This window comes from Apis mellifera, linkage group LG1, assembly GCF_003254395.2.
Source record: "Apis mellifera strain DH4 linkage group LG1, Amel_HAv3.1, whole genome shotgun sequence".
Lineage (NCBI taxonomy): Eukaryota > Metazoa > Arthropoda > Insecta > Hymenoptera > Apidae > Apis > Apis mellifera.
In genome coordinates this window covers 17,633,879-17,696,324 of record NC_037638.1, presented here as the reverse complement: position 1 = coordinate 17,696,324, position 62,446 = coordinate 17,633,879, and the positions used below count along the sequence as shown (strand labels likewise).

Sequence of the window (62,446 nt, the reverse complement as noted above, 5' to 3'; positions counted from 1 at the left end):
TATTGCATAGCGATGCTTTAATATTATACTATATAGTGCATTATTCGCGAACATTCAGAAACTTCGGTTTATTCAGTTTTTATTATTAATATTATTCAGTCTCGAAGCTACAGCTGGACTAACTATCTTTATTTGATGTAGACCCATTATTCGTGAGACGGTGATTTAAAATTTAAAAGAATTGTACAATTATTATGTTGATTTTCAGATAGGATATAATCAGTTATTTATTCAGCTGTAAATCGAGACCTTGATCATTTGTGCGTTCCTGAATATGGCGAGTAATGCAATTAGACATACTTAAAGTACTGAATCTCATCAATGGCATTAAGAAACGCCTGTATATCTAATTATACGATTTCATTAACACACGCATGATCGAGAAAAAGCGTTTTTAACCTTATTTATTAATATTTCAATCAAATTTTCTTTTCCCATATATTCGATATAAAACGTGACAAATTCTTGCCTTCTAAATTCATCTTTGATCATTATTATCGACTGACGATAATTCAATTGTACGATAAATGAAATTATAAAGGAAAAAAAAAAAACTAACATTTAGAGAATAAAAATTCAATCATTGACGACCAACAAAATTTCGTTCGCATCGACGGCCAATTAATTGTGTAAAAAGAAAAAAAAGGAAAAGAATAGAGATACCTAATTATATTTATCACAATATATCTCAATTTTCCTAATTTAATTTCGTACATTTAAACGCAGACGAGCGATAAAATAAATGTGATATGTATAAAGATTTATCATAGAAATTTATAATAGTCACCTAACCACTTTACCATTTTCGTATCACATGCGATATTATCGATTCAGTACACGAAAACATTGTAGAGATGGGAATTAAAACTTTACATCAACATTCATTGATATTAATTCACACTAATTAAAAATAATTGATATTAATTACAAGGCAAGTAGTATACATCAATCATACGAATGCGTAGGGTAAATAGTATATAAAAGAAAATAAATATTTATGATATAAAAAAATAACTATACTCTCAAATTCTCTAAAATTAAAAAAATGGTCAAAAAATGCTTGAATATTAAATGTTGCAGAAAATAATTTTCAATAAATGGAAAGTATTCTTAGAATTCAAGAAAATTGATGAAAAATGAATTAAAATTGTAAAAAATAATTACTGCAAAGGATAAATATACAAGAGATAGGTAATTTATAGCTAATTATGCAAAATATTGTAAAAATATTTGATATAAAAATTCTCGATCGATCTTTTATCATATTATGTTCTCCTAATACAAGATCGAATTTTTGACCAAATTTTTCTCTCTTGTTCCACGATTTAATTAGTTTCTAGTTATTTTTTTATATAATAAGAAATATAATTACATTATATATTCTTATTAACATTTAATTTCTATTTGATTTTTTAATATTTTTCGAAAACCAAATATTTTAAATAATAAAATTATGCCAGATACTCATTTTTTACGCATTATATCATATGATGTACGTAATATTTCAGATATATTTTTGATAATATTGAAAAACGTTTTAGATAAAAATTGAATGTTTAAAATGGGATATAGTTTGCTATTAATTCTTTTGTATATTGAATACGTAAAGAACGTACAAAGATCAATTTATTTTTTTAAATGAATATATATATATTTTTTAATTCAATACATATCAACATTCTCTATAAAAGAATACATATGCAGACCATAAAAATCAAAAAATGATTAGTTTAGGAGATAATTTAATATAATTAAATATCTCCTAAACTAATGAATTTTTACTATAAATGATTCAATATTTTTTTTATAGCAAATAACGAATCACATCTTCTATTGAATCAAAATATATATATATATATTTTATTTAAAGAAAATAACTTAATCTTTGCAATAACGTAATTAATATCGGAATATATTTCTCTTAAAAACATTCAACTTTTATTTGAAATATTTTTCATCGCAAAGAAAAATAGAGCAACGTGAACGGTCAAAATGGTAATATCGCGTGTGATACCTATTTCTTTCGAGGTCGGTATTTGAAGACATGGAAAAATCCCAAAATATCACATCTATGCCTCGTCTGTGGTAAATATCCTTAACTTCAGATACACAATTTTTAAATACATTATGATTTGTGAACTTGGTTTTTAACAACCGTCGATCGAAAGTATTGAGCTTATTCCCATTTTTACCGATTGCGGTAATCTTCCTCGCATTATTACCAACAGGGGATATTCCTGCTGCAACTTCCTCAAACATTTATACCGACCGAAACGCAACGAAGAAGAAGAGAAAAAGGGAAAAATATGCAAAGTGATCTCGTTCAGTTAATTCTACCTTTGTGGGTCATATAACTTATGCTGTCGGATAGAAGTTTTTCCCTAGCTTGTCGCCGAATTCGCGAGCACATAGCTAATATCGTCCCTGCCATTAGACATAGGAAGCCGCAACCGATTCCTATAATCGTGCTAAGAACCGTCGATCTAAGGCACACTCTATCGTTCGTGGGTTCATTGGTTCCTATAAATACAAAAATTAATCGATATAAAAATAATATAAAAACTAATAAAAAAGATAGATAATCTATTATATAAGATTCAACATCTTAAAAATAGAAATTAATTAATTCAATTACCACTTCGAAAAGCCGTGGTAGAATTCTGGAAGAATTCCGTATCTGCCTCGCCCTCTTGAAGTACACGTAACGATTGGAAGAGATTCACATTCTCGGACAGACTCGTCGCTGGTGTCGATGGACCACCAATTTCTGGCAAAGAACGTTTCGCTACGTTTTTGGCATTTCTCCAATGACACGGTTGGCTCTGCGCGATTATAAATAATTTTCATAGCAACAGATTGTTCGAAGAGTAGAGTTTTGATAAAATCGATCCTCGACAGCTTATCCTCCTTTACTTACCGGGCATCTTCCGTGGCACATTCTTACGTCACATTCGATATACAATGCTGGCGAACCGGTGAACCTGAACGTTTTCATATAGGCGAATACCTGAGTTTCGAAGAGGCCGCTCTCGGACCAGGATCCACGGAATCTGCTGATTAATTTATCGTCGACGGGGCATCCGTATTGATCGATCAACTGGATCCTTTTATTTCCACCGTTGTGAGCGTAGCAATCGTTCACGACAATGTCGAAACCATCTGCGGACACAGAGGCAGAAACTGTACAACAGAAGTCCGTTTATCTCAGGTTCGTTCAGCGGAAGAAAATTTTATATAGTGCCCGTTTAATTGAATTTACCGTCGATTCAAAATACTCGTCCGACCATGAACCTTTATCACTCGAACGAGAAATTATTTACGACTGGTATCACGCGAATTATTATCGTAATAATTCATTCGCTCGATTGTATAGACAAATCTGTACAAACGTATATATATCTTCCTTCTATTCCAATCAACTGACATTTCATCGTCGCCATCCATTGTCAAAATAAGAGAAGAAAATCTTTCTGGAATCGCAGTCTTCGTCAATTGGCAATTAACCCTTTACGGACGAGCATTCTCTCAACTCCGATTCTCCTCTGAATAGGTCAAGGATATCTTGCAACGAACGAGACGCCAAATTAAACGTACCTTAAATATCAGGTATAAAGGAGAATATTATATTTTATTAACGATCCTGTTATAAAACATAACGTTATATACGCTTAATTTTATTTCGCTTAATCGCAAGTCGGATCGTGGCGCTCGCCCACCAAAGGGTTAAGTATCGATCTCCGGAGAAAAAGTTGTGCGCGACTAATTTTAGATCCTCGAAGGGAAAACGCATCCGTGCGGCATAACCAGAACTGTTGGCGTCCCGTTATCCCGGAGGAGGTAACACCCGACAGATGTTACGTAGCGCCACGCGATTAAGCAAGCCTCCGACCTTACGTGGAATGGTGGAGCGGTGCGAAGCGAAAATGCGTGCCGCTATATATATATATATATACCGTATTTGCTGCGCATGTAGATAATGAGAGTCAGTGGATCCCCGACGCGGACTGGTCCAGCCACTCTAGTTCCAGTGGTCCCGTAACCGTATCTGATTTCCATGTAGCACTCCGGTGGCTGCAGGGTGAACACTACGGGATTCCCCGTCGCGACTCTGGAAGAAGATATCCGCGTTAGAGATTTCTCTCTTTTCCTCCCGGCTTCCCGTTAACCGACACTGGGACAACAGCGAAAGAAATATACGACACATCGGCTAATAAGCGATAATTTTCTCCAAGATGAGAGATTCGATCGTAAAAATTTTCAACCGCTTACTCGACGTCGAGGAAGGGGAAGGTGACGGTCTTCCAGAAGTCGTATCCGTATTCGCAAGTCACTTTGAAATGCTCGTCGAATTCTTCTTCGATGAGCGGGTTGTACTGCACCGTGACCGTGTTCCACATCAGGTTTTTCTGCCATCAGAACAGATCAGAAATGGAACATTTAGATCGATGGATATAATATGCAGAAAGGATGTATACTTGGACGTGTATACTCGTGAAAAAAAGTGAAATATCTTTTGTGGATACAAAAATGAAATTTTCGATAAAAAGCGAAGAATGTATTTTTTTTATCGGAATAAAGAAATGGAATAGAATTTTTATGAAAATATATATGTTCGAAATTATTAATTAAATTGATTAATATCATATACGTATCGATAATATTTGTATTAATTAATTTTTTTTTTTTGGATAATAAAATTATCCATCTTCAAAAATAATCTTGTATTTATAATTAATTCAAATTTACGATAAACGAGTATTCACGTTTATAACGAATATAGTTAGTTATTATTTCCATTACGCAGGCAAACGCTTCCAAAACGAAATTTCATCGTTAAAAGCTCAATTTACTATTTCTTTCCAAGTCTAATCGCAGCCGGGGAAGCAAATAGATACAGTTTAGTGCACCCGATATAAATCACGGCGCGCGTGTTTAATAAATCACAGGAGAGCGTAACAGAATTATTAACGTCGGCGCGGATTTGCGATTCATAATTGCTAAACCTCTCTAACATGGCACGAGTTGGGCGTATATTAATACGTCGAGTTGCTTGACTGTGGAGATAAAACAAAAATCGTGTCGATTCTTTTTTCCTTCTTTCTTTCTTTTTTTTCCTTTTTCGCGTGTGTTAATCATTATTATTCCTTGTCAAGTGGTCACGCTGCGATGCTAACGAACCACGTTGCGCGCCATGTTGCACGCCTGGTTTACTTACCGTAGGATTTTTTCGACTGTCCTGATGATGGGTGTTCTCGCCAAGGGTGCCGCAACGATTCAACTGAATGTAGAACTCGTAGTAGTCTCGACCTGTTCCGTTCACGTACATGCAGTCCGGGTCGTAAGAATAACCTTTAATTGAAATTATATCATTGATAAATTATCATGCGACCAGTGATTTTCGTGCTTTTCTATTCTTTGAACGAATTTGTTCAAAGAAACACATCTCGTGATCTTTGAAAATAATTGACGCTATCAATTATATTTACAAACGAATAAGCAAATCTTTCCTAATCGACAAAACTCTAACAACAATCGAATTTGTAAAACAATGATAACATATATCTCTTCCAAATTCATTCAAGAGCGAGTAGGAATAATTTATAAACGAGACAATGATCAAGAAGGACGTGGTACTTGCAGATGCATCGCGTGTGCATCGTGCAAAGAGCGGGCAATGCGTTATGCCCCTTTCAAAATAACGGAAGTGGACGATTCGAGCATGTGTTGGTCTCGCCTTGGAAAAAGGAAAATTCTCCATCTTCCTCTCCCCTCTCTACGTGGCCGTCTCTCGTTGCGGCGAGCCTCCCGCAGGAGATCGTTTCACGATAACGCTGTGCCATTAGCTCGTCAGCATCGCGGCAGTTTCGAGCGTTGTGGAGATGATGATTGCGAACATCGTGTGAGCTCGTACGTCGGGGAGGACGTGATAGCACGTCCTTCGATGCGGATGCTCGCCAACACGTTCGCGATTCCCGCTTCTCACGTTCAGTTTTCAAGTTTAACTTACCAGCCGAGTAGAGGAGACCGGTGAAGGAACCGTTGAAACCGATCCTGATCTTCATGTAGTCGTCCTGGCATTCCGCCTCGATATCTGCAAAATTTTTTTGATTACGTTATCTGATTTTTTAAACACGAACGTGATTAAATAATCTCGTGCAAAATTTATTTCTGCATTACAAAATTTCAAAAGCTTTTCACAATTTATGGTTTAATATCTTTGTAATAATAATAATAGGGATACGTGATCCCTATTATTTTCCCACTATTGATAATAATTTGAATAATTCTGATGAAAATCTACTTGTTTGCTACTTGAAAAATCTCGAACGTACCAAAATATCCCCTTTTCCTAAATTTTCCAAAAACCACTTTTCATCCAACTTTCCCCGTGGACACGATCGATTATCACGAGGCAAACGACTCGTCATCGCCGTCCACTTTTCGTTTCGCGATCGAAAGCAACAGATAAATCGGGCCTAACGAGGCAGCGAGCCAAGAAAGCGGCCGCCACAATGCCGAAACATGGCGCGGCCTCGTGTCGAAACGGTCGGAAAAATCGGGGGATCCATCCGGTGGGCGGAAAGCAGCGGAAAACCGGTCGCCGATGACGAGTGAAAGTAAACCGGCCAGCCCCCTCCTCTCCCCTCCTTTTATACCCGCTCTTCGTAAGGAGCCGTTTCCATCGTAAAACGACGTAATCCACCACGTGAGCGGTGCAAGATGGACGGCGTTAGATGGAGGCTGCAGATAGTCACACTCGAGGTGATTCTCGATGATACAACGTTTCGCGAGGGAGAACGCGCTCCCCTCTTTTTTCTTCCTCTCTTCCCCTCTCGGATGGAAAAAGCCGTGTAGCTGAGTGGGCACACGCGTTTTCGACTTTCGGTATGCACGCACGCTTATTACAATTGCGGATACGTACTTTGTGCTCGTCGGCCGGCAAAACGTACGAGAGCAAACAATGGAGTTGTTTGCGATTGCGCAACTTTTGATAGTCGCCCGAGTACACGCGGTCGAGCAGGCGGGTGGGGAGAAGATTCTTCACTCGCGATTTCCGTCCGTGAATCCGCGCGTTTAACCACCTCACATTTGATGACGGGGAAGAAGAAATTTGAAAAAGTTTTTAAACTTCGATTGCAAGATCGAATGGATAATCGGTTAATGCAATTTTGAAAAGAATCGAGGATGCTTAAAGATAAATCCTGCATTCGATTCTGTTCGTTCTATTGATTTTACGCAATACAGAAGGAAATAAGGAAAGTGGTTTTGTATTATGGTTACATAAATATAAGATAAAATAAATTTATATTATATTTATATAATCATCTTTCCGTGAATAAATTTTTATGAAGCAATATTGACCGTGAAAGACAATATAATGGATATATTAATGAATCGTGTATTGAAATCTAGATATCCATTGTTATCAGACATTTGTAAGGATTATGTAACACATTTTTTCTACAAATCTCGAGTAGAATAGGATAGGAAGGGGTCGAGTCATTTGTGTTTGATGGGACGAGGGACGAGGTGAGTGACAGGTAATCTGGAAAGTTTGAAAGGGATAGCCAACATCTCGTCCGCATTGATGTTGGATCTTTGATGCCGTTCGTAGGATTTAATTACGACCCCTCGCTCCAAGAATCTCGTTTTAAACAGCCCTGTTTCACTTTGATTACAACCTAGCTAGAGAACGAAATAACCAGAGTATCTACCTCCTTCAGGAAGTGGAACGTACGAAACGTAGATTCTAAACCTCGGCCTTTCATTTAAATCTCGTTACCTTGAATTCTTGAATCTCTCAGTGTAAAAAGACCAACATCCTGACGGCTCTTAAACTCTCTCTAATTATGAAAATACCAGGTGTATATCTAACTTGATCATCATTCTTCCTCTAACAATAATTTAGTCAGCTCTCCCTAAAAAGATCGTTTGCTCGCACATGCCCTTGTTTTAATGCGATTACGAATATATAGATTAATTTCCATTACCAGATTTGTTGTAAACGATTCCGTAAAGATGTATAAAGATCGTATCATCGTCGAGAACGGTCGAGATGCAGATTAAGTTTTTCTCGTTGCTAAATGCCGACCTGTTAGAGCAATTTCTATATGACGAATGTTTACCTCAACGTGCAACAAAGTTTAACTTCATCCATTTGCATACCATGATACTTCAACTTCCATTTTAAAGCAATAAAACGCATTCCAATATTTGCCTCCTGCAAAAATTTGCAATCGATATGAAATATAGACAATAAGAATCGCAATTTTAAGACTTTGACATTTAAAATACATAATCGAAGTGCGTAGATAAATCTGTTCCGAAGAAAGAATTCCTCTTCGCCTCGCGTTACACCACCACTCGTTTTCGATAAATCATTCGTACAAAAGATGCCAATAATAAAATAAAAGGTAACGGATCAACGGCCGTAAAGGATAGCTGAAACGGACGATGATGAAGAGGCGAGACAAACTCTCGACCCGGCTACGTAGAAATGTGCACGGGAGGATGGATTAAAGCTAATGGGCTTTCTTTCGCGTCTAATCGACGATGCCGCGGGTGGCCGCCACGTTTCCCGCAGAGAGGCCCTTTACGGCTTCATCGGGGCCGAGAAGAAACGCTCTCCAACTCGATCTCTCTTCGACGAGCGTCTATTTCAGGAACGTCTATTTCCACCACGATTCCTATCAATTTACCTCTCGATCCAGCCGCCCTCCGCCCTTAACCCCCGACCAATTACCTCGTGACCTCTTCTCCAAGATTACGATCTACGAGGAGGCAACGCCCTCGCGGATTTATTTATTGGGGGAAAACTCGCAATTTCGCCAATTACGGCCTCCACGGGTCACCACGTCCTCGGGATAAAGTCGAGGAGAGAGGAAGGCGCGCGCGCGAGAGGATAATAGAGAAGTGAAGGGAAAGACGCGCGTTGATTTCTCAGGCGTCGGGTGTGCCGTACGACTCGCCGACACCGTTTTAATTGCGTCCACTCTAACGGTAGCCGCTCGTGTTCCGAATGCCAGGCCAGCGTCGAGGACGGCCACGATGAATCGATCGATCAAATCGCTTCCCGGCCGTCGAGTACTTGGATCCGTGGAGAAATGGCGGCAATAACGGAGACGTGGTAACGGTTCTCGAGGGTGAAAGCGTTTAGCTTCTTATTGGAGAATCTTGGGCTCGAGGATTTAGAAGGAGACGATAGGATGAAAGTGACCAAGGTCGATGATGTTGGGAATATTTTGAAAGTTGTGCGTTTCCTGTTCGTTGAACGATACGATTAAATTATTGTGTACGAGGATCTTGGTATTTGTTACAAACTTCGTCCTAGCTAACTACTTTTTTATTTATTTTAGATTGAAATAGGAATGGTAGATTGTTGGTAAAAGATTTCACAGTATTTCTGAATCACTTACGTTGAACTCGAGTGGTATTAGGCCTGTATCTCCTGTGTTCCCGATCCCAAGATTCCGGATGCCTCTTCCAGTCCTCGTCCCCGACTACCCCTGTGCCTCCGCCTCCGGGTATGCCTTGCAAACCCTGAAGAGTCTGAAGAGCTTGAAGATTCGAGCTCAACGGTCTTCCTTTCAACGACGGTACTGGTACATACGCTGCTCCATCTCCAACGTATACCACCTGTGTAGATTAATGAAATTATATAAATTCAGTTATTTTCGATGAATAAGTATAAAATGAAATTAAAGTTCCATTCAACAATTATTTAACAACTTATAGTTTCTTCTATAAAATATACTTTAATATGAATACTTTTTCTTTTTCTTTGTCTTAAATCAACAAATTATTGGTAGTTATTCTGATAGAAATCTAGAAAAAGATAAGGAAACCTCAACTTCTGACAGAAAAACCAAAAATCCTTGCATTTTATCATGTGGCTCTTCTCCATTCAATTTGTTCCTTGTTACTTGATATATAGATCCTCGATATTATACTTTTTGTTTCCCAGAAACGTATACTCACGTATATTCTTCTTTCATTTATGTGGAACAAATAATTTCCAAAGTGAAAAAGTCAATATATTATACCATGAGCATAGATTCGCAAATATATCCTCGACAGAGAGAGGTCTATCTTCCCAACGATGCAACCGCAATTTCCGGCGCGGAAACGAGCGATCCCGGAGGAAAAGCGAAAACGACGAGGCGAAAAGAAAGAGAAGAGCGCGTGACCAACGGTTCACGAGTTCGTTCCTCTCGAAACTCGGTTTCGATCTCTTTGTCGCGCAATTTCCACTTGTTCCACATCATCGCGAGGTTCCTTCTTTGCTCGATTTTCTCGTATTTTATGGGTGCACCAATAAAGGTTTTGAGGGAATAGCGTTGCCCATGGCTCGGGAAAAATAGTTGCGGCTCGTAGTTACGGCGTTAATACCAGCCACCTCGAAGGTTTTAAAGAATCGTGAAAGCCAAGTCTATCTGTGACTTTGTGTCGGTTCTGTTTCTGGTCTTAGAGTCCTCATTTTACGAGGTTGTTTCGTCTTACAGGCATAGCATGCAGAGTTTACTGGAAGGAATGGAGAATAAGAAGAGGAGAACGACATGCAACGTGGACGAAAAAGAGCAGAATTCTTGTGGAATGAATCGACTTACGGGATTTCTAGTATAAGTTACAGTTATAGATTTTATTATTTGGAAGGATTATATTACGCGATTTCTTAAAAACAATTAATTTTTAACATCTATTCGTTCGAAAAAAAAAAAAGAAACTTAAAATTCAACTCAACGAAATTGAGGATTAATCCTTTCTTAAGCTGCTCACTTACAACAGATATCTTTCTAAATTTAATAATTTTCTCCACACTTGAATTTAATGATATCTTATTTTTCGACATTATTCATTCGATCCTATCGACATCGAAAAAAAGAAATTCACAATCAAAATGAAATTCAAACTTCCATCTCAACATTTTCTCACAGTGGTCCAACAATGGACCAAGGTATCATCTCTGTAATCTGTATCGAGTAAGATACAGCCACGTGGTTAGTGGTAAACGTGGGCCAGCAACAGCAAAAAGCCGGTGAAGATCCTCCATATGCTGGTACCAGTGGAAACAATCGTGTCGTTACTCGCGCTCCTCTTCTCCGATCTCTCGCCTCTTTTTTTGCCTCATTCCTCCGCCCGTTTCTCCGCCTTTTACCAGCTCTTACCACCTCTGGATTCTTTCTCGGATTCCTCCTCGTGTATCCTCCACCCGAATCAACTTATCCGCGTGAACAACTGACACGCAACATTCTCGTTCCGCTTCCATCTTCCCTCCTATTTGTTCTCGACTCGGGCGAGGAAAATTATTGCTTTTCACGGATTCTACTTTTCTACCATTTCTGGAACTCGAGTGGCGTTTATGGACCGCTACAGTGGTTACCAGAGTCGTTCCTCTCGCGCTATCTTCGTGTCTCTTCGTTTTATGGGAGGAGAGGTATCTTCAGAAGTATCGTCTTCAGGAATGCTTATGCGAGATTGAACGTCGGATACGTACGAAAAGAGGGTTGAGACGGTTGGTTTCCGCGAAAGTGGATAATTCCTTTTAGAAATATTAATGGAAAGTCTCTTTTCAGATTTGAAATTTAACCATCTCTCTCGCGTTGTGATAACAAAGAGTTTCTTCTTTCTTTTAAAAGAGAGATATTCCTCCTTTAAAATCTTCCAGAGATTTCTAATTTTCCAAGTTGAAAACGGACGCGTGTATGGATTAAAGTGAAACGTTTGGAAATAAAAAAACGTTCTAAAAATGAGAATTTCACGCGAATTTATTCTCAGCAGATGGATTTTCTTTACGGCCTTTACGCGATTCTGAATCCGCTTGTGTGTCACGGCAAACACGATGTGACATTCGTGGATAGTATACTTCTTTTAACACGAGATCTTCGTTGCGGCCGGTTGTCGATGGTTGTCTATCGAGTCTCATCACGCGCTCATGCGATGATTAACGGTCGCGCGGTTAGGGCGTCGAAAGTCATTAGTCGAGTTATGATCGGTCAGATGAGAGCTAGGTGAATGCACCTATCGTATCTCCCTAGCCTGTCCCTGACCTACACCTGTTCATCAACCTGAGAGCCTCATTATCCCTATCATTTGGCATTTCTTATGAATTCCGCGTGATCCACGTAATTCCAGGTTGTTAGCGATTGGAATTCCCTTGTGGTGCGTACGAGATTGCGCAAACTATGTTTTATACTCCCTTCTTTTACGATTTGTTTCATTGTTGCGTCGATATTCAGATCACCGAGTATCTCAGATTGGAAAAGTCTTTGATTGATCATCAAGGTTGGAAAAAACTGTTCGAGTTTGTTGATTCGTAGGATAATGATACGTTGCACGAAAAATAAGAAGTGATTTATAAGATTCGAGAGGCTGAAAATTATCACGTGGAATTTATCTCGTGAAATTCGTGTTTGGAAAAAGAATAGCTTATATTCTTTTATATTCTCCAATATATTTCGATATATTGAATTGGCTTTTTATTTGTACATACGTACATTCAGATAACTTATACCGGTTAATTTAAAATAACGTAGTTTCATTATTTATCAATATTTTTCCTCAGCTATCCTTTTTTTTTTTCAGTGTACACATATCAATCTTTGAATAATCTAATGAAATTTCGATATTTTTATAACTTGATATTCGAGATTCAATAATAATTGTATAACTGTTACTACTACTTTTTCTGTTACTTACTTTTTGCTATTACCGTTCTACGAAAAAAAGCAGCAGAAATAATGGGACATTGGTTAATAGTCATCTCAAAAAAAAAAAAAAAAAGGATCGATCTACAAAGTAGATTTTGCTACATCGTCGTGCACAAAGAAATTGACGTTTCGTCGAATCTGGTTCGACTTCACGAAAATACTTACAGCTTCGTGGTCGCTGGCCTCGTGCGTTAACGCTTCCCTGGTTTCGTTGTGAAGCATGTCGTCCTCCTCGGGATTTGATCCACTTCCGGCCCAATAATCCTCGGTTGTCTCGTCCAATACAGAGTCCTCCGCGTTTCCATCCCCGTTGTTGTCTCCGTTGTCATGGCTCGCCGCCTTTAAAATTCACGTTTACTCTTACCTTCTACGAAAAAGTTTCAATTTTGATTGCCTCTTTGAGATTCTACCTGACATGGAAGCGTTGCTGCTGTCAGAAGCCAGACGATCGCGTATCTGAAACGAGAAGAATATCATCTTTGTTATTTTAATTATTCCCAAATTTGTTAATAGAATAATTATTTTGAGATCTAATATGTTACACTATTTTTCTAATATTATTCCAACAAATATAGAAAATAATTAAAAAAATGGAATTTCATTAATGAAGATAAAGATATAACATATTAGATTAAATAATTCACTTTTAAAATATAAAATTATAATAAGATATACAAAGAATTCGAATCAATCAAGTTATCCAACTTACAAGACACTCGTCCAAAAAAGAAAAATCCAAAATCGATTCGAATATTAAAAAGTAGTAAATTCATCCATTTCTATTCAGCACACGTATCTACATTCCAGACCCGTTCCCCGTGCACGTATGCACGTTGTCCAAAGAAAGTGCAGGTTCTCTGTGATTAGCCAAGGGAAGCCGAGAAGCCTGAGAACACGGAGGCGGGATCTGAACGCGCACGTCCGTTCACGCGGTAACAGGCCGCGGACCGACGCGAATTTGCGATAATAACGAAGGACAACGGACGGATAGAATCGCGGGAAACCATAATCGGATCATTGCCAGCCGTGACTCGTCGCAATCGCTCTCCCCCATCCAGGGAATCCTCGTCGATGCGTCACACGATGCATACGAAACGCGTTTCCCTATATTTCGGTCCGAGAGATGGACTATTCCTCAGCTCGAGAAATTCCCATGGAACGCGCCACGGGGGAAGCGAGAGGGATGAGTCATCCTTTTTCTTGTTCGCAAGATGAGAAAAAGATGCCGACGAGACGAGATGGACCAGATCTCTCCAAGACGTTAACGCATTGCGATCCGTGTCACCTTGATTCACACAGATGAATTCGTTCCTCTTTTGTTCTACCACTTCCTTCTTCTATAGATCCCATTTTAACCACTTCCTTTCCTCTACTATGCTCGTGTAACGGGCCTTCTTCGACATCGATCTCGTTCGTTTCGATCCTGCCGTTGTGCTTCTTCTCTTTAAAACATTTGTGATTCGACGAATGGGAGAGGATATTGGATTAGGGGAGTAGAAGGTTCTGAGGTCGTTGAGAAATCGTTTCTTGAAGTAAGATGATAAGTATTATGGGATTGCACTTTTAAAATAGTTATAAAACGCTTTTAAGACGCTGGAACGATCTCGAGGATTGTCTGATCTTGATGTACACTTTTTGTATACAAAGTATCACATAACGTGATTCGTAATATTTGAAGGATAAAGCAAATTTCCATTTAAACTTTATTTCTTTACGAGATGAAATAGAGTAAAGAGTAAGTTTCGGTATAAATTTACGGTACCGCGAATTAACTTAATCAACATTCATCGAGGCTACGTATTAACGATTCTTATTAGATCAGTTTACTAGGTTAGTGAGAAGAATATAAGGTTGAATCTCGATCCGAAGAAAAATTGGTGGAATTCAACGTGTATCTCTAATGAAAGTTCCAGTTCATTTAAGATCGATAGGAAAAAGTGACTCCGGAAAGTCGGTTTTTCCCTCGATTTGCTCTGGACTGGTTATCTTCCTATAAACACACGTTCGAGGGATCACTATGATAGAGGTGGTAATGAGGCAGTCGGAACCGGTGTAATTTCTGTTATCGAGATAAACGCGCGTGCACGTTAACTCCTCCTAATGGCAGGGATGGGGCTCCTTTCAGGACTGTTAATTGCGAAGCTGCGGCTTCTCGCGGAAATCGACAGCTTCCCACGAACCAGAGGCCTCGATTAAAAATGTGACGCGTCAAGTTAATCCCTCTTGAACAAATTGTTTCGATAACATTCAAATTTATTTCTTAGAGATACAACCCGAGCTATTTTAAAAGTTTACGATAGAAATATATAAAAAAAAAAATCGTATAAAGAATTCTTTTCACTGTGTCTTAAAATTATTTTTGTATCAATTTCAATCAGATTATTCGTCGTATTTAATTGAGAAATTTCACGATTTTCTGGGATAAGTGGAACGTGTCTAAAGAAAATTATCGATCCCTTAAGGCATGATGAATACCGAAAAAAATATTTGCCAATTAACAATACGATTGGCTGAGAAACAGGGACGGAGGATGGCCGGAGGGGAAGGTGTTCGAAACAAACGGGGTCTCGTTGAACTATTTCGTTAAAAGGTTTTGTTGTTTGCATTGCGCGACCGTATCAATCCGTTCGCCACGCGTAATTATTATTTGCTCGCTGGCGGCGCGGTTAAACGGAACGGAAGGTGTTAAGCGTGGGATGACCGGCTCGAGAATACGAAGGAGGATGATGGTCGTTAATCACGCGTAATCGCACAGACCGCATGCGAGCGTGGGTGGAGGATCGCGAGTATGTTAATCGTTAAATGCCAATGCTACGATTTCGCGTGAGATATCACCGATCGACAGCCCAGCTTGTCTCGAGATAATGATGTTAATTACTAATCAGAGATATCTGTGACGACTAGCTTAGAAGATAAATGATTAATTCGGTTTTGAAGGAAAAGATTAAACTTGGCTAATATTTTTTTCAATTTAGATGCAAAATGTCCTCTTCGTTATTTCTAAAATCTCTAAGTTAAACAATGTTCCTATATCTTTAAGATACTCTTTATACTTCCTAATCATCCAACGTCCAAACCAATTCAATATCTCTTTTGTCGAAATCACACAATCGACGATGCATTTGGATTGAACGAAAACGGATGGAGATTCGATCCGATGTTTCTTCCTGTTAGGCAAGGCAAATTTGGGGCAAAAGGAGAGAGGAGGGGACGGATGGGAGAATGGTTAGAAGGCGATTCTTGTTTCAATTCCGTTATTCCGAGTCTCTGGAGGTTTTCAGTCGCCTCGGGCACGAAAATCTTGGAGCGGGCGTGGATCCGCGTCGCGAGAGGGAGAGCGTAATTGGCGCGGTTCGTGGTCGCTCGCGATCTGCCACGATCGTCGCCGCGAGCGATTCCACGTCTGTGAGAAACGTAGCCGGAGTCCTCCTCGCTTCGTTCCATCCTCCACCCGCAGTTACATTGCCGTACAGTTACGCATTTGAAAGTCAGATCGCAGCGACAAGCGTTGTGCGTAATTTACGAGCGTTTTCCGTGTGGCGATAATGCCGCTTCGAATATCGTTCCACAGCTATGAATTATGACTATTTGTTGATATTCATAAACTTCCGACTTCCAACGATCGCTGGAATAAGAGAATAATACACAGAGTACGTGCATTGATTGTAATTCTCGTGTATGAAGAAATGTTATGTATATGCGTTTATTCCTTCTTTCATTTCCTATTTCTTCGTGTCTTATTTTATTCTACGAGTATCGATTAATTTTTTAGGATAAAAAAATTTGTCGAGCTTTTTGATTAATTTTATTACCACGTTTTTGTAATTTGAAGATTTTGTATCTCTCGGTGTGTAGAGGTAATTTCGAAAGTTAAAATTCCCGACGAGTTACTTCACATCGTGTTCTAGGCAAATGGAGGCAAATGGATACTCGACGCAACAATTTATAAAAGATTCCACGCGTTTCTTGCGAACATCGGGCGTTGGGTCAGGCTGAAAAACCATACTCAATCGGTTGAACTCGAACAAGAAGTCGACCTCATCATATTTTCCGTCATGTTAATAGCCATTTTACCGTTCCTTCATCAATTCCAATGTTTCAATCTCGGTTTTCGTTCGATTAGCGAACCCAAAAGTCGTTCGATTTTCGATGTCTCGTCACGCGTGGAATTATCAAGATCTGTGGGAACTCGAGGAACAACGAGCATCCTGTGAATTCGAACCCGTTCGAGCGAGACACGAATTTCGAAGACAGAAGAAGACGTTCGACGTTCCCCTTTATCCTTGAAGAGGTTGGCACAACTGTCGCGGTTAAACGGAGTAAAATATCACTTTGAGCAATCGTGCGTATCAAGATCGAGGAGACGTCTGGCTGCCTCTTTTTGACGAGCGAATTTCTCTCTTTTGTCGGGAGGGGAAATAAAACTAGGGAAAAAATTGTCGAGAAATGAATTGAGAATAAGTCGGTACGGTAAGAATTTTTACTCTTACAAGGGTATATATCTTGTAAGAAAAATTTGCCCAAACAAATTGGCCTTTTTATCGTAGATATCGCAGCTTAAATTTACTATGACCGATCAATAAGATAAGAAGTATAAAAATGAAACGTAAATTTTTTTCTTATGGATTAACAGTGGAAAAAAGAGATGAATTCGAAGCTAGACATTGGTATTTCCCCGTGTTTACGCACGACAATTCGTAGCTATGAATTACGTGCTTTCCAGCCGACAGTCATTTGTGGTTAACCAACGATCACTGTCTACAAGACTAGACGAGAGGGATGATGGATTATTTTCCGATTCTCATCCTGGGAGTAAGAACGACGACAAGGGTGCGCTTCGAGAATTCACTTCAAACATTTATCCTCTTTCATAACGTGCGTCAAAATTGACATCTTCGACAAATATCGTCCAAACTTATTTCCAAATTTAATAATCTCTTCAAATCCTTTTTTTTTTTCATCATCCTCTTCAAAAATTGGACGAATCACGAACGAGAAGAAATCATCGTCAAAAAGGAACGTGACCAATGATCGAGGTCAATCGATAATCGCACGGTAGCTTTAATAAATAACGTTAATTCACGATCGTAATTTTCTGACCGCTGCATGCATCATCGTTCGCTATTAGCTCATAATGACGTAACTACCGGTATAAAGAGATAGCAGCATCATTCAACCATCTTCGATGTGGCTAACACGATCGTACGAATATATATCCTGGATCGATGACCTTGAACGATCGGATCGAAGGATTCACGATGATAAGGTGCCGTTGCCTCCGTTCGATTTGATCCTTTATGAATGTCTCTGGGATTTACGGTACATCGTGGCGATCCCCTCGATAAAGTATCCGATTGATATTACAATCGTAGCATTGCGAACGATTCGAAAATAATTGTCGATCCAAGCTTATATAGGCCTCTTTCTTCGATAGATCGAAGGATAATGAATTCGATTTAACCACGTATTCAAGCCGATCGTTCGTTCGTTAGGTTTGTAGGAGCAAATTCTGAAAGAACATAGATGAATTAGAGAAGAGATCGATTAGAACGAACATTTCATGTTTAATTTTTTTATCTTTGAATATCGGAGTTGTTATCAACGATAAAAATCGATCGATGAAAAGAAAAAGCTTTACAAAAGAAATCGCGTCAAATTTTATACCCGTTCTTCAAGACATTCGAATACTTGTCTATAAATCGATTTAAACGAAATATTCCTCGTACCATTTCTAATTAATATCGATAGTCTAGCAAATTCACGATTCGACAATCTTCTCCCACGATTCGACCTCCCAGTTCGATGAAACAATAATAAAAGATGGTATGCGAGGAAAAAAATCATCCCTTTACGCTCTCTTCCGGATTTAACGCGTATATCTAACCTAATCCGTAATTTATCGAAGCACGCACTAAAAACTCTCCTTTCCCCCGCGGTACATCGTATCCCTTATCCGCCTTGATCTGCCGTACCAACGATTCATTAAGTTATCAATAACACGTCGAGGATCGGTAATCACCAGTCCGTTTATCCCTGCCTCGTACACAAAGTGTCCATCAACCTTACTTCCTCCACACCTGCGCGATCCGTCTAACGACTCACTAAATCGTCAATAACGCCTCGAACATCCTGTCGACGGATTCGATTTATCATTTGATCCATCTCCGGTTAAATCTGACCGATAACTTCGACTCGTTCGCCGATAAATCATTCCTTTTTTCCACGCTACGATCGATGGGGATCGGTTAAAAAAATCCGATAACGCGCGCGATTTTTTGATTAAATACGAGCGATTTCGATATCGAGAGGGCACGTTTCATTTCTTATTGCATTCGAGATAGAGTCAAGACAATCGCGTTTACAGTAAAGTCATCATAAACGCGAAAGCTTAAATAGAAATTTATGCTTTTCCAAATTTTCTACTCTCGAGATGTGAACGAAAAATTCGATAACGCGCGCGATTTTTTGATTAAATACGATTTCGATATCGAGAGGACACGTTTCATTTCTTATTGCATTCGAGATAGAATCAAGACAATCGTGTTTACAGTAAAATCATCATAAACGCGAAAGCTTAAATAGAAATTTATGCTTTTCCAAATTTTCTATTCTCGAGATGTGAACGGAAAACACATAGATAAATTTTTGATATTCCACGAATCGTTGACTATATCTTACGATACATCTTTACGATATTATACACACTGCTACATAAACGAATTATTCCTAGCATGTAAGAACGTAATGCCACGATCGAAATTCCAATCCAATATCCGTAAATTCCACGAGTTTCAATCGAGACACCTGGCCAACGATCGTACCAGCTTTATCGCAAGTATTCGCGAAATTAACCTGACCTGATTCACGTAGGACGGGATTTCGGGCGTCCATTGAGGCGTGGATAAGTTATACGCTTGGAAACTTCATCATTTCCCCGAGGACGTAAATAGGAATAATTTCGCTCGCTACAAAATCTTCCATCCCGATCTTATCCATCGCTTTTTCAACATTTATCGGATCGCCTCCCCAGGAATTCAATTTTACTCTTATCCCGCGCGTCGTGTCGTTCGTTAGAGACCAACTACCCATTTTTCTCCCCCCTTCTTCTCCCCTTATCGATCGACAACGTTGTATCCCAATTCCCGCGAATGGAAGAACGAAACAAGAAAGGGAGGAAAAATACGGGGGATGAGATCGAGAGGAAGGAATGATACCGTTGCTTTTAACCGATGCTCGGCCGAGATTAGGCTAATGCGCTAGCTCGCGATAATTATAATGCGGGAGTGGCGGCAAGAAAAGGAACGAGGCTCCTCTTCCATATCCCTCGTAATCGATTAATTTAATATAATAATTTGAAAGAGCTGCTCGAATAGATTGATCGGATCAGATAGAAAAAAAAAAGGATCGAGGTATAAAAGGAATTTGTAAATGTAGTTACACAACAAATCTAATCAGGACCGAGCTTGGTTCGAGAATCGAGAAATCTTAATCGTTTATTTACCTTGAAAAATATTAAATTCCATCGATATCCTCGTTTCAATTAACAATTTTTCTTCGGAATGTGTTCGGCACAGAATACATGATTCTTGTTATATATCCATTTAATATTTTTCTACCATGGTTTCTTTTAAAAACCACAGTTTTTGGAATGATCATGGATTCGATCGTTTCATCTTGGAACAGAATTTCATCGATCGACAATTCTCCATGAAATTAACGATCTAAGATCCCTTCTATCCGACACTATTAGCCATTGCTTGTCTGGAAATTTTTCCAGAAGATGATAGGTGGAAAAAGCCGAGGATAAAAGAAAAAAATAAACGAAATAATGATTTGTTCGACTCGTTACCAACGTGCGTTCCACGTGTGTTCAAGGAAGAACCGGATGCCTGGATTTCCTCGATTTCTACTCATTTTGCAAAGAGGGGGGCAAATCAACGTCTTCCTGCTCGTGTAGCCACACGCGTTGCTTCGTGCACGCGCCCTTCTTCTCCATTGTGAGTATTCATCATGGACGACGGTTTCTTCGCGCTGGTGGAAAATGCTGTTCTACATGTTCAGCCTACTGATCTTCTGAGCAATTGGTTGAAACGATTCGCGGAATGGCTTCGAATCGTGCCGATTCCCCTCGAAAGAATGCCCGGTAATTGTTTCGCGATGATTTCTTTCTTTTTACGCGGAGGATGTGCGTTTTTGCGGTAGCCAAAGTATCAAGCGAATGGGCTTCTCTTCGCCTCGATAAAATTCTACGAGAATTCTGGTATCTCGAACCGATATCTCGATACGATATCTCTTGGATCATGCACGTAACATGAGATAGAAACTGTTCGACGATAACGAAAAAGAAAAAAAAAGAGAGAGAAAAGGATCGTTAATCGTTCGACTGTTTAACATCGCACATGGATTATGGGAAGAATAATGATCGTTATCTTGGATAGAATTCGTTGAGCAACTTTTGATCGACCAAGCGCGTCGATCGACCTTAATTATGTTAAGAATCGAATGAATTAAATTTTAATCGAGTGAAACAATCGACTGTTTTTACCGCGAAACAATACGATTTCATTTCGCAATAGTGATAGTGACATCTTTAATCTCGCGATAATTAATAGTAACTTTTGAAGAAACAAAATAAGGAAATCGAGGCAAGGTAAATTCATATAATACTCTTCCCTTATTCCCTTCCCATTTCCATTATTTCTGCTCCACCCTTATCGCTCAATTTCCTCTTTAAAAGAATAATATAAACGATAAAGAAGAAGCCCGTTTAAACGAATTCCATTCAAAATCGTATAAATTCTTACCCAACAAAAATCTCGAAACATTAACAGTTCAGAATCGCGGAAAAAGATATTTTCTGGGATATCGAACGCGTCCAGAAATAGACCGTGGACGATTCGGAGGATAATTGCGGGCATCGATCGGTCGAGCCAGCTACTTCCAGCTACTCCCGATATCCCAAGAATTTGCGTCTAACGACGGGCAACCATCTCTCTGTCCCCCTCCCCATCTGAATTCCGGGCCTCGATAAATCCCAGGTGAAGACGAGCGCGGAAGAGAATGTTCGGTCACGCGTGGTTGCGGCCCTTTTAGAGCATTTTCCGATCTCTTTCTCGCTTAAGGAGATCCGCGTTAACCCTCCATTTACATGTTACATAAATTACGCAGGATTAGAAACGTGTACCGTGGAACAGTTATCTTTCGAGAGGTACGAATCGAGGCGCGTAAATGATACGGAGGATGAGGGTGCGATTATCCGGAGGCGTTTAGACGCTCAAACGCTGGTTAAGCGTTGACTTCTGTTGGGTACCGATCTGGATTGGTTTCGATTGTTTTGCAAGGTTGGGAAGGAAGTAGGTGCGCGATCAAGGGGATTAGAGAGGCCGCGTTGATTAGACGTTGTTTTAACACGGACGAGGAGTAGAGATATTCTCAGGTTTCGTACGCTTTTACCGTTAGATTCGAATGATACTTTGCGTGATTTTATGCGTATCGATTAGGAGGAATCGAAGACGGGATTGGACGGAAACACGGGGAGATATCTGACTTTAAGAAGCACGTTGCGCGTTAAAAATAGAGAATCGAAAGTAATTTTGATCGAGAATATTTAATTCAATTATAAGCAATGGATGTTAGAAATATTTGCCATAGGAAAGTAGATGTTAGGGATAAGAAAATTGTTTGTAATCTGTTAAAACTCGAGTTAAAAATACGTAGAATTACTATATTGATTGTTATATAACGAAATATTATGTCTACGATCGGATATTATATGGTATTATCGCGTATCTGGTTTGAGTAATCGAGTCGATTTCATCGGATAATTACCAATAACTCTTCTCGATACTACTTTCAAAACTTGCCTATTCAAATTTTATGCTCGAGCAACAACGATCAACTAATTCTTCCAATCGATCATTCTAAATAAACTCGAAAACCGATTATCGCGAATCAACTAGAATCTAACTCTCAGAGAATTCAATCGAAGATGAAGTTTATCTCCAAATCCTTATATCCTAAAAAAGATAAAAAGTTTATAATGAATCCATTTCTTTGAAAAACATTGGACAAATATAAACGCATATACTCACAATTTATGATATCCTTTCTGGAGGATGCAATTCTCTACGAGATATCTTTAAATTCTAAAAGCCGAAACGAACAGTTTGCAAAAACTATATCGATTCTTTATTCATCAAGTTACAAATTTGCATCAGATAAACATGCAAGATCAAATAACCTCATCACTCTTGCGTTCGTTTCGGCCTCTGGATATTCCAAACTTGTTGAACACGATGTAAGAATCATTTATACATTTCACATATTCGAAAGAAAGTTGGCGGAAATGCGAGGGGGAAAAAATGGCGTAAGAAATGATCGGGCTCTTCTTCCTGGAAATTCATTTAATAAATCAACAACGGTGAATCGGCCGCGGATACGGGCGCACGTCGCCCAATCATTATCGGTTCATTAACTTCTTCTCGCCAGTCCGCCACGATTAGCCCCGCGACGGTATCACGCGCGAGGAAATATAAAGTTTTTCACCGCGTCGCGAACCCAACTGTTTCGAGCGTGGATTTCTTGTTACCTGGCATAATAGCTTCGCCTGAAATCGTAAAGATGCGTTTCCCGTTCCAGCATCGTTTCCCCGTTGCTTTTTCGCACTCCATCCCTTCCCCTCCAATATCATTCGAATATGATTGCCGATCGCTAACAGGATCGTCCAATTTATTCCCGTGTTTTCGAGATATCGGTGACACTTAACGGGAGACTTCACCAATTTAATTCTATACTTGGATATTCGCGGGATCGTAAAGAAGCGGGAAATAAATGCTCGGAATAGTGTTTCCCAATCCTTCTTTGAAATATTAACTTTCGATCCTCTTCTATATAAGCAAGATTTTTACAATCATTGCAGTATTTTCTTCTTCTAATATAATTAATAATAGTACGTTTTCCAACTTGAGAGAAATTTTCGTGGATTATGATATTGGATGTAATTAGTAATCGGGAATCGATCTCTTGGAAAAATTTTCGTATCGCTTTCTGTCGAAGATTGAAGACGATTCGTAGATTGAGAGTCACTGGATTAATAACGTTGTATCTTTTTAATTCGTTGAATATTTTCCAAATAGCCAGCGATATTATCCGTTCCATAAATTGTAAGAGTCTCCAAGTGAATAAAATTATTTCAATTTCAAAGAATTAAAACTTGGAAAAGCTTTTAACAGCAATTTAATTCGTTGTAACGATTATACTCGATGATATCTTCACTCCTTTATGTAGTTTTCCTTTATGTAGAACGTATCGTGTAGGAGAAAATGAAATGTAAAAAGTCGGATAAGCGAAATTTGCGTGCTCGTGCGTGTCGTGGTTAGCGGTGATCGAGGCATTTTTTATCGGGTAAAAAGAAAAAAAAAGAAAAAGAAAGGAGAGACAGCAATCAGGAAGAGAGAGGAATAGGAACGTGTGACATGTTGCGTTGGTTGTTGCGTTTGTTGACAGGTAAAATGAGATAAAAAGCGAGAAGATGAAAATTTTACACCAGGAAGCATTTCATTATGAAAAATTGTACCGATTTATCCTAACGAGTATAAAAGATCTAACGATTTCTCGGTACGTTGAACGTCAAATTAATGATGAACCGATTATTTACGGAATACACGGTTACCAAAGAAAGAGGATAACCGTGAACCAGTTAGATTTAAAGATAATCACGAGTCTTATACCATGTATAAGATATATAAAAAGAAATCTATAAATAAATTACCAACCAGACTCTCCACAGTTTTACTCTCAAATATATTCCATCGAACAGAAACGCAACATCATCTCTCCGTCTCCTCTGTTCCCTTCCTCTCGCCGAGATGAAAATTTCTATATATTACATATATTACTCCGCTATTTTTCCAGTTTTAATCCGAATCGATCAAAATATCAGAAACAGGATCGAAGAAGAGTATATAATAGAGTATCTTGATCCGGTTGTCACGCTAACGTCCAAAGTAAAGTTGTATTAAATCATATCACTATAGAAGAATATTCGTCGCCTATTGAATTCTTGAGAGATAAAAGGAAGGATCCTGTCGGTGAACGCGCTGCCCTGGGAAATAGGACAGAGCCACGTTACTTCGGTTATCTCATTTCGCATGGTTAAGCTATCTGCTCGCCTTTTTCCTACCCCCTCCACTCCCCTTTCCTTTTTCCACCGGGGCCGCGAGGATCGGATATTATAACTGTTTATTTTAATCTACATCATCGGCATCTACGCAACGATAAATCTCGTCGGACGTCCATACCACCATCTCGTACCATCTCCTTCTTTCCCTTTATTCATCTGTTGCATCTCTTCGTCTCCTTTTTCACCTCTTCTCGCTCTTCCTTTTTCCCCCCCTAAGCCTAAGTACGCTCCTCTCTCTGAGCGTAATTTGAGCCCGCGTGTGTGTAAGTACTTTCGTTTCGTTCGCCCGTGTGTTACGACAGGAAGCTGGCCGTCCGAACAATGCACGTCTGTATCTGCTTGGCGATCGCGAGATCGGCCGACGATTCGCCACGCGAAATAACCATTAATAACGAATCCCCCCGACCGGATGATTTTGGCCCCGACTGCCAACTCCTCATCTCCTTTTCCATGTGCCATTTCGCAAATGAATTGCCACCTTCATTGTTTCGTCGATCCACACACCTGGTAACTGGCTTCCAGTTAATAAATCTCCCGTTCGCAACTTCTGTTTCGAGATAAGGGATCGAAATACCTAATGGTTTGTACGTGATAGATTTCTGTGTAACGAGACACTCTTCGTCCTAAAAATTCTTCTTCTTCTTCTTCTTCTTCTTGCGCGAGAACAAAAAAAAAAAGGGATTATTTCTTGAATTATTTTTCAGATGTAATCATTGAAAAACGTAATAATAGATTCGATCGGTGATATTTTTCCTCTTAACATAATTAAGCAATGTAACTTTTCTCATAAAATGATCTATCTTATCCGTAAGAGATAGAGACTTTTTAATATTTAATCCTGAAATCTACTATCCGGATCTCAAAATGTAACAACTAATTATGCAAATTTCGACGTTGACCCGATAAGAATCCCGTATTCCTAACAAATTTTTTTTAATTCTTTCTATTTGATAAACGCGATATTCACCTCGAACATCTTCCTCCAACTGCTCGATACGATATCAAGGCTTGACGAGTTGAAACCGAACCAGTCGAGCAAATCGTAAAAACAGCCTCGTAAGACTCCAGTTTCTCGACGGTTACGATCTCGAAGCCAGAATTGACACGGCTATCCTCACGTTTGCGAACGAGTATCAATTTTCCTCGAAAATTCCGAGTTCCACGGGGAGTCTCTCGTTTTGTTCGAACCGGGAAGGAACCGTATCCCGCACGCTCGAATCGATCACCCGTCGTCCATACCGTTACGAGCGCGCCGTTTTCCTCCATGACTGCGCACCTGCGATCGATCCTTTAACGCGAAATCCCCATCCATAACATTTGAATCCCGATCATAAGACTTCTATTTTCCGCTCTGTTCTCCTCGTTCCTCTTCTAATGGAATCGCTTACCGTTTCTTGCGAGATATATCGCGCGTTCGATATTTAATAAGACTTGAAATTCTTGCGATGATTTCTTGAAATCGCGTGTAATTTTGGTATTTTGGTTAATCGAATCGAATAGCGGAATTTTTTTCTTTAAACGGTTGAAAAATCGAAGTTTAAACAGGAATACGAGTGAATTTTAAGTCGATCACTGATTAAATTATTTTTATATGGAATATTCTATATAATAAAATAATGCACACAAGATTCTAACAGTTAATCGCGAATCATTTCGTTTGTTCGAATCTATTACTAATTTAGTTAGCGAGTCGTCTATGAACCTATTGCAAATACTGATGTTTTCCACGATCATTGATCAATCAAAAAAAAAGAAGGTGAAGAATAAAAATTTGCAATAGGTTTCCAAGACTCGCACATTTATGCCAATAAAATGATTAACACGTCTAAATTAGCACAGTTTCGAGTATCCTTTATCCACGACCAAGAGAGAAGAAACGTAATAAAAGCGAGTAATGTTACTTGACCCGCAGTTATTTCAGATGTTCAATCGATTTAAAAATCGTAGAGCTCATACTAAGCCAAACTAGGAAAATTGGATGGGGAATGAAAATTATTTTCCAGATGGAAAAACGAATGAATAGAGAATTTATTGCCGAGTAATAAATTATTTCTCCAGCATGTGGCTAGTTTGACTCAATATGGTAAACATTAATCTGAAAGTAATTCGTATCGATCGACGTTTTTTGTTAACGATTCGTAGAACGGTTCTTCTCCCCCCAGTGATAAACTATCGATTCGAAAACAAAGATTCTTGCGACGAATGTTTGCTTCGAGAGATTATTTAGTCATCATTATTTATACAACGATGGAATAATAAGCTAAAGTAAGGATTAGAAATTTCTGGCAATTTGAGAGAGTATCGAAACAAAAAGAAAAATACTACATCGAATATCGCGAGTAGAAGGGCAACGAGTCGAACGATCTTTCCAACCTTTCCAGAACGAAAAGCCAGATAAATAATAGAAAGAAAAAGAAGATACAGGCGAAGCCGCTCGTTGATTAATTAATCAGCTGATTGATTAATAGAAACCGCGGCGAAAGGATAGATCACAAAAGACGAAAGGGTTCATCGTACTTTACAGCGGCGTTTGGGAAACAACAAAGAGTGCATGAAAATTACGGAAAAATCGAAGCGCGCGTTAATCACTCGTTTGATTAATAGATTCCTGTCGAATGGTACGTCGAAAAAGCCTAGCCTCGAGTTTATGCGCGATATCATCTTTCATACTCGCAACTCGTGTTATTATCGAGCAAGCTCGTGAAAAATGCCAGCTCGTTTCTCAGGACTTTGATGAAACGGCAAATTGAATTTATGAGAGGGAGTCGAGGAATTGGCAGCAAACGTACCGATTCTCGGACGGAGAGAAAGAGAATATAAGAGAAGAAGGAGAGGTTGGAAAGATTTTCGGACGAATCATTTCTCGCGTCTTTTCGACAAGCTTCTCCTTTGCTCGACTACACTCTTACCTTTAGAATGGAGAACGTCCAATCGTCGGGAGGGAAGAAAGGAAGAGCGAGGAACACGGCCAATTTGCGAATCAGTTCTCCATAAAATTGCTCGACTTCTCGAGACCTCGGTGTGTCTTTGTGTCAGAAGATCTGGGACGTGAATACACCTCGAGGCTTGGTTGGATTCCGCTTGGAAGAAGAGGAGAAAGAAACACGGCTAATCAATTGGCAAATTGTTGCCCGTTACTCGAATCGACCACGACGAAACGATTCTCTCGAACTTCGACTGTTATCCAGCTTTCGTACTCTTTGCAACTGTGTTGGACAAGACGAGACTCCCTCGAGGCTATATCCAGCAAGATTAATCGAAACGGGGTACGACACTCGATTCCCTGGAACGACGCGCCGTTTTCCAAGAGGGGCCAGGCCTCCACCGTGGTGGCGTTGGAACGATCGATGGAACGTTGCCAATTATTGGATTCTCAAGGATCGAGTTCGTTGATCGTGGCAGGAAACTAGGCGAATCTACGAGGAGAATCGAGTCCTAAAGTCCATTTGGTCGGCCGATTGTAGGCTTCATGGCTCGTTCCATTTGCTGAATGCTTTATCGAGCGGTTGAGAGCTTCTGGTATTCCAAGAGCTCTTCATCGTGGAGATGTTGGGATGATTGAGAGGTGTGTACGTAAGCGGTGATACGAATTGGATCGATGTTGGATCTCGCTTGAATAAAGTTTACGATAGTCAAATATATTGGTAAGAGTTAATATAAAAAATATTAAAAAGTAAATGGCAAGAGAATGGAAAATTAGAACGTAAAATTAAATTTGATTCGGCTTACGTGCGATCGGAACGAAGGTAACGCGCAGAATGAGTCAATCGTGTAGTAAATGTAAACAGCAGCGAGCGATATAATACGTAAACAGTTTCGACGATTCGGAGAAACAGAATGGTCGAAAGTCGCTTTGTTTTCCATTAGTCGAGATTCCACGAAATATTTACATTATTCGATGGGAAATAACATTTCTTTCTTCCGTTCTTATTATCTTTCCTCGAACGTTACACTACGTCGTTAAATTTTGTTTGTGATTTTAATAAAACTTTATTTTACGACTCTTTGATCAAAATTAATTATCGTCTATCGGGATATAATATCGTTTTACGGTAAAATCTGAAATGCAAAGACAGATTAATTAAAATGATAAAAATCGTTACTAAATTCTAATTACTGTGTAATCGATCGATCGATAAGTAATTTTAATCTATGCCCATAAAACAATCTAAAGATTCCTTTTCAATGATAATCGATGATTGAAATCTTGTTTACACACTGTACTTAATTATTTTTTTTTTCCTTCTCCCCCGTTATTATTTCACCGTGTGTAAAGATAGAAAATGGTGAAATTGACTATTATTTTCTAAAAGTTGAGATAAGATTACAGGAATCGGTGTACGATGATTACAACGTATAAATAGAAACTATCTATCGCCGTTTGATATTTTAAGAAACAACGAAGCTGAAACGCTACCGGACGTTTCGCAAACCGGTCCCCATTTCAAGTTTCTCAAAGAAATTAATTAAACACCTGTCGGTCGATAACTTATTTTAAAAAAAGGGATACTCCAATTATAAATAGATACGTTCGACGGTATTTTAAGAATACCAAAAATATGATACCGGATGTTTCACGACCAAGTCCCCATTCTAAACCCCTCGAATCATCTAATTACTCGCCGATTGTTGATCTTATTGTGGAATTATACCGCTACACCGGGAAACCTGCTCCGGTAACAGTTCTCCTTCGAGGAAATTACACGTTGAAGGAACGCCGATACGCGTGTATTTATTAGACGCGGGACATAAATTTCCCTTAAGACCTTTGGTCTCGAAGGCAAATGATGATGAATTACCGAGAAAAGGCAATTTCCTTTGCAAGTTGCGGAGGATCGACAATGATCTCGTGGTGAAAAGGCGTAGAGCGAGCACCGTTCGTTTAACGTTTGTTCCAGACTTGGAGAGGAAAATCCGGCAAATTAATCATCCTTTGGTCACCGACTTGCCCCAATTCTTCACATCGTGATAGTTCCGCGATAACATCGTGCTAAAAATTAATCGGTGCATTATTCGAAGGCGAGGCCAGCTTCGTTCTGATGTTAGATCAACAACGATCGTATCGCAATCCCCTCGCCGATTGGATGGAAAGGGATTAAACTTGTGCTATACAGGGTGTTCTACGATGCATTTGGAGAATTGAGAACAATTTCCTATTCAATTAACTTATTATCTGGAAATTTGTGTTCTTAAATATAAGTAGATTCGTTATAGCGCCATTTTAAAGTATCTGAAAAGACTTTGATCTCACTCTTGGCCTCTAAATCTCAGCCAAATTTTAGATTAGTCAGCATATTAATACAAGAGGTAAAAAGTGAAGATGCATTTTGTCCCAATTACGCTCTGTCATAACTGAAAGTACGACTCTTGAAGAATTAATTTCACGTCTATAAATCGATTATCAAGTATCGACGAATCTTTCCAGAATCGTGTCTTTGATTCTGAATTCAACGACCATTAATTCGTTTCGAGTTGAGAGTGCATATCGCGTTTTATTTTGCACTGGAGATATACCCTGTATCTAGAACTCGGTTGCCGGGTATCGATGAATTTTTCCACGGGAACCTTTGTGGTCGTATTTTTTCCGATACAGCATCGGGTGCAGTAGGATGTCTGATGAGACAGGGGACTGGTCGTAACGCGATCCTCGTAACCGCGGGCTAGGATAACTAGGTAACGGGTAGCACAGCACAGCCGCTAAACACGCTCGTCCTCTTACACTGCATCCTGAAACCTTCACCGAGTATTCAGGATACGCTGCGTGTCCGCTACCGGTTGTTATAGCGGGACAACATTACGGGGCGGCTTCCATCGCATCGAAATTCCAATCTGTTGCGCCGTATTCATCGAAAGAGGGGGAGAAAAAGGAAAAGAAAGGGGGATACAGGCTGGGTGGATGGGATTATTTTCGTTAATTAATCGGATTAACAGTATCCAAAGCGGTTGACGACTTGTCACTTGATGGACGTACGCTCCGTCCAGTTGCTTTTGTTCGAGTTCGATGGCTTTTGAAGCGGCTTTTCAAGGCCAACGAGGCCTCTCCATTCAAACGATCTTCCTTGGCTAAATAAATAACCGTGCATCCTGTGATACATTTCGTCGAAACAATTAACGACGTCCACCTTGTTAATTACTCGGGGAAGCCGTGTGCCTCTGTGCATTCAGATGAGAGAAACGGGGCTTGGTTCTTTTTACGAGGTGTTTACGAGTTCGTTTTAATGGAATTTTAGGTAAACCCGTTAATTTATATGAATTGATCATTGTTGAAATCGATGTATAATTGTTAATAACGTTGATAAAATACTCTTTTAAATCCAATTCCTCGATTCCATTCTCCTTAATTTGTGTGACGTGTAACAAGAATAATATATCATGCGTTTAATAATTGTAAAAAATTCAGATTACTTGATCAGCAAAAAGTATCTCATCCGATTCCAGTTATAACACTTGTTCGTTTCAATTTCCAACAAGATACTTTGAAGCAAAATATTTGGATCGAGCAAATTGATCTAAATTGCGTTGAAGAATGTCGAATCGATCGTAAATGTTATCAAGAGATTCGAGAAAATTTCAAAGAATTTAATTAAAAATTATATCAAATAAAGATCAATTTCGTCATTTATAATTTTTTTCTTCAAACGATATCAAATATTCTATATTCCAAAGATTATAATATCTGCACCATGAATCGATTCAATGATATTATTCAAGAGTTGGAAGCAAAATCTACGTCATTAAACAACTAACTCTTGGAAATCTCTTAGACACGATTCAGACGCACATCCTCTTGATCTAACCCCAAGAGCCTTTGCCTTTCAGTTATACACTCGTTCTGTCACGTGTACCCTCTCGAGCAAAAGCGGATCCGTCTTGAGAAATCGTGCGCGTTAACGCGTTTCCCACTTAACGAACCGTTACTGTGCGAGCACCTCTTAATCAAAGGACTGCATTCTTGTCTATATCTATGCCAGAAGGATGGAAATTCACTGAGAAGAGGATCTCTCTTATCCCGACAGATCAAACAGATCGAACCTCTCCTCCCGTGGCAAGTGATCAAGGCGATGAGAACACATGGTGCTACGGTAATACAGACTTTTGCTCGGTTACCATGACTTCCTCCTGGCCACTTATGAGAAAAAGCAATGGTAGGAAAAACTAGTTCGTGCGTGTCATTTATTAGATTTGTTACATGAATGGTAAAGAAGTGAGCGTGTATGATAGCGTGAGAAAATTTTTTTATAAGAAAAATTGATTATGGAATATAATTCCTGAAATATACAGATTTTCGTATTGTGAAGCTGGGAATTTTGATAGAGATTGGTATTGAAAGAAATATTCTTGAAAAAAATCATTCGGATCAAAAGTTATTAAAAATGTTTCATGAATTTGTACTGTGAATCTGTTTCAGAAAGATCCAAGGAATAGGATATAAAAATATCAAAGAATTCCGTATAAAATATAAAGTATTCCTAATCCTCGATAAATAATTTAAAGATCAGACTAATAAAGTTGTCTCTTGAAATGAACGGTCGAAGATTGAATCGAGGCTCGTATACACATAGCGTGCACGTCAATCGTAATGATCGCTGACGTGGAACGAAGAAGCTATGTAAATACAAGTCGAATGAAATTAAAGAATCGATCGAGAAAAATAGGGCAACGGCAAGGATATTCATCGTTTCCATTTTACGACGTTCTAAGAGGAAGCTGGAAACGCATGTAACAGTAAAAATGGATTATAAACGTTGTTGTTCCATCCACGATATCGAGATAACCATTTTATGCAAAACGGCCATCGTCGAATTCTTGTTTGCCGCAAGAATGATTTTATTTTTATACAAAACGAGACGAGAGTTTACGTTTAAACAACGAAGTGGTTGATGAAAATTGCACGATAAGAAGATAGATGATGGAAACTACACGAATCGAAGGTCAGTCAAATAATGGTGGCAATCGCGTAGAAAATTGCGAATATCAGGAATCCTTTCATTCGTCGGTTTTATTTTTAATTCGATATCTTGTTCTATTATGCTCTATCGCTGCAAATAGAACTTCTACGCTTGAAGCGTCGCCATACATTTCTAAGTATATAAATGAAAGGAAATCGCTTTTCCAATGTTAGATGCACATTGGCAAATAACAGTATTAACAATGGTATTCATAGTATTCGTCAAAGTGGATCTTCGTTCTTGAGAAATCTGAATTTCAAGTTGAATCTCTCTTTTGATTCCAAACTTCTTACTTCTATCACATATTTCGATATTTTCTTTCATTCATCATTTTCACATTATGTAAGTGATTATTAGAATTATTTCAAACAATTTTGCACACGCCATTTACATACACCTATGAAATAAGATACGAAATTTAATACCTGATAACCTGGTTTCTCTCTAGAGGAGATCTAGAGAAGTCGCCATAAAGACCACACTCAAGACCAATTTAAAATCTGAAAACAAAATTGGTAAGTATACGTATTACGTCTAATATCAAAGATTTAGCTTCTGAAAAAAATCCTCTGAATACATAGGAAGTACAAAATTGACCGCGCTATCGATCCTCGAGATCTTCTTCCTTTTTCACCGATTTTCTCCACACGGAATCCCGTTCCGGGACACCGCTTAGCGGTCTTAAACAAGCATCAGAAACACGTTGCATCGATGGAAACAACGCGAACAACAAAAAGCCCCTCGAGAACGCATATTTTATCAGGCCTCATTTAACCGGCCTTAAATTTTCGAACGCGGCCGGTTTACTTTCCTTCCTCGAGCTCGAAGCAACCGATTAGAGAGATACGCGTGCAAAAGTCGAGGAGTAAGTGGACGACGGAAGGAGGAGGATGATGATGACGACGAGGAAGAGGAGGAGGGGGATGCACGAAAGAAGAAGACACGGAAGGAGGATGAACGGGACAAAAGAAGAAATGCATATTTACTTGGTCGCATGACCGACCAAGAAATTTAATCCCGAGCGATCGACCGCAACGACGAGGAAACGAGGCGACGCGGAAGAACAATGGCCCCGTCGTCGTTCGTGTAACGTCCTCATCCTCCGCTTGTCGTGGCTCTGCACACGCTCTGGAATTCCATCGAGGAAACGTCGAGAGGTGGCTGGTCTCTCTCTCTCTCTTTCTCTCCTCGTGCTCTCTTCCCCTCCCGTTGGAAAAGCACGGTGAAGAAAGCAATCGACGCGTTACACACGTGACGTAACGGACACGTGCTCTCGAGCCGCCTCTCGCGATCGTTTCCGCCGCGTGGATATGGCATCCTTAGTGTTTCCCAACCTGTGCATCTTCCGAATGAAAGGATATTTTTATCCGAAATTAATTATTTCAGAAAATTTCCAAGATTTATCGTCATTTTTGGTAATTGTGGAATCACGATTAATTCAAAATTATTTCATGGCAGATTATTCGATAATATTAAATATTAAGTACATCTGCAAATGTAGGTTTTTTAATAATAATGATTTATATTTCTACGAGTAAAATATTATATTTACTTTGTTCTATAAAATGGTACTTTTTGTGTAATGTATGAGAAAGATTGGGAGATTATTTATTTATTACAGAACAAAGTGGAGAAAAGTTGAGAAACACTGTGTTGTACAGTTTTCCTTTTCCTCTTCATCCCCTTCACGGAGAAGACTCTTAAAAGAATTCCTCGTTGAGTGCAGTTTGCCATTTAATTGCTCCGTTAACGTGATAAGAAATATCTAAGAAATATGTGTAATTTACATAGCAAACATCAATCGTGGCTTTCTTTTTTTAGTAATAATGAGAATGACTTGTTGTTACAATTTAGTCCGACGTATAAAATAAATTAAGTTCGTTATCGTTTTACTCCGTTGATCAGGAATTTATAGCTCGTTCGAATCTGTTACATCGTCTTTATAATACTTTTATTTAATTATCGTTTACAATGATTCATACGCAGTTTACGGATAACGGGATTGATACTATGTACGTATTAATTATATTACCTATAGATAATATTCATAAAAATCCTTCCTTTTATTCGTTTCTTTAAATAATAAATAGATTTCGAATGACCAGCTTTTCGAAATTATCAAATACTCTCGTTTCTCTGTTCTCGATTAATTTGAATCTGTCACTGCTGCAACGAATCGATAGAAATGTTCTATTATTGTTCAAATAATCATCAAGATGTATATCTCTTATATAAAATCCATACCAATTACATCAAACTTCCTCCTTTTGCTTAACTTGCAAAATCTATAAACCTGTAGTATCCTGTCAAAGATTTCACAACTGAAATATACGACTCGTCTCATTAGCCGCTCATTAGCGATCGGCCGATTTTACGCTAATAAAATCGTTCGTGATAAACGATTATTACGTCGCGTATAATCGCGAGATCTTGTTGAACCACGCCACAGGCGGTGCGAGGCAAGAAAGCCCGAGGAACAAAGGAATCCAACGCGCCACAAGAAACGCAAAAGTGTGCAACAAATCGTCTCGTAATCATCCCCCATCGAACTTTCACGAAATCTAAATCTAAATCTTTTCTTCGACTCCGTTTTTCCTTCTCCCCATTCGCTGCTCGTGTACGCTCGTCCACTCTGGCATTTACAACCAAACTCGTTATTTATTAACTTCGTTACTATTGCTATTGTTTATTATTACCGGCCCAAGATTTAATGGAATGTAATGACGACATTTATCTATCTATATTTATTCGTTTTCTTCTTCTCTCTTTCTTCGTCCATCGTAAGAAAGTTCGAATAGGAGTTGCATACACCGCGTAAATCAACCCCTAGCAACCGAGAGTTAATCGGTGTATCGTAAAATCATTTATACGCCCCTCCTTGCTAAAATGCAACCTTGCATCGATCGTTGGGTGGATCGTTATTGCACCCGTTTTGCATGCTTGCAGGCAAACGTGGGGAATCGATGACGCTTAATTGACAGACTTCATCCGCGATGAATCAGTGTTGTTGGGGTGTATATCTAGGTCTTTCGATCGATAATTCTTAAACAGGAAGACAGAGGAATTTTGCACGGTTCGATGGCGCATAAATAACGATGCTCGTGTCCACGGAAGTATCAGTTATCGAGGATAGAAGAATAAAAGTCAGGTCTTGTGGAGCCGAAGGCATTGTGATCGTTATTGGCACAATATAACTTTATCAAATACCATTTATCAGACGCTTGTACACTTGATTCTCTCGCGTGGAGGGAAAAGGAAATCGGTGAATCGGCGTTCAATCGATTTAATAATCAGCCGCATTCCATCCGGCGCGAAAAAACATTGGTAACAATTGATAACAAATTCCGCGCAATTCTTCCAATCAATTGCCACTCCAATTTTAACGCATCTCGAGGATAAGATTCATAAATCATCACAGTCACGGATGAAACAGGGTATAATTCGCTTCATTCGATTTCCATTATCATTCCTTCTTTCGTTCGAATCCATGGATGGAAAAATCATCTTCAAGGATCGTTTATTCATCTTCTCCTCGTCTGTCAATTTCTCGAATGCGGACACATCTACAGGGTGTTTCTCGGAGCAAGTTTGAATCCTCTTTCACAATTGAAATAAAAAGTTTGTACAACAACATGGGAATGTTGCAACTAACATTATTTATAAAATTTACTCGATAATAACATATAATACTTGACATAACATATATAATGACATTACATTACTAATACGATATAACCACTTTGATGAAAACTGTACAACCTCGCAACTTTCGTGAGAAATATTTTTTACAAAAATCTTAATAACACACTCAATAATCTAAGATATTTTGAGATGATGAGTTGGAGCACGTTCTATACGTACGTACATTCATGGAAGATAGATGCGCGGCAGTGAGAGATTGTATTCCGCGAATTCAATCTTCGTTTTCGCTGTGGGCGCGATTTTCAGTTCATGAATAATCGGCGCGAAGCACACACGACTGGGTATAATGAGAGAATAACCGAGGACATTTACTCGGGGCGCCACATGGAACGGGACCGTTATCCTCGCTTCCACGTCACTCTCTTCTCTTTTTTTTTATTTTTTATTTTTATTTTTCTCACTGCACGACCCGGTCAACCGATGAATTTCGAATTTTCCACGGGTTTCCACCGACACCGCGGTGCCCCGGCAATTATTGCGGTAAATGCGGATGAAGGATCGGAGAAACGACTGTATTAACGATGAATGATTGATGGAGATTTTGCGAAGGAGTTAAACTCGGTTCGAAGGGATAAAAACGGGATAGAGTGAATGGAAGAAACGTGATACTTACGGAGGAGCTGTAGTTGGAGGTTCTTACAAAGAGCTTATCGTCCAACCAAGAAATGGAGAGAATAATAACTATAGAACTACTTATTTTGCATCGCTTTTACGGTTTAACTTTTAACGCTCAACTTTGGAAGTATGAAAACCGATCTCGTAACTCAGTGTTTCTCAATCCGTGTTACTTTTTTAAAGAGGACGCGAAGATTCGATATTTTTCTTTGCGCAGAAAAACGCGCAATGTGGTTTATCCGAGAGTATAATTAATCGTGTTACGCTCCATTGCGGATCGTTGTGAAAAATCTCTTTTAAAAATTTAGAAAATCCCTCCCCGTACTAGCATAAATTCTCCGTTCCACCCCAATACTCTTACGCGATCAAATGTTTGCTCGTTCCATTTCGAGCAAATAAACACGTCACAGTCGATCGAACGTGTAATCTCTGACGCTATCGAAACAGCTTCCATACATCTGGATGATGGACGATCTATATCAGCCTGATCATCTTCTATTATCTGATTTTTTCACGCGCATTTTCATGATCCATTCCAACATCACACTACCTCTTCAAAAGTGATCCTGAAATGAAGATAAAAAAATAAAAGAATCGTCGCCCGTTAGAATTCTCTTATCGGTCAATTCTATTCATCTTTTAACATTTTAATAAATCTAAAATTTTTAAAACGCGTTTATTAAAACGCATGAACGAATTATTCATAAATGTAGTAGGCGCGTTCGATAATATTCTTTAATCACGAAAGTATGAAAGGATTTACAACGATCCTATCGGAGAAAGATAAACGAAAGCAAGCTCGTTATTACACGAGGCAACGATCTGGCTTTATCGTGTCGTTTTGTATCAAAGTAGCCGCACTAAATCAGGATAAACAGCGTTTTAACGGTACGCCCGTGAAAAAAAACATTATTCTACGCGGACAATTACCTTCGAGTGAAGTATTCGCGATGCTTCCAGCCACTTCTCGTCGTTGATCCTTTGTTAGTAAGTATTCCGTAACTCGATATCATCCAGAAATCTAGTTTATCACCGATTACTGTTAAATCGCATGGCGATATATCTCGTTATCGTATAAATTGAGCTTGAAATACACCGTCTTCATCGAGATTAATTGAGCTTAAATAAAGACTTCTGTTTCTCTTCTATTTTTGAACATGATAAATTCGAACGATTTTACTTAGATTCGTCCAGCTTACTTTCCTCGTGATTTCAATTTTTCATATTTAGAAATTTCCCTTCTCTTTCTGTTACTTTCATGTCACCCTGTGTATACCACCATAGAACAAACATTCCTCACGACTCCAGTTCCCTCCACCATCACTCAAATCGGCTACTACGTACACCTCCCAAGAAAACAGTTAGTCACAACATCGCCCCTTTCGTCCCCTCAGATAACGTCTCTCCAACCATCTTTTTGCGACATAGATTTAATCGTCCGCGACAGAAGAACGATCGCAAGAAACGCAACAAGAGATCTCTTGCTGCGATCCCGGACAATGCGACGACAGAAGTCGTCCCGTGTCGACGTCTCGGCCGCGAAAAAAATCATCTCGAGCTTTTGCAAACGTCCCTCCCCTCCCCCTTTTCTCGAGGCAACCAGTCTCACGACGCACTCCTCCTCGACAGTTTCGAATAATTTGTACAGGCGACGCCTGCAGGTCGTGTTTCCCGCCGTGAAAAAGTCGAGCGGAGCCGAGAGCGAGCGATACACGCGATTACGAGGTGACTGATTGTCGAGGATGTCACCGGTGTTTCAAGGAGCGTGCAAAGAGATCGAAAAACGTGTGATTAAGCGAGCGGGGAAGACACGCTGTTGGATAAGTGCCGAGGATTCGTGATGCGTGATTACTTTATGTTATAACGGGCTTCTCCAATGTTTTGTGTTGGATCGCATGGTGCGCGCGTGTGTTCGTGTGAAATGATTTCGCGATTGGTAGGCATTGAGTGCCTTCTAACGGCAATACGTATGCCGGTTCTTTTTGTTAAATACAAAGAGAAACGTATGGATAATTGTAGAAACACGTAGGTAGGTAGGAAATTGCACGGAGCAATTAGAGAATGGAGTATCCAGGTCGTTGTCGAATTTTTTTTTTCTCGAGTTTCTAAGTTCTAGCTTCCGAGTGGTCGCCACCTACGCTACATGAGAGGATTACGTGGATATTTTGCTGGGTTATCGACGATCGAAGTATTAGTAATATTGTCCCGGATAAATGGATTTCTATTTAGCATCCGCTTTGAGTAAACAGTGAGAAGAGGGAAGTTACTTCGTCGTGAGTCGTTATTCCCCGTTTGCAAAGGGTATGTGGGTTTTTTTTTATCGAATTGGGTTATGGAAAACGATTACACGATTATTGCACAAGAATTGCAGATGGTTTAAACGATCTTTGACACGGAGTTATCGTCCCAGAAGTGTAACGAATGCGTTCCGCCTCCGTTTCCGTCGCAGTTGCTATAATTGCGCGATACTTGCGTCATCGTGGAACAACCGTGCTTTATTCTGCGCTTTGTACCGTTTATTGAAATTGATAATAGCCATTGATAATAGATTTATGATTGGAGCAAAGCATACAATCAGCCTCTTTAATTATTCTTATTATCTAAAAACTCGTTTTCGTACGTAAAATTTTCTCCTCGTAACATTCTATTATTTGCGTTTCAGAATGAAAAAAATTTATTTCGATTCGAAAATAAGGAAAAAGGAAAAATGTAATTCATCATACTCGTTTCTGATTCTCCTTCCTTCTTCGACGTTTTATCTCGTCGTCCCTGTCCCGCACGCGATTCAGAGCAGAAAACAGAAAACGCGTCGCCGTTTCTCATGGTCGATGACATTCAGCGTCGTGCAACGGAAAACACGCGATAAAACAATACGAGTTTTATTCTCACGCGCCGATTGCGCGATTGTTCGTTATTCGGAATTGTAGCACGAGTAACGTTGATCAATTTTATCGTTCTCTCTACCCGGATTCACTTCCTGACGCCTCTATCAAAACTTTTTCGAGTGACAAAAAAAAGGAAGAAAGACTACGAGCCACGAATCGTTTCACTTTTCGATTTTCTTATTTGATAGAATTTGATGGAATATTTGATGGGTAGAATTTGGAAAATTCGAATTAAACGAGAGAAAAGAACGATAAATAGGATCCGTTTAATCCTTCAATTTTTCTTAATCAAATTTGCTGGTCGCATTACGAGTAGCACGATCCTGTTTTTTATCAGAAAATATAACGCACGGTTGTAAGAGACAATTAACGCGGCTGGAAATTGCTGGCTAGAGGCGCAGCCATCAAGCGACAAACAATCGACCAGCTTTCTTCGTCTTTCCGGGACACGTTACAGAAGTAAAATAATTGAGGACGTAGAAAGAGAAAGATGTAATTAAAACGACATCTGATGCTGATGGTTGGCTGGATACGAAGGTTGTTTGTAAATTTGTTTTTGAGTGAAATTGCGGGTGAACTTGACTTTTGATCCGCTCTAACAATGGAATGGATTATATTAACGTATAAATAGATGCTACTCGCTCGAATATTAACTTACAGAAAATATAAATAATAAACTCTACGAGATTTTTATTTTTTTTTGATTCGTTTTTAAGTTATGAAAGTAGATTGAATTTTAATCTTATCGCTAATAAAAATTATTCTATCATAGAGCTCAAAAATTTGCAAAACGACTATAGTTAAAATATTTGGCTATCTTTTCTTTTTCCGATCGTGTTCCTATCGAAAATCGAGATTAACGATCTTAAAATGCGAAAGCGATTATATTTGCAAATTGCATTCCGTTTCAATCACCATTTATCTCGCTTTTCATCGATATCATTGTCAACCAGTTGATTCGTAGAAAAGGTCATGATCAGCGATCTCTGTGAAAAGGATTCGCTGCGTCATAGATCTATGAAAGAGGTTCTCGGTTAACGTACCCGCATATCATTAATCACATTTAATAATTGCATCTCGATTGACATTTCGACCTTTGCGCATTGTTCGATGCGGTTGGTTGTTCAGTTTGTTCAGTTACACTTGATATTTTCTATAAGGTAGGTCAAACACGTATGAATAGATATCTTGTTCGAGCCATTAAAATCGAGAATATTTCGAGTAAGAGAATATCCTGCAACGTATATCTTGTAACGTTGAACGCTAATTTGTTTCTTCTTCGAAAATAATTTTTCAACGTCTCCTTTCAAATAATTAATTATCATTGAATGAAACTTTTAACAAAAAATTCAAAAATTTCTTTCTATATATATATATATGTATTATATTTGATTTTAACAATATTCTTATCCAAATAAAGGAAAATAAAAAATGATTACTGTATATAAAAATTCATCGTACAATTAATAACAAAACAAGAACGATATCTTAGACGCAAAATGCTATAGCTATAACTCATGAATATCATAGCCTACGATAAACCATCAAAAGACGAGCATATCGATCGTGTCCTTGACTGCCTTGACTCTCGTATAAATTTCACATCCCACACATATCACAGGCGTGAATATCAAGGGGTTAAATCCTAGCCTAAAGCGATACACACGATTTACTATTCGCAAAGATCTTGCCCAAAGGCCAATACCAAAGTTTCTTCTTTCGCGTAACCCTACCAATCATAATATAACCCTCCAAGCATCCTGGTTACTGGTCCACTTCCACGCATTTAAACAGCCAACACCTTAATATCAGGACTAGAGACGAGCAACGAAACAAAAAAAAAAACAAGAAAGCAGAAGAGGCACTCGAGATAGAAGAGCAGGAAGGAAAGGAAGAAGAGAAAAAAAGCAAGAGAAGAAGGGAACCCGTTAGAGCGACTGACACGTTGTTACCGTGGCGTCTGCCAGCTCTCTGTTATTGGGCCGCGAATCCAGCTAATGAATGCATCGCCCACGGCCTGCACTCCGCTCGCTAAAACAATTTTAGCCCTCCCCCCCTCTATCCGCGTATGCGTGTGATCGTGGGCGCATTGGCCTTGGCCGCCCCAGGGCCACGTATCGGGTCTTGAACGACCGGTGAAATTAACTGCGATTCCGATAGCGAGCAGTTGATGCGATACCACGAAGCAAGCCAACGGATACTGTTACCGGCTCTCGCATTAGCCGCTCGTTTTGCTCGCTAACAACCGAGCTAAGCGTTAACAACGAGCTTTCCGACTTGGGGAGTCACGACTGACCTTGCATCCGGAGAACGCTAACGGATCGACCTTGCCCGACCATTGTTCGCCGTTTCTTTAAGAAAATCTTCTCGGATTCTCGAGGATAATGGGCAGTGTTGGAGTGTTGAACACGTTGGATAACGAAGCTGATATCTTTTTTCTTTCTTTTTTCGATTCGAGATGAGTGCAATGTAAATTTGTTTCGATCGATATGGGAAAAAGTCACCAGTTATTTCCATTCCAACTGTTTCGTTTCTCGAAACAATTAGAACAGAAGATGAGGAAAGATCAAAAAGACCTCTTAGGTTAGTTATTGCGGTTTGTCAAATGAATGGTATCGCGCTATTTTCGCCGCTGTAATTCTCGAGCAATTTCGTTGCGGCTAGTCTTTTAATGGAACTGTGAGAACAAACTCTACGTCAACCGATACTACGAATACTATGTTATTATTAACCATCTAACATTCACTATCAATGTTCCACTGAAAACAAAAAAATATACACCAATAAAAATATCTCGAACGACAGAAATAACTCGAATTTCAACGTACCTTTCTTACGTCGATCTCGTCGACGAGCAGATAAGTGAAAACTAATCGTTGGCAAGAAAAATACTGCAAGGATTATCGTTACCACGAAGAGGGTGTCTCGCGAGATGAACGCGCGCGAACCGGCTCATCCTCATCCTCGTTTCTGGGACGAGGACGTGGCCGACCTCGAAATCTCACTCGAGGTAACGGAACGACCTTGCGCCTCATCGACACTGGCTGCTCGCCGATGACGGCCGCGAGGATCGAAGTGAACGGTCGATGTCGTTTCCCCTAGACACCGATCATCGTAACCATGCCACGAGTTAACCTTGACATTACGTATTCCCCGGGAAAGAGCACGTGAATTTGCATGGATTCGCTGGGATAATTATCGAGACAGTTTAGAATTAGTAAGTTTTTCTAATTTTCATTGGAGAGAGAAAAGAAAAGAATTTGAAACTAATTTAATTAACAGAGATTACTAATTTTGAGATTGTTTATTACGAGCTTCTTTAAGAAAGAATGTTTTCAAATTTCTTACACCTCGAATCAGGATCGAATCGCGTTAAGAATATTTAAAATATTCTTTTCCTCGAACAATGACTTGTTAAACGCAAAAGTTTACACCGGGTATTGAGAATGACTAGCCAACTTTAAATCCCTGCGAGTCTGAACGAAAGTGACACAAGGAGAAAGATGGGCGTGAAATAACCGTCAGGCAAAAACATGCCTCGTCCCTCTTTCTCTCTTCCTCGTGCATCGAGGTAGGTACGCGACCATCAATCCCCGAGTTTCTTTTCTCGGTACATTAAGAGTTACTTTCCCAAGAGCTTGGCCGTATTAACGACCGTTCGATCTCCCGCGATCGTCGGTCGCGCGATACGCAACGGGGCATCGTCAATAACCGCCAATCAAATTCGACTAACCCCGGCATTGAACGTTTAAAATATGCAGGAAACAAACCGAACTCCCACGAGCATACTTACGAAACATAACTTCCCAGGGAATATGATCGATGGATCTCGCGTGTCTAGCCTCCCTGACCAAAAACAGTCCGTAATTCCGTTAAATGCACGCTCGTGCATTATTCAAATTTCTCGCGGCTCGCTCGTGTTGGTTCGTCCGTGTCGCTTGGAATAGATACGGAGAGCTCGAATTACGATGTTCGCGAGAGGAGAAGATTCGTCTTGGCGAGACGTTACACGGGAATCACGGATGGATCGTCGGATCTTCGGGATGGATCATTCGTTTCGCGGAAAAATGGCGGTCGACATGCAAATACGAGAAAGTGAGAGGGCTTGGACCGCACGAAACGAGAGTGTTTCCTGTTCGCGCCGAGAAAAACGGTGGGTGGCGATGTCTGTCCCCAACCGTTAATGTCAACCTACACTACCGTGGAATAAAGTTCCTTCCTTTGGGACAGTGTTTCTCAATCGTTCTCGAATTTGAACAAGAATACAGTCGATAATTTAAGGAATCGATAAAAGTTGTATTAGAAATAAATAAATTTTTTCAAAGATACTTTTCGTAAAGATGCAATCATTTTAAATTCTCAATATCAATATATAGAGATTGAGATACTCTACGATTTATCGTTAATCATTGGAAGAATTATCCGATTTTGTGCATCAATGAAGAGTTTCTCTGAAACAATGTAAAGATGACTCGATGAAAGGAATTATACCGATAAAATTCTCTCTCTTAATAACGAATAATAGAAATGCGATGATTTATGAAGCGATAAGACATTCCGTATAATATTCCAATCTAGGATTCAACGTGGTGAAATCCGACGTGTTTCCAGGCATGTCCGCGTTCCACGGGTTCCAATATACTGCACGCAACGCGATGATCCGGTGAAAAGAAGCGAATTGAAACGTCCTGGGGCAGGGTGCCGCGGAATTCTGTAATGGCGCGAGCCCAGTCGCGACGAATCGATCGGCAACGAGCCGCGTTTAATCTCTCGGAACGCGTTAAATTCGAATCCAGAATGGTAACATTACGATATCGATGCGAATTTTCATTCGATCGGGAAATGAACGCTTGTTCTATGTCATTGCGTATCATTACCTCTACCTTCCCTCCCCGAATAGAGAAGCGATTTAAGAAAATAAGCATTCCAATCGAACACCCGTAGATTCTACCATTAAATTGCAAGTATCTTCCAGGAAGGGTTTAAATCGCGATCACTCGTACAATTATATATTAAACTTCCTATAAAAGTAACGTATCACAATGTATCATTAGGCGCGTTATTCGAGTTATTTTCGTGTTACCACGGCCTGATTGGTTCGTGCGCAAGTTTCCTGGAATTATTCTCGATCTCATGATAATCGTTAAGCTTTAACGAGCATCGATGCTCGGCAAACGTTTTTGGTTAGGCTGCAATGTCTCTATTAAAATTCCACCATTGTTCTTTACGAGCAGACAGACCTGGATGCTCCGGTGCGTGAACATGCTACTCGGCCTCCGTATTTATCCGCTTCCTTACATCCTAGGATACGCAATGCCATGGAATATTGTAATTCACAACGATTATCATCATCTATTCGTTCACCTTTCTATTATTACAAGCGAATTGACAGAATTTAAATAGAATTCAGTGATTTTTATATTCGCTCGTAAAACGAGATATTATTGTTCCTGGAAATTTGAAGATTTGAAAGGAAAATTGTAATTTCTTCGAGACTTTTCACTGTGGCGGAATTTCAGAATTAAAGAATACATCATCTTGAATCGCTCGATTGCCTTCGCCTATTATTAGTTTATCGGAAGTCCTTCCGTTTCATGGAGAAGTTAAACATATCCTGTTTGCAATTGTTCGAGCGTATTTATACAAGATCCCGTTACAATTTACTGTTCCGACTGTTCTTCTTTATTTCATGTCAAAGCTGGTTCTCGCATTCCATTAAGGAAAATCGCGGCGCACAATGGAAACTAATGCGCGGACGGTTCACCGAGTAATTTCATAAATTAAATATATTCTCCCAGCCCGTGAACGAACAAAGAATCGATGCCTCGTTAGAGAGGATCGTGCGAGTTGCGTATATATTTCGTAATAACGGGAACCAACGGCTGCACTTCGTTGTCCCGACGAAAAATTCGTTGATCTTTATCCTCGGAAACGAGTAAGAGTGGAAACCACCTAGTTACAGAATGAAACGAGATTCCCAAGCCCAAGTTTTCAATGGCGAATCACCCCTCCTCCCATTTTCAATCGCGATCCCTCGATTTCTATCCCGTTGCGGTAACCGTTTCTCCTTGGATTTTCGTTCATAAAATATATGTGACGCGTATTCGATTGTATAAATGAAACGAGAGAAAAACGCGTGGAAAGAAGAGTATCAAGGAAAATTGTGCGAGAATTCCTCTTAAAATGGGATTCTGGGTAAGAGACCTCTTCCTCTGGAAGAACGATTATCTTTACGAGGATTGCTTCTAGCTCTGCTTTGACGACACTGTAACCACTTGAGAAAGAGACAACACCGTCTCTTGAAATGGCGATTCTGCGAATCTTCACTGCTGTTGCGTGCTCGCTGAATTCTTTTCTCGAGAATAGATGATATCTGTCGTCCAAAAAAATGAATTGAAAAAGAATTTGAGTTTATTTCCGTACGATGATGATCAGTACTTAATTTTCAATATTTACACGCGGTTTAAATATCCCGATAAACACATAAATATCCACATAAATATCGCCGCCATAATTTACATCAAATTTCTATTCGACATCTACACGATCCCCCGATATTTTCCCATCGGGATTATAGTTATTTCTACGAGCGCTCGTTAAATCAAACACGGCGCTGGAACTTTTACGACGACCACTCCTTCGAAGACCGGAAGACTGTTCGGTCTGTGATAGGCCAGCCTTTCGATTCGGCCCTTCCGTTCATCCGTGGCCTTACGACGCCGACGGTGGCCCCCTTTACGAGGGTCGGCAGCTTCCCTCGATTCCTTCCATTCCAGGAGATCCCGCTCTTTTTTGGTGGAAAGCCGATCGTTAAACGGGAGAACGATCGACCATCGTTCTCACCATTATTCCCTATCCGAGTAATTTGCGTCGCGCCGCCTTTATCGCGCCCCTCGCAACATCCCCCTCCCCTCCCCTTCTTTCAATTTTACGACTGCTCTTTCATTTAGTCGCGCGTTGTTTTTTCGCCCCCTTCGACTTCCTGCTTCTCCCCGCGATAAACACGCGTGCGGAGAATTGAAAGGGTCGGAAAGGAGAGGTAACCGCTCTGGTATTTTAGTTGGAGGAAATTGGAAGGTTGAGGTGGTTTGTACAGCAGAATGCTAAGTAGTTTAATACGTATTGTTAGACCGTGGTTGTTTCCCGGCGCCTGGCTTCGTTAGAAACAGGCGGAGATAACACCGGTCGTCTTTTACGTTGTCCAATCCCCGCCATTGTTGCGGAGATAAAGAAAGGTTACGTTGGAAGCGAAGGTCGTTCGAACGGTGTGTCGTAAAAGCAGACTTAAGAGTTACGTAAGTTACGCGGGAAAGGAGATATCGAGGCGCAACGAAGGCTCGGAATACAGAGGAGGGGGAAAAAAAGCAATTGGAACGTTTTGCGCGGTCGCTTCGTTTCATGGCCGCGTCGCCGCTTCCGGCGTTCCATCGCCGGTTCCCGAAGTTGCCGCGTAACGATTACGCGCGTTATCGTCGAAAGGAAAGCAAAATGAAATCCTCGCGTAAGAAACTGGGCGAGAAGTTTGTTCGGTTCATGTTGCAATGTTCAACGATAAAGATAGTTCGAAAAAGGATAGAAACTAGATGCGAGGAAATCTAGGTTCAACATTCTAGCCGAGGAATATTAAAGGCTTGAACAAGGCGTTATTGTCTCCGAGTAAAAATAGTATGGGGAATATCGAGCGAATAATCCTGACAGATAGGGATCTGAATAAAAACGAGATATTTCCATAGAATTCAAGATCGATACTCCCTAATCTCGTCGACCGATCTTCGACACGGCGTGACCGTGCACAAGAGATCATCAGCTCGATCCCTGTCGTCGTATACAAGACACATGGACGGGGGAGGAGGGAGGAAATCACGGAATGGTAAACGGATCGGTCGATCGCAGGAAAGAGGAAGTTGGATGTTGGCGAGGTTGTAGCTGGATCAGTTGTAATCCTGTAGGTGGAACTTTATGCGATGCCGGTTTTATGCGTACAAAGAGAGCCAAGTAGGAAGATCGAAGAAAAGAAAGGAGGATGGCTGTTTTCCTATTATCCAACACCACCGACCACGTTTCCAAGTATTACAGATTACCGAGAATCAGTCGAGGAAAGCACAAACCCTCTGCTCGCTTGCTCCCTCTCTCCACTTCCGTGTTCCTCGTCCTTCACATGCTCTTCTTTTTCCCTCCGTTTATACCTACTTGGCTACAAGTACTACACTGGACCATTTCGAAATTACGGGCGAGGATGATTACTACACCGGCGAGTCTTTCAACGAATTTTTCCATCGTGTCGAGGAGATGAACTTGGACTGGTCAAGTTAAAACAATCTCTCAAAGAAGATCTCTGCTCTGATTGAGAGTAAATTTTAATCTGTCGAGAAGCTTTCCCTGATCGGATAATATCATTTTCCTATAATCCATAATTCGATCGTGATTAATTGATTTAATAGGAAGACGAGAGATCCAACACGCTTTATATTTAGCAGCGTGTTAACTCGCATTAACAAGGAAATAGGATTATAATGTAACTTTGATCGAGCACATCGAGCATTCCATTATCTCTGACAGTATCTCCGCCGTTAAATACAAAATGATCGACGAAGTTTCGCACCGCAGCCTTCCATTATTTATCGCGTCCAGTTCCACCGGTCAAAGTGTCACCCACGCAACAAGTGCATCCTACGCGCATTCCTCGCGATATCAACATTGAATAGAGAGGCGGTCTGGACCAACCGTTATTCCTTATACCCGTTTGTAATTCTGTTTCGACTTCTATTCCATCGGCGATTTCGTTTCTATCTATCGTAAGGATTCAGTAATGTCATCGCTCCAAGGTTAGAAACTCTCGGAAGGTCAGCTCCATGAATATCTGCCATCGATTCGCGGCAATATCGATCTGGACTCTCTAATAGTCACGCACGGGTTCACTGATCTCGAAAGGGTGAAAAAATGACGGTTGACCGCTCGAACAAGGTAGATCGTAATTGTGACGGTGCGAAGCTCGTCATGCTCGTCACGATATTCGATGCTATTGTCCTTTTCTTGAGGAAAGATCGCGGATAAAGTTATTTTTTTTCTCTAAAATCCGTGGACGAATCTAGTTTTATTTTAAAATTGTTTTCTGATCTGATCTGAATTCAATGATTTCGCGTTTTTCTTCTTCGAAATATCTTTCAGAGTGCATTTTTCTGATCTTCTGATGACTTTGAAGATTAAATTTTTCTTACTTTATTATCCTGTTTTATATTAAATTATGTTGAAGAGAATATTTTGAAGAATTAATCTTGTATGGCACGTAATGCATTTAACATTTTTATTTCTATTAATGAATAAATATTTTTATCCATTTTTGTAAATTTATATTACAATGAAGAAAATTAGATTGAGATCCATTATTTCAAAATGGAAATATATTTTTTTATTATCTGCTAAAGAAGAGACGAAGAATTCCAATTCAAACGATAATTGCTCTGATGAAGGAATATAGGATTTTGATTGCTTTTCAAATAACGGATAAAGTTATATAGTGATGTGTGCGATGCTATAATAATTTAGTAACTTTATCCAAATACGTATCTTTGAAATCTCTCAATCGCGTGCAACGTACACGTTATGACCATGGCCTTTAACCCGCGGTTGAAAACGCGTAAACGAGCGGAAATCATCACTGCAGGATGCAGGTACAATAATTACAAGAATTATCGAAAATAACAATGATAAACAATAAATAATCATAGAGTTATCATCGAATTTCAAATATCTCACTTCGATATCCCACTCATTTAAACGATATCCATCCTCCTTTCTTTGTATTCATCATCCGTAAAAATAAACTTCGTCAAAAGATCGATCAATTAATCTTATTTTGCAACGTCGTTTCATAATTTCGATATTGCTAATGAAAAATTCAATAGAATCGATCGATGAAAATAGCAAGAAAAAAATAGAATGAATCAGTCGTGTTAATTAAATGCTTGATTATGGAATACAACATGCGCGTGTTGCAAGATTCGATGGAAGCGGCAGCGTGACAATTACAAAGTTCGTTTACACTGAAGTATTATGCTGGCGTGACATAATCCACACGTGGTTTGTCGTAATAAAGTAAATAGTACGCGCGATAAGTTTCGATATAAATAGAAGAGGAAAAACATTGTTGCTCTTAAAAAAAGTTTTCCACTTAGGGAATTGGAATCATTTCTCGTTGTTCTTTTCGTTGTATTGTTAAGTAATTAATTAAAAACTTATTAAAATATATCTGAATTGCTTTTTTTTTATAATGATTTATAACGATAATTCATCATTCACATCACAAGTCTTTTTATTCTACTTCATTTGTGAGATGAGAAAAAAGTTTGAATAATATGTGTGTTATCTAATTATGTGTAGAGACTATAATAAATTTTGTCACCTTCGTATTATTTAACGGCACAGTCGGAGTCTCGGTTAGTTGAACACTATAATAAAGTAAAATTTCGTGCCTCCTAGTCTGAACCCAGTGACAAGACAACCGGTCTTACGGTACTTTTCACTCTCGACCACGAGAGACAATGAAACGTGTTATCTTACTCTTACATCTCTAATACTTTCTCGTACGTTTATCCTAGGTTTTAATCTTTTTATTCCAAAAATTTGCGAATTTAATTGGAAAAAAAGTACTATCAACAATATATCTTTATAACACGAAAATAAATTTAAATGATACTCAAATTTTATGAATCGCCCAATATGATTTTTCCAATTTGAAAAACATAAATATATATATCCTCACTATTATAATATAATTCCATAATCGCAATATTCAAAGAACCGCAACAATATTCGAAAGAACGAAATCAATAATCGGCTTGGAACTCGATACCCGTTCCAAGAAGCAAATTAGCCGCGTTTTCCAGGTTCAACGATCGTCGAGCAGCCCCTTGTATCGTATAATCTATACGAAACAATCTTTTTTCTCTTCTTCATTGAATCCAAAGAACGTCAATAAGCGAGCGAATCGAGAAATCAAAGACTATTCGGATCGATGGTGTGTCGGAAGCCGAGCAGGCAAATTAGCCACCGTTCTCCATGCTCTACCAGTCGCGGTATCCTTCCTCCGAGCGGAATTATTAACCGGACACCATTACACGTGGACGGGTCCAGGACACGCCTGAAGCGATTCCACGTTTTCCACGTCGGCATCTGCTCAATTGAATCGCTATACCCGATCCTCGTGCGTGACAGTATCGACATTGGAATCTTCTCGTCGCGATCTATCAGTCCCATTGCTTGTTTGCCGGGGTCGTTTACCGAATAACTGCAACGCGTTCCATCGATTAATGATCCACTCGATCATACGGTCACAATAGACGTACCGCTATGTTCTGCATGCGGCGACACGCGAAAAACAGCTTACACCAGTTGCCGACAAATGGCCGAGGCGAGGTAGAAAAATCGTCGATAGGATTTTGACGGGACGATTCATCGACGTCGTTACGCGAAATCGTTTGAGCCGAGAAGGAATGGCGGGGCGAAGGTTGCCCGAAGAATGTTTAGGGGATCGTTTACCTCTGATGGAAATTATCCGACGCGGCGTGTAATATCGAAACGAGACGTAATCCCTCGTGATTTGTATGGGTAATTCCATAAGTGACGGGGCGCGATAAGATTCGGTTTCGTCGACGATGATTATCGTGGATCAGCGTGGAGTACGTAGAGAGAGAGATCGTAGATTAGATTTCGTTTCATCGTCGAGTTTTATTAACAGCCATACAGGTTAACGAAGACAAGCAGAATTTCTCGGATGCAAGAAATTCAAAATTGGAAAAAATGAGGAGGTTGAAGATATTCTATCCGGATATTCTATCCGGAAATAACGAAAGATAAATAGAAGAGTTTGAACTAAAATCGTAAAACCATCGAAAGGATCGATAACGGAAGTTCGTTCGCGCAAAAATAATCGAAACGATTCATCGTAAATAAAAGATAACCGCTATATTAACTCTTTTAAAGAGAGAAAGGGAAAAAAAGATATGGTCCAATCTCCTGGATCTTATATCTGATAAATCTAATAAAAACATGATTAAAATAGTTTCCTTTTCTAAGCTGGATCAAATCAACCGTAATACGTCTCCTCTTCTTTGATTCTTGAACCAATCATCTCTCATCCTCTTCGCTCCTCGCCCGATCATTTCCAATTGGTTTGACAAAAACGGAAAGCAAACGAACCCACCGTGATTCAATAGAGGATCCAATAAATCAGTAGCTCGATACAACAGTAGAGCCAAGAAATCACCATCTTGACGCCAATTTTGCCCCAACCATGTGCACGCCCAACGGGGTCGAAAGGTCGTTTCTGTAATGCAACGGTTGCACGGTCACGTTCGGCTATCGTTTCCCCGTTATATGCATATCAATTTACGTCCACCTGCGGTCCAGGATCAATTGCGCTCGATTTATTATCGAATCCTGGATACGTTCGAACGAGGAGCGGCGTTTTCACGCGTGGGCCGAACAGATATATTTGTCCAGTCGGCAAAACGCTGGCACTCGATATTGCGGGAAGTGTATGGTTGGACTGTTTCTCACGAGGAATCTTGTTTGCCGGATTCGAGAGCTTAAATCGAGCAACGAGAGGCGATAAGTCGCGAGAAATAGGCAATCCATTTTGTCCACTAGATCGGCTCGGTTGTGTTAAAGTCTCGGTAGTGGATGGCGAAATTTGTTGAAGAGTGGCGAAGAATGGGATTAACACGTTCAATAAGAGTGACTCGAATGTACGTGTCGTGAAATTTTTATTTTATATCATTTTATGGCCTTCGATACGTATGATCGCGCCATAAAGATGAAAAAAAGTTTTCGTATCGAGTTTTCTTTAGTTTTTGATATCTATAAGGAGTACACGTATTCTGTCACAATTAAAATCTCATTTACATATAATAGAATTAAATCTTTTTCTTATCCGTATAATACTTTCGTTAATGTGATGTCACAGACTTGGCAGAAGTTAATCTTGAAAGCAAATATCTTGATATTATAGTTTGGAAGAAGATTTGCGTATGTTTAAAATTGATAAGATTACATTGTGATTTGTAGAAAATCGTAAAATGGATAGGAATTTCCTGGTTGGAATGTATTGATTGCGGAACAATCTATATTACCGCTATCATTTTCCAGAAAATATCTTAATAATTCCTCGGAAGAGGGTGTTTTGGTCATACCTTAAGATCTCTGGCAAGAGAGTCAGGGAGTTTGTATTTGTACGGATGCAACCGATGGAAATAGCGTACCGATGATCGGTCAAGATTTGCACATTTTGCTGGCGGAATTGCAAGGCGAAACCGACCTATAAATACACGTTTCAACTACCACTTAAGATTCCTAGAATGTTCTTTCTCTCTTTTCTCTCTCTTTCTCTTTCTCTGTCTCTCCCGCTTGTTTCTAGTTGTTTGGTACGATAAATCGAGAGAGAGGAACAGGAAGCACGAGGAAACTGTTCTCCAGAAACAATAGCAACGCGGCTTGACGTAAAAGCTCCCCACGAGAGAATTAAGCGAGGAAACTCGCCGAGATTAATAGATGATCCGCATAATTGGATGCAGCTATGAAAATTGTGCCGTGCAAACTAATATTTCCTTCGAAAATCCATTGAAATTGAGCATGCATCGTTTCATCTCAGTTTTCTCAATGTGATGACCGATTATTATGCGAATAATTTGGACAAATAATTTAGGAAGGAAAATTTTTTGTTAAATATTTTTACGATGGAATTAGTCGATACATTTCACTTCTTTTTTAAGCGAAATTACTAATTTTTTCGTAAATACACCGAATTTTCTTTTCTATGAGAATACTTGTCTCAGGTTAACGACAGATTAATCGTCTGGAACGGATAGAAATCACGATTTAATCCAAAAACGTAAGATAAATGTAAATAAAAAGATCATCACAACCGGAAACTTGTACGCATTTTACGGTTCATAAAACTTATTCGATATTTCATCGTGTCAAACCGCACGAATCAAAAATTATACTCCAATAATTTATAGCATTAAGCGAGATATTCTGATACAGTGATACGACTCGAAGCACCTCACGTTTAAAGAAACAAATCTATTTTTACTTTCGTCGTTAACAAATCAACGAGATCTAGACTTGTTTTCTCCCTCTTCGGTATATAATCAAGACATAATTCGTCACAATGAATAGATACAGTGTCCAAGGAACACGATGTCCCCATCTCTCAGAAAGAGAAAACACTCGTGTAACATCGACACAGAATTGGAGCTCGTGCCAAACGAGCTCCCCGTTTATCGTTATTTATCGCGCGTACTATTGCTCGTAAACACGGCGACTACATTCCATCGATGGACACACCACCTCCCGGGATCCTTTTTCCCCGTCTAACGCGTTCTAGGTCGAAAAATCCTTGGCTTTACGTCGAATTCGAACGAATGTACGCGCGTCGTAAAACCGTGAAGATTACACGCGGCGTGATTTTTACCCGGGGCGAAAAATGACAAGGGGATCGATTAATACCGAGTTTTATGGGGGTTTCTTACCAGCTGTAAATCTGTTTGATTTATAGATCGATCGGTGGGATCGAAATGGAGGAGCGGTCGGAATTTTTACGGTTGCCAATTAGCCAGTCGGTCGGCCGGAAGAGACGACCCGATTGTAATTTCTGATCCGCCGCCCGATCTCGAGGAGAGCCGGCGAGCTTCCGGGATTACGATCCCCGCTTGGGTTGACAGGGACGTCATAGAGAGATACGCCGCTCGAGATAGGAGGAGGATACGAGCTGTAGAACTAGCTGTAAATTAACCACACACCACGGACCCGGGTGCATTCGTCGTCTCTTCGTGTTCGCTTCGTCCTCCTCGGTGAGTATGCCAGTGTATACGTGCGCGTGTGTGTGTGTTGCGCTCGTGTATCGAGCAAGAGAGTGCGTCACGATTTCAGATATACTCTGGTACGCATGCACACGCGTGCATCTATGTATCTACCGCTCGTGTAACTTTTTCCCTCGGCAAGATTTGTATCGTTTCATCGATAGAGAAGTATTTGATGTAATTAAATACTTTTTTGTGAACTTGTGACATTTTCTCTTCTTTCTTTTTTTTAATCTTCTTTTCGTGATCTCTTATTTTTTTAATTCAAAAAAATGTCTTTGATATAATAGATTTTCTTCTTTCGATATCTCAGGGGCGTATATCTGTCACATATGTCATATCGTTGAAGTAAAGTTCAATTATTGTCGCTGTTATTCACCCCTATACCATTTCATTCGTTTTATGCCCGGCCAATAACTCGAGAATTTATCGTTTTCAAATTATCATCACAAAATCATTTATACCTTTCTTCTAATTTCCTGGATTGTAAATCAATCGGTACTATAATTTCCAAGTATAGCACTTTAAATGAACCGATATCCAAGACAGCAATTACTCGAGTGGTTCGTTAAATGCTTACACAGCCGTTAACGTAAACCTTCCAGATGCTAATGATTCAATTTCTCAACACGTATCCACACTTTCACACTTATCTATATACCGCGCGTATGCCCGTTTTAATTACTGATCTCCTTTGCACACGTTTATCTTCTCGCGATTACAATTTAGGCATTCGCACGCATCGATGGATCCTCTTGTAGATCTCGTTCTCGATCTATTTCCCTATCTACGGCGCATGCAAACCAAACGCTCAATCCTCCGTAACATTGTGGTTAATGTCCCGTTTGATAGCTCGACCAATCGATCAAGAGATCAAGGCCAACGCTACTTACGATCGGACAACGATCGATATGTTTCCGTGATCCACTTATTACGCCATCTTTCGCGCTCATAATTACCGCTAATAATTACTTAATTATTACCCAATCGTTCGCATCCTTTTATCTCGTAAATTTATGTATGTTCTACCTGCAAGTTGTACACGTCGTTATTAACACGATCATTAAACCAATATTGACGAGCAAAATCTTTTTTCCACGTGTTTGATGTAAGATGTAAGATGTACGATTGATTAACACAGATATTATTTTTTTCATGTAAATTCATAACTCGAACTCGTTTTTACAAATATAATCTTTCATCCTTAAATATCTTTTTTCTTTTTTCTTTTTTATATATATTTTAGAAATAAGATGGAACGCAAAGTTTCTGAATTGAATTATGAATAGAATTTTATTTTTATATAGAATACCTATTTTCATAATTCTTATTTTCGAAATCCAGATTGGCCATGATTAATGGAAAGCTATCGATAATATATTTTTCCTCGCAATTTATCCTCAAGTTTCTAAGCGATGTCTTAATCTTGATCTCACGAAGAAAGAAAGAATCTCAATTCTTCGATTATAATTATTAATCAGAAGCGAATCCTCACAATTGTTCTTCGAGAATCTTTTTTAGGGAATTAAGATGACTCGAAAGTAACGCGTCAGAAATCGAGGATTCTCAGTGGAATTGACGACAGGAAGATCGGTGGGAGCAACGATCTCGATTCGCATCGATCAACGAGAGTAAAGATGGCCGTGGTATCTCGACGAAAACGGTAATTATTATTTACGCGAAACGATCGTACGATTCTTGAAAGATCGAAAAGCCAAGGGAAACGGATAATAGATAAACGAGATACGCGGTGTTTCACGGTCGATGATTCCGCCTCTAATCGATTATGTTATTTTTCATCGTTTCCCTCTCTTTTTCTCTCTCTCTCTTCTCGTGATCGAACAGTTTTCATATCGGTTGAGAGGATCGCGGAGAAAACGCGGGACCAACGATTATTCTTGATTTCCCGTAAATGAAGGGGCTTCGTTAATGCGAGAAATAATCGATCGATTCGATCGATCCGTCTCTTCTATCCCGTATTATAATCCATCGTATAATTGTTTCCTTCTTTAAATGATTCTTTTGTATCGATTTCCGATCATTCCTCTTAATTGCAAGAATTAACCTCTTGCTTGTATGCAATTGCTGTTATATGCATTTGTGAAAGAGCTTTAATCCTAGCTACATGATAAGATCATAATGAAAATTTGAGAAGCATAGTTGTTGATTGAAAATATCAATTCTGTATTTATTTTTTGATCTTCGTCAATCTCGTATCTATCGAATAAAGAATATTTTGATATTATTTTTAATTCAACTTTCATCAAAATAATCGATTCAGAGATTATCGTCAATGACGTTTTTTAAACATTTTTTTTCTCTTATTTATATTTACGAGACATATACCGACAAAACGCGAATTCGAAGAAATAACTATTTAAAAAGGACAGAAACCTAGATTTCCTCTCCCCGTAAAAGAAAGATGACAGATAACCGTATCCTCGAAAGGACACTTGGCTTGCGAAAGGAAAGTTGCACAACACGTGCACCACCAAGCGCAACGATCATCATCTCTCCGTTCGAAAAACATTGAAGCGTGGAGGATCGACGTAAAACTCCGGCGAGAGAGGGAAAAACAACCGTTGTTGGAGGGAAGACAACGGTCAGAGTTCCCGGTGGCCGGCGCGAGACGACAAAAAGGAAAATAAAAAGAGGAAAGGCCGATGCACAAAGTTTGCAGTGTGCACCGTTGATCGCTCTTGCTCGCCGCCGTCCGAGCAACCGTCCCCTTAAGCAACTAGAGCGAAGTAATAAAAATAATCACTTACAATCTAATCTTCCAGTCCATCCTCGTGGCAGCCATGACGCGCTGCTCGGCTCTACGGACCTGCACGACCTTCGTTCGCCCTCCTAACTTCTCGAGCCAGTCCCTGGAAACTCACTGGAACAGGGTCTCTCACGAATCACCAGTGCACTCTGTCTTCCCTCTCGTCGAAAACGAAAGCGCGGTTAACGTAATATTACGCGTGTTCGCGCACGTGTACAGCTACGTGTGTATATATATATATATGTATACGTATACGAAATATGGTCGTCGGTGGCCGCGCTTGAACCCGTTCACCACCGGTCTCTTCGTGTGTAGCCGCGCCACGAACGGTCCGTTTCCACTGTCTGCCCGCGATAGACGATCCACTTCCACTGTAACGGAAGGAAAAGAACACCTGACGTCCAACCGTTTCGAATTTTTATCTCTCTCTCTTTTTTTCTCTTCGGGAAAACGGAGATCTTCCCTTGGAAATTCGATCGAAGTTGAAGGTGACGCGCACGAGAATTGAGAACGTAAAATAAAGGCACGATTTGGAAGGATGGCGAGATGAGAGAACGGGCTTCCTGCGCTCGATCCACGAAAATGGAGCAACGTGCGTTCTGTGCCACTGTTCTCCGTTCTCCGTAACACTCTGCCAGGATATCCGCGCGTGGCTGCTCGTCTTCCACGGCCGCGAAAGGTGGGAAGATGAGGAGGAGGAGGACGAAGAGTAGTAGAAATAGAAGAGGTTACCGAGGTGGAGGCGGTTGATGGTGGTGGTGGTGGTGGTGGTGGTGGTGGTGGTTGTTGGTGTGCTGGTGACGGGTTGGCTTGGTGAAGGTAGAAAGAAGAGTGGAGCGATGGTGTGGAAGTGGTGACGACGGTGGTGGAGACGATGATGTGGTAGTGGTGATGATGGTGATGGTGGAGGTGGTGTGGTGATGGTGGTGGTGAAGGTGGTGGAGGTGGGTACTCGTGAGAGGATCCTCGCCGTGTGGAGTACTAAGGAGTAATGACATGGTCTAGGAGATGCCAGTCAGTTTTGTAATAACGCCTGTAAAAAGTGAATTTACAGGAGGAACAAGGTGGGGAAACATGGCCGAGTCCAATCCTGGTATCCCTCGGGTTCGACAGCTTGGCCAATAGGAGCGCGCCGATTCTTCGTCTTCGTATCTTTTTCCGGAATTTTTTCCACTCGTCCTCGAAGAGAACACCTTCCCGTAGATTTTTTGAAATCGGCGTTGGTTTGGGTGGCGACGCCTTTTGATGGCGGGAACGGATCGGAACAGAATCGAGCATTTCGAATCGATTATCGTTTCGAGAGAGCCAACTCCTAGAACGAGCCGCAAGAAATGCAGCATCGGGATGCTTCGTCTTTTTACGAGGATTTTAAATCCGAGACAAGGGATAAGGTGGTCGGTAAATATGGAACAAAGGGTGGGTTGTCGGCGAGGATGGGAATCGGGCGTCGTTCGAAAGGCGAAATCGTACGTGTCGATACGCGATGGCGCGGGCTGCGCTGTCATTACGGTGCATTATTCATGCATCACCAGCCACCCGGTACATTTAACGGTGAACAATATCGCCAAGGATATGTCAATAAGGTGGTACCGCTGTTAAAAAATAATCTGCCACGAGGACAGTCCGGTGACGAGAAAATATGATTTGCCTCGTAATAACTGCGGCCGTCGATGGATCGCGACGATAACTTATTCTTTATTGCATAACAGTAACTTACTTCTTTCTGTCACGACGGATACCGCTCCACGCTTCTCCTTAATCCTTATTACTTCATTTATCACGAGGAATCGCCACCTCGATTCGTCCTTTCCTTCTTATCATCTGTTGCAATCGTGAAATCTAATCAGCCGATATGTTTCTCTTTATCGTCACTTACAAAAGAAGAAAAATTTCAAATAAAACGATAAATTCGCACATACAATTTTTATAGTCGAGACGAAACGAAGAATAAATATTGCAAAGGAAAAAAAAAAAAAAATCAAACGGCGCAAAATTCGAACGATCCGTCAACCGTTGAACGAACGGAATACAAACGACCGAGGCAAGCTTGACGGTCGTTTCCAAGAGTAATAAAAAGGGTCATTGTTCGGCAGGAACTACTGTCGCTTCGAGAAGCGTTTCCGCGAAGATTCCGTTTCGCACTCGTCTAACGGAACCGGGAGCATCCTCGACCCATGGAAATTGTCCAACAGTTGAAAAGAATTCAAAATGTCTCGTATAGTTGCAACGAAGAAATTACAGCTCACAATTTTTCACAGAATTTGATGATGGATTCGCTTCTTCCCTTCGACTTATTGTCATTAATTCCTGTATGAAGAAATCTGGGAATATCGGATTGCAATTTTATTTTTACATCTGTCGAGAATCCGAATATCGCGTATTCCAATTAGAAACGAGAGAAGAAATAATTTAAGGATAAGGAATGGATCCGTTTCGAATCTATCCATTTCTCGATCGGTTTCGCGAAAGGAAATCCTTCGATTTGAGACCACTAAAGGTTAATTGACGCGATCCTATATACTGGTAATTGGATCAATACTTGTGTGCATTCGAAGCCCTGAGGGTATCGATGAATCGGCCGAGTTAGATTTGATACGCGTTGCGCGAATAGGCTGCCGTTCAATGTTTTCTCAGAGATTCTAGTTTCGCGTAACGGGATCGTATCCACGGAAATTGACAAAATTGTCGAGGATACGGTAACAGCGGGGAATCTTCGTTGCGTAAGATCTTCGTTCCGCGTATCGAGGAGCAAGAACGGTTTTCGTTTTCGATGATGTTTATAGCTTCGAGTATTCACCTCCGTTCTCTAACAATGTTTTTCTGGAATTTTATCGTTTGGAATATCCTTTGATATTTTATTATGTGAAAATATCCAATATCGAATGTTCTGGGAAATTCTTGCGATTGTAAATTTTTTCTTTCGAATAAAGAAACTTCTCAACGAATTTTTCTTATTTAAATATCTATTGCTCATTTCTCGAATCAGATCGTAAAATAAATTTATAAATTTTATAAAGATATGGAATTTTATAAAGATGTGGAATTTATATACAATTTTAAAAGATTATTTTTTCCAAATGATCTTTAAAAAAGAAAAATATGATACGATTAAATATACGAAGCAAAACTGAAAGAAGAAAGATAACAGAATAATTCTCCACGTCAGAATTTTGAAGTAAAAAAAGAAAAAGAAGAAGCATCCAGCACATATGTGGAGGAATTTCGATACACATTCCGGGTTTGAGGTAACGGAGAACGCATCGAGCGAAAATTGAAGAAATGGCCGATAGGATAACTCGCGGGGCAGTTTCGCGTCCATGGAGGAAGATAGCGCGGATAGAAGAAGGTAAAGGAAAAAGAAAAAGGAGCTGGTGTTCCGGGTTCGATTCCCAGGGCTGACTCGAGAAACGCCGCTTCCCTCGACCGATCTAGATTGAGAAGGAACGAAGGCGCCTACCGGCCAGAAACACGAGCCCTGGTAGCAATAAATTATTGTAGCACGAATGATTTCATGGGCAAGGGGTCAAACGAGCCGAACGGAACAACGGCTATTATACGGCAAAGGGGATGATCAAGACGTCGCCCCGAATCGGAAGTTCATCAAGCTTTTTTCCATTGTTTCTCTATCGCTGTATCCAAGGGATTTATGAAGAGGTACGTGTGTGTGTGTGTACGTGTGTTAGAAATGCATTTCGTGATCCGGAGAGGTTGATGCGATCTTCGGGTTGGGCTTGTTAAGGGCGTGTGTTAAGATTTTGCTCAAGATTCGGCCCCTTGCAGGTGTACCTTCGTGAAATTATAAACTATGATGGAAGGCGAGAGTTAAAGACGAAAGGTCTTTGTAATAGAAGAATTAAAATTAAAATGTTATTTCTGTTACATTTAATGTAATGATTTTTAGTGATATATTAATTTGTTAATTTTGAAAATGTAACGCAATTGATTTGAAAAGCTAATTTATCATTTGTTAAATTGATATCTTGATCTATTTTTTTTTCTTTTCTATTTTAACAAATAGAATTTCTCATAGAGATCAGCATTCCATGAAATTGCCATTTCTCATTCTTTCTTTTCGAATACCACAACTCGTAAGGTTTCTTTTTCAGAATTTGAAGTTTACAGTGACGAAAGCAGAAAAACAACGGTCCCTAATCTCCTCTCATTGTCAAATTATTCCTCGAAGAATCTCCTAAACTTGGCATACCAACTTCTCAAATCGCGAAATCATCGTGAGAACCGCGCGAACGACGATAAAAAAGGGAGAATTGTAAGGTCGAAGCTGTTCTTTCGCCAGAAGTCCTTTGTCCGTGTCAAATTATCCGCGACGATGGTGTCACGGATAAAAGCCCACCTCCGTACGGCCAACTTGGGATATAATTCGCAATTTACTCCAACTTGTGGTTCCCTTTCTTTCTTATAGTCGCCATTGAGCTTGGAAGCAAAAGAGCGACAGCTCGGTGAACGTGGCCTCTAACATCGAGAGGTCGATCGTAACCCACGATAATCCGGTTGACGCTGCATTGCGAATAATGCAACAGTTGCCGTGATTCGACTTCTGGTACCATTGTTTCCCCACTGTGCGAACTTTGAAGGGGATGTGTAAAAGAACAAGCCACGCTTCTGTTTTAAATGATTTTTCACGCGAAATCCTATCGTGAAGCAATTTAAAAACAATATCGTAACTGACAATGAACGATTGGAACGAGTAATTGAAGATAAACATGGTTATTAAATTTATATAAAAGGTAAGAATAATTTCAATGTCTTTTTCTATTCTTA

General features: G+C 39.8%; 1 protein-coding gene and 1 non-coding gene across 3 annotated transcripts; one reads left to right on the top strand and one right to left on the bottom strand.

Moving 5' to 3' along the window:
* Window positions 1–1,773: 1,773 nt before the first annotated feature.
* On the bottom strand, window positions 1,774–60,626 carry LOC725078. 2 transcript variants are annotated; one of them, XM_006571084.3, is made up of 12 exons: window positions 59,385–60,626; window positions 57,669–58,038; window positions 13,118–13,163; window positions 12,873–13,046; window positions 9,417–9,636; window positions 6,008–6,091; window positions 5,216–5,349; window positions 4,270–4,406; window positions 3,954–4,108; window positions 2,918–3,159; window positions 2,636–2,822; window positions 1,774–2,520 (listed from the first exon to the last, which is right to left on the bottom strand). In XM_006571084.3, exons 2-12 carry the CDS (start codon window positions 57,701–57,703, stop codon window positions 2,324–2,326), a joined length of 1,611 nt encoding a protein of 536 aa, XP_006571147.1. In that variant the 5' UTR covers window positions 57,704–58,038; window positions 59,385–60,626; the 3' UTR covers window positions 1,774–2,323. The 2 variants fall into 2 exon arrangements, with proteins under 2 accessions (XP_006571147.1, XP_026299816.1); XM_026444031.1 differs by lacking the exons at window positions 57,669–58,038; window positions 59,385–60,626 and adding an exon at window positions 17,855–18,331 and having other exon boundaries at window positions 1,775–2,520.
* Window positions 60,627–61,027: 401 nt separating this feature from the next.
* Mir3772 (microRNA 3772) lies at window positions 61,028–61,123 on the top strand. The gene has a single exon (NR_039468.1). It is a non-coding gene; the product is annotated as a microRNA 3772 (primary transcript).
* Window positions 61,124–62,446: the final 1,323 nt, after the last annotated feature.

Bases quoted from the DNA above. Each gene is read 5' to 3' on its own strand.
- LOC725078 (XM_006571084.3), bottom strand. From the start codon at position 57,703: ATGGCTGCCACGAGGATGGACTGGAAGATTAGATT. The intron at 13,164-57,668 runs GTAAGTGATTAT...TTCTCGTTTCAG, and splicing joins ATGGACTGGAAGATTAGATT to ATACGCGATCGTCTGGCTTC. The intron at 13,047-13,117 runs GTAGAATCTCAA...TGAATTTTAAAG, and splicing joins CAGCAACGCTTCCATGTCAG to GCGGCGAGCCATGACAACGG.